The 72,089-nt window shown below is 33.1% G+C and overlaps 6 protein-coding genes across 9 annotated transcripts; 5 read left to right on the forward strand and 1 right to left on the reverse strand.

Moving 5' to 3' along the window:
* The first annotated feature begins 10,436 nt into the window (after nt 1–10,436).
* Nucleotides 10,437–12,062, forward strand: LOC146724340 (uncharacterized). The gene is made up of 3 exons (XM_085480006.1): nt 10,437–10,467; nt 10,535–11,013; nt 11,777–12,062. The coding sequence occupies exons 2-3, from the start codon at nt 10,558–10,560 to the stop codon at nt 11,903–11,905; spliced, it is 585 nt and encodes a 194-aa protein (XP_085336132.1). The 5' UTR covers nt 10,437–10,467; nt 10,535–10,557; the 3' UTR covers nt 11,906–12,062.
* A 3,515-nt stretch (nt 12,063–15,577) lies between these two features.
* LOC146724341 (uncharacterized) lies at nt 15,578–16,333 on the forward strand. The gene has a single exon (XM_085479993.1). The coding sequence runs from the start codon at nt 15,578–15,580 to the stop codon at nt 16,331–16,333; it is 756 nt and encodes a 251-aa protein (XP_085336119.1).
* Nucleotides 16,334–24,096: 7,763 nt separating this feature from the next.
* On the forward strand, nt 24,097–26,532 carry LOC114930900 (pre-mRNA-splicing factor RBM22). Of its 3 annotated transcripts, none has more exons than XM_085479996.1 (4): nt 24,097–24,275; nt 24,368–24,421; nt 24,604–25,734; nt 26,467–26,532. In XM_085479996.1, the coding sequence occupies exons 1-3, from the start codon at nt 24,222–24,224 to the stop codon at nt 25,729–25,731; spliced, it is 1,236 nt and encodes a 411-aa protein (XP_085336122.1). In that variant the 5' UTR covers nt 24,097–24,221; the 3' UTR covers nt 25,732–25,734; nt 26,467–26,532. The 3 variants fall into 3 exon arrangements, with proteins under 3 accessions (XP_085336122.1, XP_085336121.1, XP_029158591.2); XM_085479995.1 differs by having other exon boundaries at nt 24,604–25,745; nt 26,467–26,526; XM_029302758.2 differs by lacking the exon at nt 26,467–26,532 and having other exon boundaries at nt 24,098–24,275; nt 24,604–25,812.
* On the forward strand, nt 25,682–30,297 carry BBS5 (Bardet-Biedl syndrome 5 protein). Of its 2 annotated transcripts, none has more exons than XM_085479997.1 (8): nt 25,682–25,745; nt 26,467–26,615; nt 26,734–26,783; nt 26,880–27,007; nt 27,877–28,012; nt 28,110–28,211; nt 28,377–28,568; nt 28,989–30,297. In XM_085479997.1, exons 1-8 carry the CDS (start codon nt 25,738–25,740, stop codon nt 29,205–29,207), a joined length of 984 nt encoding a protein of 327 aa, XP_085336123.1. In that variant the 5' UTR covers nt 25,682–25,737; the 3' UTR covers nt 29,208–30,297. The 2 variants fall into 2 exon arrangements, with proteins under 2 accessions (XP_085336123.1, XP_029158593.1); XM_029302760.2 differs by lacking the exon at nt 25,682–25,745 and adding an exon at nt 25,894–26,210.
* Nucleotides 28,343–39,998, reverse strand: adp (WD and tetratricopeptide repeats 1). Its single transcript, XM_085479994.1, has 15 exons — nt 39,816–39,998; nt 39,553–39,730; nt 38,751–38,866; nt 38,556–38,686; nt 38,380–38,491; nt 36,282–36,665; nt 34,809–34,929; nt 34,521–34,691; nt 34,308–34,435; nt 33,875–34,002; nt 33,723–33,803; nt 33,292–33,434; nt 32,989–33,136; nt 31,224–31,416; nt 28,343–29,858 (listed from the first exon to the last, which is right to left on the reverse strand). The coding sequence occupies exons 3-15, from the start codon at nt 38,841–38,843 to the stop codon at nt 29,652–29,654; spliced, it is 2,040 nt and encodes a 679-aa protein (XP_085336120.1). The 5' UTR covers nt 38,844–38,866; nt 39,553–39,730; nt 39,816–39,998; the 3' UTR covers nt 28,343–29,651.
* Nucleotides 39,999–63,968: 23,970 nt separating this feature from the next.
* On the forward strand, nt 63,969–65,919 carry LOC146724342 (uncharacterized). Its single transcript, XM_085480003.1, has 3 exons — nt 63,969–64,100; nt 64,443–65,136; nt 65,477–65,919. The coding sequence occupies exons 1-3, from the start codon at nt 63,969–63,971 to the stop codon at nt 65,917–65,919; spliced, it is 1,269 nt and encodes a 422-aa protein (XP_085336129.1).
* The last annotated feature ends 6,170 nt before the right edge of the window (nt 65,920–72,089 follow it).

A 72,089-nucleotide genomic window follows, 5' to 3' on the forward strand; every position in this document is an offset into this window, starting at 1 on the left:
AAAATGCATTTTTCTTTGCCTCAAAAAGCCGTGAAAAGCCGTCTGTAGAATAGCTGTATGCGATAGGAACTTGTATGATTATCTGTTTAATTAAAAATTATCCGATTTATGTCGTGTTTGGTGTCGTTGAAATCGCAAAAATCTCAATAATCCATTAATATTATTTTTGAATAGATAAAATGCGAAATAAAGGTTTTAGTTTTTCACTTATAAGATGTTTATATTTGTGAATTGCCGTGGATGAGGAAGTCTATTGTTCGAGAGTTCGGAATGTTCTTTGATCTCGATACTCGGGCGCTCGGGCCCGCTTATCTTTTCAAGCTCATCTCACAACTCGTCGTGTGCGATAGAGAAAGCGAGACCGCGAGTATAGAGCGAGCGAGAGGATCTATCATCATTCTTATTTTCCAGATATTAGCCAAAATATTGAATAAATCTTATTAAATTTAGGATATTCTTAATCAGTAAGCTCATTTGTAGTCCTCTAAAGAGCTATTTTATAAAAAAAAGATAAAAATAAAAATTTTTAATAAACTTGGGGGAATGCGCAGCTAGGAACGGGTAAGGTTGGGTTAGCCACGAGTCCGTATTTTATTTATTATAAATTTTTAAGAGCGAAAATGTAATATCCGGCCTTTTAGAGGACTGCTTTATTATATAAAGAATATATTAAAAAAAAATTCACGAAGTTATGTCACTTATTTTATGAAATATCTGGACAATAAAATCTCACTAGATTCATAAGGAGCAGGAGAAATTTCTGTGGTAACATACTGACTGCTTGACAAGGAGAGAGCATCATTCCATCTTTGTCTCTCTTACATCGCATATGTAGTAGCGTCCATGTAGGTACAAACACTAATACGTGAGCACACGGATGCAAATATTGAGAGATAATGTCAGCAAAAAGGCTATCATATTATTTTTATTTTTTTGTATATGTATGCATATGTAAATAAAGAACAAAAATAAAAACTATTTTAAATAATAAGAATCTATTTGTGTGTGTGTGTGTGTGTAATTAAAAATTAATAAAAAAATTAAAAAATCAATTTATATACCATATATTTTTTTGATATCATATAAAAAAATCCTAGAAATGTACTTAAATTTTTCGTAGATCCTCGATTTTTTTCATTGCTCCTAAACATTCAGCTAAAAGAGCAGTTGAGACTATTCAAATAAAAAATATTTTATCTTATTTTTTGCAAATAATATTGTTGCGCCCCCGTGTTACGCCCCTGGATCTACATCTTTGTATCGGGTGATACTTTTCGCGGGATCAACTCTTTACGCTTCCGGGAGATCGTCGTCAAGGGAGTTGTTGTTAAACAACTAAGGGTCTTCTTCTGTTTTCGGGAGACATGACAGTTTTGGTCTAGCGGTCGCATCGTGCGGACGTTTTCCGAGACCGGAGCTTCTTTGCATTACGAATGCACTATTTGTTATATTTCATTGGTTTCGTGTATTGGTTCCTCATATTAAAGTTCATTTCCCTATTATGCGAGTGTCTTTATTTCGCGCGCGAGTGAGAGTGACTGTGTGTGAGTGACTGAGCGAGAGGCGTCCCGAGGACGCAACATTTTGGGGGCTCGTCCGGGATAAAACCGAATGAATCGCATCTTCTTGAGTGAACGCCAAAATGACGACTCAACATTCGCTGAAAGCGACGCGTTCCCGAACAACGATGAAGGAGATAGACGAGACGGATGCGTTGCAGACCGCACTGCGAGAACTACGAGAAATGCGGGCCGAACGAGAACATCAGCAAGCTCGCTTTGAGACTCTTCTCCGAGAGAAGGACGAACAGCTGCACCAGCTCGAATTGAGGATCTCCTCGCAGCAAACTAACCAGCTAAGTCCTTCTAATATAAGAGCTTCTGGGGATACACGACTGAATTTAGCTTGCGCGAGTACCGCGAGTGCCGCGATAGCCGCGAGTGCCATGATAAACGCGGGCGAGACGACCGGTGACTTTCGTGCGAAAACGGGCTTAAAACTGAAGCCCGATACATTCGATGGAAGGGTTCCGCTGCGGGAGTTCCTCTCCCAATTTCTTTTGATAGCCGTCGCGAATAATTGGGATGAGAAAGCAAAAATGATTACTCTCGCTGCAAATTTAAGGGGAAAAGCTCGGTCCGTTTTAGAAAATGTTGAGAATTTTGAAGAATTAACATTCGCGGAATTAAAATCAAAATTAGAGTTGCTTTTTGAAGACGGAAACTTGACGCAAAATTATTACTATCTTTTTACGACACGGAAACAAAAATATGGAGAGGATTTCGCTTCCTTTGGAGCCGAACTTGAGAGACTGTCGCGTCTGGCTTACCCCGAATGTCCATATGCGGTCCGCGATAAAATAGCATGCGCGCAATTTGTCTCGGCATTAATAGACGGGTTTGTCAAAAGAACCCTTCAACTGGAGGGAATTACATCTTTAAATTTGGCTATAGAAAGAGCTAAGGCTATAAAAATAATTCAGGGGGATAGTTTTGATAGAAAAAGAGACAATTTTAGTAACAAAGGAAATTACGGCAAAATAAGTCAAAATCATCAAAAGGGAGAGAGGAGCGACGCGCGAACCGATTCCGAAAAGAAGAAAAGCGAACGGTTTGACTCGAAAGGGAAAGCGCAAGCGAACAACTTTTCGGCCAAAGGGAAAGAATGTTGGTCTTGCGGGAAGATTGGACATTTGCGTTTTCAATGTCCTGAGGCGAAGGAAAACTAGAGGTAGTTGAATTTTTCGGGGAAAATTCAACTCTTACAGAAAACGCCCCGACGTCCGATTTTGTTGATCTCATTGATTGTAGTGTTAGAAGGATTTCTAAGAAAGATTCTTATTCGTATTTTGGTAGATTAAATAAAAAGGAGTGTCTTTTTAAAATAGATACAGGCTCTGATGTTTCCATATTAAATAGCAGATTAGTGGGAGAAGATCTTGAAAAGATTCGAGTCAATGATATTAATTTAAAATATCCGACGGGAGAAAAATTTTTAATTGAATTTTTAGTAAAAACAAAAATTGAAATCGGAAATTATTCGGTTGAAATTCCGTTATTAGTTGCTGAAATTAATGATCAATGTATTTTGGGAATGGATTTTCTTAAAATGATTAATTTGGAAAACGTTTTTGATAAAGTTTTTAATAAATCCATTTTTGACGATAAAGATTTTCAATGTTCAAGAATAGAGAATTTTCCAAAAGGAATCCCGTCTATTTTAAAAGAATTTTTCGAAAAGAGCTCGATTCATTTGCAGAAAAAACAGAAAGAAACCTTTGTAAATTTTCTAAATGAATTTCAAGATCTATTCTCCTGTAATATTGTTGCTGGGAATTGCAATATTATTGAACATGTCATAAATGTAAAAGACTCTCTCCCCATAAAACAGGTACCCCGTAGGATTCCTTTTCAGATGAGGGATGAGGTTGATAAAATAATGGAAGAGATGAAAATAGAAGGAATCATAGAAGAATCTCAAAGTCCTTGGGTTTCGCCGGCTGTTATGGTCAAAAAGAAAGACGGAACACTAAGATTCTGTGTTGATTACCGGAAACTTAACACTATCACGGTAAAAGATTCCTATCCCTTCCCTCGAATTTACGACATTTTGGATCAGTTATCAGGTAACACTTGGTTTTCTACGCTTGATTTAAAAAGTGGTTACTGGCAGATAAAGATTCGTCCTTCAGACAAAGAAAAGACAGCTTTTTCTATTGGTAAGGGACTTTGGCAATTTACGATCATGCCCTTCGGTTTGTGTAACGCTCCCGCGACGTTTCAGAGACTTATGGAAAAGGTTTTAAACAGATTGATTTCGAAAAAGTGTCTAGTTTATTTAGACGATATCATCATTTTTGGAAAAGATTCTGTTGAAATGTTTCAAAACCTTAAAGAAGTATTCTTGCGACTACGGAGAGTAAATCTTAAAATTAATCCAAAGAAATGTTTGCTTTTCCAAAGAAACGTAAAATATCTTGGACATGTAATTTCCGAACAAGGCATTACCACCGACCCAGAAAAAATAACTGCTATTAAAGATTGGCCAGTACCACATACTAAAAAACAATTGCGTAGTTTCTTAGGATTTTGCTCGTATTATAGGAAGTTTGTTAGAGGGTTTTCTTCAATAGCTAAACCTCTTTTTGCTTTAACAGGAAATCAAATTAAATTTTTTTGGAACGACAAATGTGATAATGCTTTTCAAAACTTGAAATTAATGTTATCTTCTCCCCCAGTGTTATCTTTTCCTAAAGAAGAAAGTCAATTTATTTTGGATACTGACGCTTCAAACTTCGGAATTGGTGCAGTGTTATCACAGATACAGGATGAGAAGGAAATGGTTATCGCGTATTTTAGTCGAGTTCTTAGCAAAACTGAGCGGAATTATTGTGTTACTCGTCGAGAATTATTAGCAATTATCAGTGCTATTAAATGTTTTCGACATTATCTTTTGGGTCGAAGATTTTTGATTCGTACTGATCATGTTTCCTTAAAATGGCTTATGTCTTTTAAAGATTTGGAAGGGCAACTAGCTCGTTGGTTGGAAAAACTCCAAGAATACGACTTCGAAGTACAACACCGGAAAGGAGAATCTCACAAGAATGCCGATGGATTGTCCAGACGACTATGTGAGACTTATGGGTGTGGATATTGTGCCAAGGTCGAGATAAAGAGTACGTCTGAAAACGAGAAAATGGTTGCACGACTTATATTCCAAACAGAAGATCTGGGAGAATGGCGTAAAGATCAAGAAGAAGATCCTGACATTGCCGTTTTTATTCAGGGAAAAATGAAAGAAACACGACCATCTCGTTCTGAATTCGTGACTCGTGACATTTCTGTTCAAATTTATTGGACTTATTGGGATGCATTAATTCTTCAGAATGGAGTCCTTTACAAGAAGTGGGAAGCTCCGAATTTGAAGTCTAGTTTTCTTCAATTGATTGTTCCTCGAAAGCGAGTTAAACAAGTCCTTGAGGAAGTACATGATTCTCCGTTCGGAGGTCATTTTGGTGTAAACAAAACCTTAGAAAAGGTACGAAAACGCTTTTATTGGGCGACTTACAAGCAAGACATTGAAAATTGGTGCAGATCTTGCAAGGTCTGTATTTCTAAAAAAGGCCCCACAGGAAAAGGAAAATCTCCTATGCAGATCTATAATGTCGGAAGTCCTTTTGAAAGAATTCAAATGGATATCCTAGGTCCACTTCCAATAACTTTTTCTGGAAACAGACATTTAATTGTCATCGTAGATTGCTTCACCAAATGGGTAGAAGCTTTTCCCCTGAAGAATATTAGAGCAAAGACAGTGGCAGAAATCTTCATTTATGAGTTTATTTCAAGACATGGAGTACCTTTAGAAGTACATACCGATCAAGGGAAGAATTTTGAATCGAAACTGTTCGCTGAAATAATGAAGCTTCTCGGAATTAGGAAAACGCGAACTACTGCGTTGCATCCTTAGTCTGATGGTCAGGTCGAACGACAACATCAAACAATAATCAATTATCTAGCGAAGTATATTTCACAAAATCAAAAAGATTGGGATCGGTGGATTCCCATGTTTCTTCTAGCTTACAGATCTTCAAAGCACGAAACCACTGGGATGACTCCTGCGGAATTATATTTCGCTCGAGATCTAAGACTTCCAGTGGATCTATTGCAAGGAAATGTTCCTAGATTAGAAGAAAAAGAGCCGTCTTCGATAGAAAATTTCGCTAATACTCTCAAAAGAAAGTTTAATGATATCCATTCCGAAATTAGAGACAAGATGAATATTAGATCTTCTAGGGTGAAGAGTTGGTACGATAAGGGAGTTAGACAGATTCTTTTTCAAGAGGGAGAGAGAGTCTGGTTTTATAACCCTCGAAGAATTAAAGGTAGAGCTCCCAAGTTACAGAGTAATTGGGAAGGACCTTTCTCTATTGTAAAGAAATTCAACGATGTAATGTACTGCATTCAGAAGACACCCAGACATCGGAAGAAAGTAGTGCATGCAGATAGATTAGCTCCATTTTTAGATAAAAATATTGATTGTTAATTAGAAATAGTACAAAACTCAAATAAAGATTGCTAGAAATTGGAGAGTTGTGTTTGTGTGTATATTTGTAAGTGCATTTTTTTTAATTGGTGAATTTATTCTGCGTAAGGAATGTTTTCTTTTCTAGTTGGAAATTTTTAAGAAGAGGCTTGCCTGAGTTTTTGTTACAAGAGAATTCTCTGAGGAAGTTCCTGCGACCATTACTCATCGAGGGCAACTGGCTCCTTTCAATTGAGAAGACCGTCTCATCTTCAGAAGATTGGTCATTTGGTTCATCACGTTGAAGACTGTCCCTCTCGTGGTTTTTGATCCGTGGTTTTCCCACGAGACTGAGGGCAAATGCCGGGACAGAGACTTAGGGTGTTCACGAGGAACGTTGGGTCCACGGAAGATATTCCCCCCCTTTGTCTGAAGATTCATGGACCATTTCGTTATCCTTCCGGGAGACGGCGAGTATAGTGAAACCGCGAAGACAGCAGGGATATCTTCTATCAACTCGACTGTTATGGGAAAAATCTGGCCAATTTTTCTTCAAAAAAACAGTTCGAGTACGGAGAGGAGGAGGGCGAAGCTCGGTAACCTGTAGCAGCAGCTAAGGGAGAGCAGGATTCGTCCGGACAGTGTAGACGCGAAAGGAGAGGGACCAGGCGTTTCGTTCGGTAACCTGTAGCAGCAGCTAAGGGAGAGCGGAGTATCGTTGGTGCCCTGATAGCAGCGTCAGAGTCCTAGGTCTTCAATCTCCGTGAGAATTGTCGGGACGACAATTTTGAAGAAGGGGGGCAGTGTTGCGCCCCCGTGTTACGCCCCTGGATCTACATCTTTGTATCGGGTGATACTTTTCGCGGGATCAACTCTTTACGCTTCCGGGAGATCGTCGTCAAGGGAGTTGTTGTTAAACAACTAAGGGTCTTCTTCTGTTTTCGGGAGACATGACAGTTTTGGTCTAGCGGTCGCATCGTGCGGACGTTTTCCGAGACCGGAGCTTCTTTGCATTACGAATGCACTATTTGTTATATTTCATTGGTTTCGTGTATTGGTTCCTCATATTAAAGTTCATTTCCCTATTATGCTAGTGTCTTTATTTCGCGCGCGAGTGAGAGTGACTGTGTGTGAGTGACTGAGCGAGAGGCGTCCCGAGGACGCAACAATATAATATATTTTTTATTTAGGAGTCCAAAAATATATGTTACGCATAAGTTATTTATAATTTTTGTTCAAATTAAGAGAATATTGTATTGAATATATTGTAATGCATATACACATTAATTTTCATTAATTTACTTGTTTAACAAAAACATGGTTTTTGGATAATAATTCAAAATTATTTCTGCTCAGTGATTTTTAAATAGCCGCAGTATATTGACTGTACAAAGGTAGCATAATTAATTGTTTTTTAAATGAAAACTGGAATGAAGGAATTGATGAAATTAAAGCTGTTTCAATTTGTAGACATACAAATCAACCATTGTTGTGTATGTATCGGAAACAATGGTTGTCATACACGATGACTTGTTCAACAACATATGTGTTTGAATCTCGTTGGTAAAACCTTGTATAGAAGGTTCGCACGCCAAGGCGGTAGTTTTCGTTAATGGTCACTCGCGGATTTGTTTAAATATACTTTTTATTATTCAAATCACAAATTATAACACAAGAGTGTTAGAAACGAGGCGGACGATATTTCAACAAAAGGTGTCGATTGATCTATCTCGTCTCGTGGCTGGACGCTCAATAATAATCCGAGACACGTAGCCAAGGCGCGAAGCGAGAATTTTGGGGGTTTGCGCAGGCGATTCGCGTCGAGCAAAGGAAAGACAGGCGAGTAACACGTGGATCACATGTGCGTTTGACGTGTTGTCCCGCATTGGCGCGAATAATTACTGAGATGTCGAACGATAACATAAACGGAGAATTGAACGACCCACACTTTAGGATTAGGCTTATTCCTGAACAATATGTATTAAGACAATAACTGACTTCACATATTTATTATCTTGACTATGTTAACTACCGTCTTTAATGTTTAATATCACGTTCTAATTTATAAGTAAAATATTTGTATTGCGCTGAAGAAGGTTTGAAATGTCAGCCGAAACGTTCGCATAATTGTTTTATTTCTTATATATTTATTTTTTCTTTTTAAAATACATTTTATTAATATCATCTACACATAAATGTTTATTGCTTATGTATTTATTTTCTTGTTTTAAATGAATTTTATTAAGATTATCTGACAACTGCAATTTGTTTAATCTAGCTCTTACAGCCCTTCTTTGTTCACAAACATTAAGTTTAATAGAGCTTATTACTATTTTTATTAGAGGGTATGTTATAATTTTTATGGGATGATCAGCTAATTCGATTTATTCAATAATAGGGGCAATACGATCAGTTTCACAAATATTATCATATGAAGTAAGATTTATTTTAATTATTTTAGTTATTATATTAATAAGAGAGAGATATTCTTTTTTTGATTTTATTAATTATCAATTTTATTTATGATATATAGTAGTTTTATATCCTTTGTTTATTATATTTTTTATTAGGATTTTAGCTGAATTATCGAAGTGAGAAATCGAAGTCCTATAGATTTTATCGAAGGTAAATCAGAATTAGTTTCAGGGTTTAATATTGAATATTTTAGGGGTGGGTTTACATTAATTTTTTTATCTGAATATGAAATAATTATTTTTTTAAAATTAATTAGAATTTATATATTTAGTAATTTATTATAATATTCAATAATTTTAGTTTATATTTTATTAATTTTTGGATTTAAATTTATATTATTAATAATATTATAATTTAGTAAAAAAAATTAAATGTTTAAAAGTTAATAGAAAATTAAAATTTCTTTAATATGTTTTCAAAACATAAACTTAAATTCAAGATCATTAACTTAATTTAATAGTAATTTATAAAAAATTTAAGTATTAAATATAATTATTTTTAATATTTTAAATTTATTTATAATAATAAATGTTTTAATATTTATTTAAAAATAATTAAATCTCAAATTTTTATTAGAAAAGGTAATAAGATAAAATAAAGAAAGTAACATAATGATAAAATTTGTCTAATAATGATAAAAGGTATTTCAATAGATTGAGCTTCTGCTCATGTTAATAGAATAAAAATATTAATGAAAATTCAAAATAAATATTGATTTAAAGGATAAAATGATAATGAATTAAATTTTATAGAAATTAGAGGTAAAAAGTATAAGATAATAATTAATGATAATAATGCAATTACACCTTCTAATTTGTTAGGGATAGATCGGAGGATAGCATAAGCATATAGAAAATATCATTCAGGTTGAATATGAATTAAAAATGTATTTTATAAATAAATGAAATATTATATATATATATATATAATATATAAGTTTATATATATATATATATATTATATATATATATATATATATATATATATATACATATATATATATATATATATATATATATATATATATATATACAGATATGACAACCGTTATCTTAATTTTTTCCGATTATTGATGTTACGTTGTATAACTCTCATTTCTTTCTCTCTGCTACATAAGTACTTATGACGTGAAAGAACTTACGAGTAACGTATGAGGGCTCAATGCAAACATATTTAATTACGTAAAAAACTTGAGTTCAAATATATCAATATTAATTTTTTTATAATATATTGGTATATAGAAAATCATAAAAATATATTTTTTATATAGGCGATAAACTTAAAAATTTGATATTGAAAATATTTTAATCATTTTACAACTACACACACTATAAATATATTAATGCAAAATAATTCCGTAAATAAATTTCAAGTAATAAATCAATTGCACACATGCACACAGCTGGTATGTAGATTTTTATTAAATTTATTTTCTGAATTATTTCACACTTATATATAATGTATGTAGTAAAAATATTTTCAATATATTAAAAAATTTTTTAATTGCCGAAATATATTTTTTTATCATTTTTCTATATTCCAATATATATTATATATATTATAAAAAAATTGATATTGATATATTTGAACTCTAATTTACTGGATGATATACTGAACATCCTTGCATTGATTATACATTACTCAACGTTCTTTCACGTTATAAGTATTTGGAGCAAATTATACAATAGCATCAATAATCAAAAAGAAATCAAGAATAATCAACATATCCCTTATATAATATATATATATATATATATTCTTTGTTTTTTTTAATAAAATATGTCAGATATTATGTATGTTTACGTATGGATTACGTTGAAGTGTTTCTTTGCCGCGTTTTTCTGATCTCGCCGAACGGTTCGCGAATCCTGTGCGAATAAAAAACGATGCGCGTGTGTGTGTGCGTGCGATTGTGATGATCAGTTTCAGTTCGTCTTCAACGCTTGACGAGAGAAGAGGTCCCGAACTGCTGTAAGTTTATAAAAACATATTTTTGTATAACACATTAGAACGATTTTATATTATTTTTTTTGTCTAGAAAACGTTATATTAATAACCGTTATGAAAACGATCTCGACGACGGCGACGATGCCGGTGGCGACCACGACGACGACGACGGAGACGATGCCGGTGCCGACGGCGACCATGCCGGTGCCGACGACGACGACGACGACGGAGACAATGCCGGTGCCGACGGCGACCATGCCGGTGCCGACAACGGCAATGCCGACGATGATGCCGATGCCGATGTCGATGCCAACGGCGACGATGCCAATAACGATGCCGGTGCCGATGGCGACGATGCCGGCCATGCCGGTGCCGACGACGACGACGACGACGGAGACGATGCCGGTGCCGACGGCGACCATGCCGGTGCCGACAACGGCAATGCCGATGCCGATGCCGATGCCGATGCCGAGAACGATACCAATGGCGACGGTGATGCCGATGGCGACGATGCCGACGATGCCATTGACGATGACGGCGACGATGCCGACTGTATCTATTTCATCAACTGTAAGTAATTTTATTTTAAATTTGTATTAGCATAGTACTTTTTTATATAAATTGTTTCATTAATTGTATTATTTCTATGTCTATATATATATACAGGGTGTTCAAAAAGTCCCGGACCGGTTGAATACTGAACTTGTAAAGTAGGCGTCGCACTGAAAAATGACCGTGATAAAAGTTGTAGGAATCCCTGTCTATCCGATGGTGACCTTGGCTGTGACCTTGACCTTGACCTTCAAGGTCATTTGAAGGTCAAGTCGATTTTTTTAAATGGAACCCTATATTTTTGACCCCGGAAACGAAAAGAGCGGAAATCATATCTGAACGTGAAATTTTTCGCTCTTTTCGTTTCCGGGGTCAAAAATATGGATTCCATTTAAAAAAATCGACTTGACCTTCAAATGACCTTGATGGTCAAGGTCAAGGTCACAGCCAAGGTCACCATCGGATAGCCAGGGATTCCTACAACTTTTATCACGGTCATTTTTCAGTGCGACGCCTACTTTACTTTTTGAACACCCTGTGTGTGTGTGTGTGTGTGTGTGTGCGTGTGCGTGTGCGTGTGCGTGTGCGTGTGCGTGCGCGTGCGCGTGCGCGTGTGCGTGCGTGCGTGCGTGCGTGCGTGCGTGCGTGCGTGCGTGCGTGCGTGCGTGCGTGCGTGCGTGCGTGCGTGCGTGCGTGTGTGTGTGTGTGTGTGTGTGTGTGTGTGTGTGTGTGTGTATCGATAATATACATATCAATATATTCTTTATTTTGTATGTTTCAGCCGGAAGAATTACAACATTTTCTACTCTACATGCATGGTAGAGGAGAAGGAAGAGCAGGAAGATGGAGAGGAAGAGGCAGAGGAGGCAGAAGGGGCAGAGGCAGAGACGGAATTAATATTTTTTTATAATTGGAAAAAAAATGTAATTTGTTTTCCATTTTTCTTATGTAATACAAGACTCATTATTTCTAAAAAAATATTTAATTTTTATATACGAGTATGTATATGTTCAGAATCTGTAAACTTCAGATGTACAGAAATATAATAAAGTCGTATTGTAACTATACCTTTTATCTCAATTATTTGTAATGCCACTGTATATGTATATATATATCCCTAACATTAATAACAGGGTGAGTTTTTCTAATCTTAAGAGGCAAATATTTGGAAATCACGGGGTTATAGAAAAAAAGTTTAATTTTTTAATTCTACATAAACTGCAATTTTCTAAAGTGTTCCTCTTTTTAATATTAGAAGAAGTAAAAATGTTTTTAAAATAAAAAATATAAATTTAATTAATATATGAATAAATTTATATATTTATATGCAGTTATATAACTTTTCTTTTTGAAAAACACTTGGTTTATTAAATTCAATTATTGTGAAAAAACTAATTAACTGTGAAAAGTCTTTTAGAATTTATTATTTAATTTAATCTTGTTCAAAAATTAGTTTTATCTTTGACATTGCCATAATATTTGCACATGTGATTAAAGCACATATTTGTTACATGTCTCCATGACATATTATGCAAGTAAAGAAAAATATTTATTTGGATTCTCTTTAATATCATGCAGCTTTTATAACTTTCTAAATAATAAAATTAATAATTTTTTTACACGTATAGGAAAATGTTTTAAGAAACCATATATGTATATATCTTAAATTTAATTTAAATATGACAAGAGAATATACAGGGTGAGTCTTTTTAATCTTAACAGGCAAATATTTTGAAATCACAAAGTTATAGAAAAAAATGTTTCGTACAAAAGTTGTAGGGTTCAGAGGGGGACATAAGATGGTGCCATTGATTTGACATTGGATAGTCAATTGAAGGTCATGTAAAGGTCACCTTCAATTTTTAAAATGGGACTACCTATTTTTCATTACACATTCTTGTAGATTATCTCAAAAGCTTTCCAAAATTCTATAATAAAGTATTTCTATAAGTAAAAACAATATTTTTTTATATTTGAAATTTAGAGAATCGTTATAAAAAGCCTAAAGAAAGAAACATTTTAGAACGGTGCTGCTAGCGCAGCGGAAGAGGACATGAGTAGTAATCCCGGGATCCCAGGTTTCAAAACTTGGTCTCTGCCTTCTTTTTATTTATTTTATTTTATTTTATATGTATTATTTATTATGTAAAAAAATAAATATTCGGCAAATATTTATTGTTGGATATGCATATTTCTCATTATATTTAAATGCAGAAAATGATCGAAATATAAATAAAATATTTTTACAGAGAAATATTTTTAGTCTTTTTGCAGATTTATATATATTTAAAAATTAGATTTGCCGAATATTTATTTTTTTTATATAATAATTTTAGTTTTTTACATAATAAATAATACATTTAAAATAAAATCAAACAAAATAAATATAAAAGAAGAAAGCACAGTCTAAATATAATTATGCACAATTTTGTTTTTTATATTTTTTTATATTTGTTATTATTGCATTAATTGTAGTTATAATTATTTCTTCTTTTTTTATCATAATTAATTAGAAATATGAAATACATGATGTTTTTTCAGTCACTCACTCATCTACACACACACACACACACACACACACACACACACACACATAAAATGTTTTTCTTCTATTTCTGTTGCAGGAAATACTAGATTGGAAAAATGGTCTCCCGAGTCCCTTAAATGTGCAGGATTATGCGAGGACCATTTTAATGATGACTGCTTCACAAATAGTTCAAAAAGAAGATTGAAGCGGGATGCTGTACCAATCCATTTTGAAAGTGAGTACAATTATGCACAGCGAAAAAAAAGCAGACAAATGGAAATAGATAGACTAGCTCAAGAAGTAGACAGCAAGGAGTTGAAGTAATCGAAGAAAACGCCACACCAGTTATTGCATCTACCAGTTGTACAATAAATTCAGATATCGTAATGATGAATGAGCAACCGGCAGAACAATCACTTAAAACATATAGACCATCAAATTTATGTTTTGATATTCCAGCGGAAGAGGAAAATATCATAGAATGGATACATCTAGAGCCGCCCAACTATGAAAGAATTATTATTGATAAACCTAATTTGCCAAAGAAAGAAAAAATCAATAAAACAAAAAATACGAATAATGAGAGAGAATTACATATTATAATTAATAATTTAAAACGTGAAAATGCTCGGTTGCAAAAACACATAAAAAGTTTAAAATATCGGCTACGTATGAGACGTATACCTAAAAAGCCAAAGGAAAATAAACAAAAAAAAAGGTAGTAAAAAGATTGATAAATGAACTAGAATTGCACCCTGTGGCAAAAGCTATGATAAATTTACAGTTACATACACCAAATGCAAAATATACAGAAGAAGAAAAAAATTTATCGAGGCAACTTTATTATTATTCACCCTCTGCATTTTGTCGCTTACAGAAAGCGGGTTGCAATTTTCCTGGACAGCGAACAATACGAAGATGGTTAGAAGAATATGACATAAAACCAGGATTCTGCAATTTTATATTTAATAAATTAAAAAAAAAATAACTCAATTACCAATGGAGGAAAGAGTGTGTGCTTTGAAATGGGATGAAATGTATATTAAATCGTATGAGGAATATTCATCTAAGTTAAATGAAATAGAAGGCCTTGTAGATCTCGGACCTCTAGGTAGAAAATCAGAGAGAGCTAAATATGTGTTTGTGTTTTGTTTAGATAGTTTAAATGCACGGCACCCATGGCGTCAACCTATAGCATATTTTCTTCCAGGAAAATGTATGAAGGCGAATGAAATAATTATTTTATTAAAAGAATGTTTAGATAGATTATATGAAACAGGTGCTGATGTGCAACTTGTGACATGTGATCAAGGCACATGCAATCAAAGTGCTTATGCTCAACTCGGTGTTGATACATCAGAGCAATTTTTCATATATAAAGAAAAAAAATATTACGCTTCCTTTGATTTTCCGCATCTGGTAAAAAGATTGGCAAGTTTCCTGAGAACGCATAAAAACATCTATTGCGATGGAAATATAATTGCTTCCTACTCCGACTTTGAAACGACATGGTCCATCGACAATTCCACAAAAGGAGGTTCTAATTTATTGTCACACATAACAGAAGCGCACATTCGTCCAAATAGTTTCGAAGCTATGAATGTGAAAAGAGCATTCCAATTATTCAGTCATACTTTTGCAGCCGCGATAAGAACAGCTGGCCATGCAGGAGAATTAAATACAAATACATGGCAAGCTACAGCCGATTTTGCAGAACGCATGAATATTATCGATGCTTGCAATTCATACAGTTTAAATGTTAAATTTGGCGGAAAACGACCATTATCCCCTAAAAATCCAGATATTGAGATTTTATTAACAGAATTTGTAGAATGGTGTTTAAAATGGTTAAAATCACCAGAAAAAATAACTAAAGTACCTTGTTTCAACGGTTTTGTTATAACTATAAAAGCTATTCTTGCAACTTATAAAGCACTCTTAAGTAAAAATGAAGAATTTGAATTAGCAACAGGATTATGCAATCAAGACTCCGTGGAACATTTATTTTCCAAACTTCGACAACGCGGAGGATTTAATCTTAATCCGACTGCAAGAATGATACGACTTTCCATCAGGCACATACTTTCCACGGGATATATTCAAACGAGTGACAAAGGCAATGTACAATGCCCAGAAACAGAGACTCTGATTAATGAACCGAGTAAACTTACTAAGGCTATAGAAAATGTTATGGAAATCAGCAGTACAACTCTAGAATATGATGTTGATGAAAACGATAAGTTACTTGCAGAGGATGCAAATATAGTCGAAGAATATTTTGATTACAAAAATATCGAAAATGATGAACAACATAGCAGTTACGATGACAATGCAATAGCATTCTTTGCTGGATTTGTGGCACGTCGAAGTTTTCAAAAAAGTAATTGTGAAAAATGCCGCGATGTTATGATGAAAACGCCAATGGACAAGTTAACAGCAAATGAGAAATACATACAATTTAGAGAATATCCGAATGATGATGAAGACGCTCCGACAATTACAAAATTAGTACGCCCAACAAATTATTTTATAAACATAATGAGAATACAGTTATTAGTATTTAATAAAACATGGCAGCATTATTGGGCATCTACACAAATTCTGGATAAAATTGTTGCGGAGTGTATAGAAGAAACAAATAAAATGCATGCTACATGGTTTGATATTAATAATGTGTGTTATAATCATCGAGTGCAAACATTAAGATATATGATTCTTGTAAAAATATACTCTCGCACGAGAGACAATAATCGTGCTGGAAAAAAAACTGGTGCACCTCTCAGAAAAGTTAAAAATTTTTCGAACAAATAAAACAATTGCGTAAAAATTATTCAATGGAAAAATTTAAGAAAGGAATATATATATATATATAAACGTAAGCGTAAGCGCTTACGTTTAGTTCTCTACCATAGGCCTAAAAAAGAAAATGAAAGCAACAGAATTTAAAAAAGAAGAAAAAAGAGAAAGAAGATGAAAAAATAATAGGAAAAGGTAAAAAAGGTAAAAACTAAAAGGTAAACTAAAAGGTAAAAAAAATAAGACAAATCAAAGAAATTACATACGTACGTAGACACATTAATCCTTTCTTTTGTTATGTTTACTTGTATCATGATATTGCATTGCAACGCTCAAATGCATACAATATTAAATATTTGCAAATAATTTAACTTTTTAATAAACATTATTTTTGAATGATAAAAAATAAGTAGGAATTTTTCAATTTCGTAGAAGATCGCAATAACAGTTGAAACATTAGCCTAAATCACACACTGCCAGGTTCCATCACGGATATTAAATAAAAAAGGTTTAATATGCGATCATGCTAAGAAATTTATAAAATCATGAGCATTTTATTTATTATTAGCAATAATGTGATACAAGTAATGATAGTAATGAGATTTAAAGAACATTTTAACAATAAAAATATGATCATTGGCATATGATATTCTAGAGAGAATAAGGAAAAATTAATAAATACATATACATTTGCTACAACAATAATATATAACTCCAAAATTGTGATTTTTCAGGAGACGATTTAATATAATAATAGTACATGTAGCAACCTTTTTCCCTGTGCTCATAACTACAATATTTTTTATATTTGAGTTGTCATTGCTGCAACAAATGAGCGATATAAATAATAAAATGTATTCAACCAAAATAAGAATAAAACAGATGAAGACTATATAACAAAAAAGATGATCTCAAATACACACGCATGTTGGGAAAAAGAGACACCAAAAGCATATAAATAATATAATTATTTAAAGAAAATCTACAGCATGCAGTGTAGATTATTAGTGTAGATTTAATGTAGATTAGATAAGACTTAATAGTCTGACATTTGGGATCTGCGCATAATAAAAAGAATAAGGAAAAGAGTATAAAAAACAGAAAATAAGAACGGGAAATAAGGAATAGTTCAATATCAAACATGAAATGCAATTTAGTAACGCAGAATAGATACATTTTTTTATCCATTTTCTATTTTATTGTGCTCAATCTCTTATGCAATTGTTTCAACTATTTGCGATCTTTTTGCATGTTTATTCATATGCCAATGAATTATATAGTCATATTAATTTAATAAAAATGTATTTATTAAAATAAGTTATGTAGTTATCATTTTTATAGTAAGAAAAATTTATATTTCTTGAATGTGTCCTACGTAAAAAAAACATTTTATTACATAATTATAATAAAATAACATTATTAAGTAAATGCTAAGTATATAACAGTTGTGTTAAGTATATAACAGTTATATTAATATTTACAGTTTTAATATATTTAATATTTGCCTGGGGAAATTAAAATGAAACACCCTGTATGTATATATATATATATATATATATAATTAATAAGATTTAATTGTTGAAGTTTCTGTGGGCCTTCCTAATGTACTGTACTGATAGAAAGGAACGTTAGGTAATATGCGTAGTCGAGTGGGTGAGACGACGAGTTAGAATTCTGGACCTTTCAAGTTCAAAACCTGCTTTTTCTATTTTTTTTCTATTTTTTTTAAAGGTGTATTCAAATACTTTATTATGTGTAAGACAATAAAGTAATAAATTATTAATTTATAATTATTAAAATAATTTCATATTTTTCAACAATTTTATAATTAGGAAAGATTACAATTTTTTTATGAAAACTAAAAAAATATTAAATTGATTACAAACTTATAAAGTTTTATAAATTTAACGTATAAGACGGGCAACAAGAGCCAAATCGCGGATGACAATGCGTTATCCTAACGAAACTAAATAATTTTTCGTTAGAATTAAATACCGGTGCACAAGGCACCAAATTTTTACTTGGACACGGCCAAGATTTTAAATATGAAATAATCTCATATTTTGAGATTTAATTTCAATACCCCTTTAACCCCCCTACGGAAAATAAATAAATGAATGCAAGAGAAAAATATAGATCCGAAAATTGCTGAATCGGGAATCGAACCCGAGACCTTTCGCTTGCCGGGCGACTGCTCTTCCAGCTGAGCTATTCAGATCCTTTCGATTCTATACTTTTCTCTGTTATATATATTAATGTTGGTAAACAAACGCATTCCGTAGGGGGGTTAAAGGGGTATTGAAATTAAATCTCAAAATATGAGATTATTTCATATTTAAAATCTTGGCCGTGTCCAAGTAAAAATTTGGTGCCTTGTGCACCGGTATTTAATTCTAACGAAAAATTATTTAGTTTCGTTAGGATAACGCATTGTCATCCGCGATTTGGCTCTTGTTGCCCGTCTTATACGTTAAATTTATATTTATATTACAGAGCCTTGTTAAAACTCTTATATTTTATAAAGTTTTAGTTACATAAGCAAAATTGTTAAAAAATGTGCGTATAATTTTAATAATTATCAAATAATAATTTATTAATTGATTGTTCTTATACATAATAACTTTTGTGAATACACCTTTGAAAAAAAACGAAATTAAAAAAATTAAAACAGCAGGGTTTGAACTTGAAATGGATTCTAGCATCAAGTTTCTCAACACGAAAATTATGGGCGTAGCACGGACTCGCACCAAATACAAACTTTATCGACCCTACCAGAAAAAGGGTGTGCAGTTAGTTCCGATATTGAAAACGGGTGCGAGGGGCGCTTCAAGCAGTCCCGTAAAAACGGTAACAGCCAAAACGCCGGCCTGGCCGCTCTCATCTTTCTCTCTGATATAAGATATGAAATTAAAGTATGTTATTAATAAAATAAAGTAATAATCTATTATCAAGGATTTGAACATTTAGAATAATCTGTAAATAATCGCGAGTTGAGATTATTAAAGATCTAGATACTTCGAATAGTCGTCGATTTCAAAGGGAGGTTCTAGCGGTCCTGAGCTTATTAATTCTGGTAAAGAGACAGCAGGAAAATTATATTCCTCGAAAGGTGGAAAATCTTGATAGGAATTCTTAGACGATTCTATTAATTCGTTAATTATATTATCAATTTCCTCAAGGGAGATTGGTGATAAGGGTTCTATTTTATGTTGAAAATTGTCAATTGATCCGGAACCTTGAGGTAAGTCAGGAGAGATCACCTCTTGAGACTCAGGTAATTGTTTATCTCCGGATAATCTCTCTTGAGAATTTGAGAAAGTAGTCGCGATTGATCTATATTTCCTAATTATTGAAGGGCGTGTACGCTTCTTCTTACGTACAAGATTGCGTTTCCGGCTGTCCATTTACACGGATATGTTCATCCTTATAATATTAATTAATTAGTTATTAGGAGATTATAAAATTAGATCGAGGATTAAAAAGGATTAGTTCTTACTTGATTTCGCACGGAGATGAAGATCTGCTCTGTTGTTCCTGGTCGGTGACTATGCCTGGGCTGTAGTTCTCCTGGGGACCTCGGTCTCAGGATGGAGTTGGAAGAACAGATATGCACTGATTTTATATTAATTTTAGTTCTTTATTTCTTTATTTATGAACAATTTCTAAGTCTGTGACTTATAATGGTACAATTTGGAGTTTACGAATTTAAACTATCAGATGAATTAACTAGAATGATAATTAACATAAGGATTTGCAGAAAAAATCTAAGTACTAATTGACACGAAAACTAGATTAACCGTAATCGGCTAAGTGTGGAATTTAGAATTTAGAAAATAGTAATACGAAAAATGCTCTATTCTAGAAGTTGACAAGAAGTGCTCGCAGGACATCAAATCCGCGGTTTATATACCCTTTGGAGGACCAGACGTGCTTAGATTTTGACATGTTTATGGTTCCGTAGGAATTCGGTTTCCGTCATCGAAAAGGGGGCGAAGGGTGGTCCATCAGCTAAGATGGTTCGTTGGCGCAGTATAATTACGATTCTTAATAGACGAATGGGAATTTTTACATTAGTTTCCAAATTCCTTATTTATAAAAACGTTAATATTTATCATTATAATTTATACTAAAGGGTTAAATTGCGTGCCCTAGAAGCCATTACAAAAATGTGGAGATTGTAATTCCTTGAATATTTATTATATTAATAATTGAGAGGTTTTTATTGTTAAAATAAAAGAACGTGCAACGTTATTCTGTAAAGGATTCAAGGGCTAGTTTTTGATAGTTTAAGTTGTAGCTTATAATGATAAAGATAATATTTCGCTTCCTAAATCTTTGGTTCGGCGTAGGGCGTTGGTTTCTTTCCTAAAGCTCAGGAATGCGGCAGGGGGTCATACGAGGTCAGGTTACAAGCCATCGTGTCGCCAAGTCGATCTCTACGAATACTTATGTCTAGCAGTACATTTATTATTCCTTGTTTGGTCCTTTTACGCATATTGATCAGTCGATTATGGCATTCTTCAATTATAATATATGATATTTATAGTCAATTATAGCATACTTCATTAATAATATTTGATATTTATAGTTAATAAAAAGGTCTATAATTATTTATGGATCCATAATTCACTAATGCAATATTGAAAGGTTTACATATTCAAATGTGTACTCGGATAATTCTTAGTCGCACTTACAGAATCGTGTTTCGTTTCAGTATGAATTCTGAAAGAATTAGTGTTTCTTTTTTAGTTATCGTATAAATTTGATGTGATTAGGATTCTGTAAATCTGACTAAAAAGGGTTGTTTCGGCATTAATAATACATCGCGTTGTATTGTAATTTACTTTAGGAGGGAGTGGGTTAAAATTTTTAGTCCTTATATCTTGTGCTTGATTATATTAATATTTGTCATATTTATTATTTATAGTTTGGCGTTATTGTAATAAGTGTATCGATAAGTGCTTCTGTAAGGAATATCTGGTTAGTTCCGCTAGTTACATGCCGTCTCTGGGGTCCCTAGATGGTGCCTGATTGGTCGCATGGTTAGGACTAGATAGAGATGTTTGGTTCCTAGGTAGAGGACCCCAGATCTGGCGATTTTGGCTATTAATACTAAAATAGTCAGATTAGAGCAATTAAGGGTCGGCAGTACACCCAGGCAAACTCCGAATTGATATTGGAGACCTCGTGCGGTGACAACGCGAAACTCCGGTTTCAGTGTTGCCAACGCCGAGAAACCAATTCTCGGGTTTTATGTAGTGGTGTATGTCTGTACACGTACATACACCAACTGCATCGCTCACGCGGACGCACGTAAGAGAGACAAGGACCGATAATCACGTGTTCTCCTTGTTCCTCTACCGTGCCGGTATACGCGAGATGCCGCCTGAAAATGCTTTCTGGCCTTCCATAGCAGAAAGCAGTAACGTAGCAAGACTAATAAACACCCACTTTTTGGAAATTGTATATATGGTTATGCACATATGTGCATAACGTATATATATAACATATATATATATATATATATATATATATATATTATATAAGGGATATGTTGATTATATTCTTGATTTCTTTTTGATTATTGATACTATTGTATAATTTGCTCCAAATACTTATAACGTGAAAGAACGTTGAGTAATGTATAATCAATGCAAGGATGTTCAGTATATCATCCAGTATATAAATTAGAGTTCAAATATATCAATATCAATTTTTTTATAATATATATATATATATATATATATATTAGAATATAGAAAAATGATAAAAAAATATATTTCGGCGATTTAAAAATTTTTTAATATATTGAAAATATTTTTACTACATACACTATATATAAGTGTAAAATAATTCAGAAAATAAATTTAATAAAAATCTACATACCAGCTGTGTGCATGTGTGCAATTGATTTATTACTTGAAATTTATTTACGGAATTATTTTGCATTTATATATTTATAGTATGTGTAGTTGTAAAATGATTAAAATATTTTCAATATCAAATTTTTAAGTTTATCGCCTATATAAAAAATATATTTCTATGATTTTCTATATTCCAATATATTATAAAAAAATTGATATTGATATATTTGAACTCAAGTTTTTTACGTAATTAAATATTCTTGCATTGAGCCATCATACGTTACTCGTAAGTTCTTTCACGTCATAAGTACTTATGTAGCAGAGAGGAAGAAATGAGAGTTATACAATGTAACATCAATAATCTTATATATTATAATCTTATATATTATATATATATAATATTTCATTTATTTATAAAAAACATTTTATAAATAAGTAAAATATTATACAGACAATGTACAAGATGTTCAGTTTGTGCCATAACAAGCTTTAATCAATAATTATTACTCCAATGAGTATAATTCACAATAATTTTTATATAATATAATAAGTATTTGAATATATAAAAATATTTTTAAAAATTTGTTTTAAAAATTAATTGAAAAAGAATATTTAAAATATTTTTTTATATTTAAAATATTTTTTCCTCAATTAATCTTAAAAAAAATATTTTTAAATATTTAAAAATATTTAAAAATACTATATATTATATAAAAATAATTGTTGATTATTATATTGGATTATTAATTGAATGAAGCTAGAGCTTTTAATATGGCTTTTAATACTGCTTGACAAGGAGAGAGCATCATTCCATCTTTGTCTCTCTTACATCGCATATGTAGTAGCGTCCATGTAGGTACAAACACTAAAAAATATTAAATTTAATTTTTTTATTGTTTTGAATAATTTTATCATTAATATACTTATTTTCAGAACTATTTCAATTTTTATTTCATACTTATGTTTATATAAATTATAAATTAAAAACATATCAAAAATGTAATACATATTAATAAAATGCAAATACATATAGAAAATTAATTATAAAATGTCATCTTAAAATAGTTTTTATTTTTGTTCTTTATTTACATATGCATACATATACAAAAAAATAAAAATAATATGATAGCCTTTTTGCTAACATTATCTCTCAATATTTGCATCCGTGTGCTCACGTATTAGTGTTTGTACCTACATGGACGCTACTACATATGCGATGTAAGAGAGACAAAGATGGAATGATGCTCTCTCCTTGTCAAGCAGTCAGCATGTTACCACAGAAATTTCCCCTGCTCCTTATGAATCTAGTGAGAATCTTATCGTCCAGATATTTCATAAAATAAGTGACATAACTTCGTGAATTTTTTTTTAATATATTCTTTATATAATAAAGCAGTCCTCTAAAAGGCCGGATTTTACATTTTCGCTCTTAAAAATTTATAATAAATAAAATACGGACTCGCGGCTAACCCAACCTTACCCGTTCCTAGCTGTGCATTCCCCCAAGTTTATTAAAAATTTTTATTTTTATCTTTTTTTCATAAAATAGCTCTTTAGAGGACTACAAATGAGCTTACTGATTAAGAATATCCTAAATTTAATAAGATTCATTCAATATTTTCGCTAATATCTGGAAAATAAGAATCCGTAATTCCCGGCCGGCCGATAGGCGTCTCCACCATGTCGCCTGCCGACCCTTAATAAAATATAATGATTATTAATAGTCTTATTTCTACGAGAATATGAGTAGCGCGCAATAGTTATATTGAAAAATAAAAATTTTAAAATAGACGGGACGTCACATAACCCTTTCTTCCCAGATCTAGAGTAATAGAGGAAAAAAGAAGGTCACCCGGACGTGACACATCGGAGTTTCGTATTGTTACTCGCGCGAGGTCTCCAATAGCGGATTGGAATTTATCCGTCACTCCTGTCGATCTTTGTTAGATTTATGCCTTCATGACAGTGCTCGTATTGCAAATGGTGGAAGTATAATATTAATTTTTTTCTGTATAATTATTAAGATAAATATTAACATTATGGCTACATCTAAAACTACGAATACTTATAACAGGCAAAATTGGGAAGATGCAGTAAGCATAAAGAAATGAAAATATCATATTTATATCAGTGTTTAAAAAAAAAAAATTGATTTTGTTTCTTTCTCTTATATTTTTATCTATAGGAATTTCCAATATTATGTCAGACGTGCTTGGGAGATAATCCATATATCCGTATGGTAAGTTGTCATAAATATTTTTTTCGAACATCTTTTTATAGTTGTGTAGTAATATCAAAATTTTGAACTTAATAAATAGTGACAATTAAATTACAAAATTTAATATATTCTTTTTTTTTTAATGAAAATAGTCTTACAAAAAAGATTCCATAATTACTATCATATATATTTCTTGTTTGCAGACAAAGGAAAAATATGGGAAGGAGTGTAAGATATGTATGCGACCATTTACGGTATTTAGATGGTGTCCTGGGGCAAGGATGCGATTTAAGAAGACGGAAGTCTGTCAGACGTGCAGTCGATTGAAAAATGTTTGTCAGACATGTTTATTAGACCTGGAATATGGTTTGCCTATCCAGGTTCGCGATGCAGCTTTAAAGATTAAAGACGATTTGCCTCGTTCGGATGTAAATAAGGAATACTACGTACAAAATATAGACAATGAGATTGGCAAGATCGATCCGACAACGCCAGCCGGTGCCGTAGGCAAATCCGCTGCAGCTAGCGATCTATTAATGAAATTGGCCAGAACAAGTCCGTATTATAAGAGGAATAGACCGCACATTTGTTCGTTTTGGGTGAAAGGCGAATGCAAGAGAGGCGAAGAGTGTCCATACCGGCATGAAAAACCGACAGATCCCGACGATCCGTTAGCTGATCAAAACATAAAGGATCGTTATTATGGGGTGAATGATCCAGTGGCAGATAAGCTTATGCGTAGAGCCGCAGCTATGCCCAAACTCGATCCACCCGAGGATAAATCTATTACGACGTTATACATTGGCAATTTAGGCGATGTGTTGACAGAGAAACAATTGCGCGATCATTTCTATCAATATGGCGAGATACGTTCGGTGACTATGGTACCGCGTCAACAATGTGCCTTCATCCAATACACGCAAAGAAGCGCCGCCGAGGCAGCGGCCGAAAGGACGTTCAACAAATTAATATTAGGTGGAAGACGACTCACTATAAAATGGGGTCGTTCTCAAGGAAGACAAACGATATCTGCTACTGAGGCCATGAGAGAGATTCTTGAACCCGTTCCCGGTTTACCAGGAACCTTACCACCGCCTCCCGAAACTATGGGCAATAATTTCTTCAATCTACAAACCACGTCTGGCATGATACCACCAATGATGATTCCACCGCCACCTGTTGCACCTCAATTTATGTTTCCGCCGCAAATGGCGGCTGCAGCTGCGACTCCGATTTTCCCTCCAGGAACAACTCCTATACACTATCCAAGTCAAGATCCATCCAGAATGGGCGCGTCGCAGGGTATAGGCAAACCTTGGCCGGAAGAATAATGTGTAATGGCATTGTATGAGTTTTTTTTAATAATATAACTGTAATGACAAGACAGAAAAATATATATGAATTCCTTAACATTACAATGTATACTTTTGTATGTAAATATTTGTATGTCAAAGTAGCAAGTTCTTTTTTCTTCAATCTATTTTATCATTTTGATTTCTTGTGGATGTTGAATTTCATTTGTATATGTAATTAATTTAAGCATATGTTATATGATAATATAAGATAAATTTGATTTTATATTGAAAGAATCTTTTTTTATATACTATGCAAGTGATTAGGCTTCTTTGAATTTGCTTATACGCTGGTCCTTGAAAGAATCTTTTGCACATCACAAAGTATACTGTTGTGCATCTTTGTAGATATGACAACGGTATTGATTTTCAGTCTAACAATAAGTTAGTTATGGTCTTGTTCACCTGATACTCAAAATGTGGCAGGACAGTGAAGTCAGATTTGATATTTCTCACTCGTAATTATAAAATTTTAATCTTTTTCCAACTTATTTTTGATTTTACTATTTTTTATATGTTTGTAATTTAATATATTAAATGTGATCTCTCTCTATATGATTCTCTTATTCCATATTCTTATCTCATTCACATTATGTATTTATATATTAAATAAGCCCTGTAATTAAATATTTAGTTATATTTAGCATGGTGAGAAATTGAATTATTGTAATGTAAAGCATAATGTTTGAAAATTAAAATTATTTTTGTACATAGTAATATGCAGCTGCAACCTGGGGAAGTGACCGTTGACAAACTTGACATGATAGAAGATACAAAAGGCAATGCTGGAGATTTAGGAAAATTAATTGTCACAAATTTGAGAATTATATGGCATTCTTTATCTTTGCCACGAATCAACTTAAGTACGACACAAAGTATTCTCATACATAATTTATAATTTAACAGAATATAATGTTATAATTAATCTACTCAATATAAGTACTTTTTTAAACGGAGAAAAAAAGATGTATGATTTTATAGGTATAGGCTACAATACTTTTGTGACAGTAAACACAAAAATTCTTCATACGGTAAGGAACACTTTCAAATAAATATTTGCTGTATTGTTGAAGTAATAAGCAATCATTTCTTTTTTTCTCCATTTAAAATTGTTTTTCTTTTTTTAGATTCATGGTGGATATATGCAAGCTCTTCATATATTAACTTCATTTCGAAACTGTCGATATGAATTTATATTTACGAATCATGATATCAAAAGTACGAGACATTACACATCTGTCATAGGTGTTTATAGGTGAAAACTATTATTACATTATTATATTCTTTTACTATATTTTTTTAAAATAAACTGATTTCTCGTAATTTTCTGCATAAAAAGTAATAAGAGTAAGATGGCCAAAAAAATGAATAGTTTAGAATATATTTTATATTTCAATTTGACATAATTTTATATAAAACTATAAAATATCTCGTAAAATATTTATTTTTAAATGATCTTATCTCAATACTTTTATGCACAAAATAATGAGAAAAATCATAATTGGTATAAAAACAACACATTGTTTTCAAGAAAAAGTACGTAAATTACAACTGGCTATACATACTTTTTTTATATAAACAACTGTATCTTTCTTTTTTTTATACCAATTTACTTCTTTTATTATTTTATACATGGAAGTATTTTAAGTAAGAACGACTAGAAATAGATATTTTACGAGATATTTTCTAGATTATGTAAAATTTTGTCAAAAAATATAAAATATCTCGTGAACTATCCATTTTTTGGTCATCTTACTCTTATAATTTTTATGTCGAAAATTGCGAGAAGTTGATTTATATATAAAAAAATATGATCCCAGATATTGTTATACGTCATTTTAACATCGAATGATATTTCACTTTGATGTTTAATGACGTTAATTTGCTACTTGGGATAGTTCCATTTAAAAACCATAAATATATTTTCAAATGACCTTAAAATCGCCCTAAAAAATCAGTATCGCTATTTTCTGTTCCCTTTTATATCAAACAATAACTTCTGTTTGAAACATTTTGTTGTACAATCAAAAATAAAGGTTTTGAAGAACTATTATTATATTAGTAATTTTTTTCGTATTCTTATAGTTTTTGTTGTACATTATTTTCATAAAACGCTTATTGCAGAGCTTATGTGTCGTCGAAAGTTTACAGAGAAATTAAATTGAGAAGTGGTATTATACGTGAAAATCGGTTGGTTTTGTTACCTCAAGAAAAAGTACATTCTTCCATACAAGATGTTTGGAATTTATCTGTTGAACAGGTTTTGAAGTTTCAAATTTTAATCGTCAGAAATTTTTTAAAAATTATGTTATTGTATGATAATTGCTAAATAATAAATAAAAATAATTATTATGTAGGGAAATATCGGAACTTTTATTATAACAAATATACGTTTGGTATGGTATGCAGATGTAAATCATCAATTTAATGTGTCGATACCTTATCTTACAATTGGAAATGTAAGTGTTAAAATACTAATATGTATATTATAATATTAATAACAATTGTCAAATCTTTAAAGATATATATTTTTAAAATTGATGAATAAAGAATTTATATGTAAAAATGCATATTTAAGATTTTTGAGAAATTGTATATGCCATTTGAATAAATTTCTTTTCCAGATTACTATTAGGACTTCGAAATTTGGACCGACTTTAGTAATTTTAAGTACAGAAGCTAGTGGTGGATATGTTTTAGGTTTTCGTGTCAATCCCTTGCAGCAGCTTCACATTATTCACAAAGAAGTATCTATACTTCGTTCAGAATACGAAAAGTTTCCTATTTTTGGTGTGGAATACATATTTGAACATCAGGTACTTTATAACTATATATTACATTTCCATAGTAGTATATTGATCTATAAAGTTTATTAATCAAAAATAAAATGTTCAATAAAATTAAATTTTCAATCGAGTCTTTTTACTTGAATTTTAATTATGATTAAAAACTTAATTATGATTAAATTAAATGAAGTGTATCTTAATAATTAACGCCCTTCTTCTTTAAGATTGCTTTTCTTCTTTAAGAATCTTTTTGCAATTTAAAGTAAAATTAAGTTACTCGAATTAAGGTGCTCGATAAATTTCTTTCAGTTTTATACTAGCGTATATCTTATAAGCATATATTAATATTTTGCTGTTGTACAAATTTAGTATAGAAGTATAGACATTCTGATACATCATTCCATGAAAATATGTAAATATTATATGCGCGTATCTGTGTATGTATTACAGGCATCTTCACAAGAGGAGAACATTAATATAGAACATTTCACCGAGATACAAGATAATCAACCTGAAATATCAAATGTATTTGGTTATTATTTTTCTGAAGGAAATACAGGTCAGAGAAAACCCAACTTCGCAATTCATTTAGGACTCGCTGCAGAAGAGCCCAGAGAAAGCAGTACATTACAGAATTTATGGGAACTTATACCATCATCTGTTAATTAATTTTAAAATTATTTTTTAGTTTAATAGTTTTTAAAGTTTTAAATTTTATTTATCCATATTAATGCGACAAGAAGATAAAAGCAACTCATTTTATACAAAGATACACACACATATACACATTCGCACTCATACCTATACCATATACATAATATATTAATTATATTCTAATATAAATTTGAAATACATAATTTCCTTAATATCTTTGTTTTACCTTTCTTAATACATTCATATCTTAAGAAATAAAATTTTATCTTATATTCAATCTTACAAAAGTGTTTTTATTATTACATAAAAGTAATTCATGATGTATCGGTGAAAAAATAAATAATTAATATTAAAATAGTAAATTAAAATGTGAAAGATAATATAATATGTATATTAATATATAGATCAATTATCTAACCATTTTTTAATCTGCTGGTTTTATGAATTTCTTACAAGATTTTAACTTGGCCTGCAATTTAAAGCTTGTGTTATTGGCTGATCATGTTGATCTTCACCATCTTCATCACTAAATTCATGTTGAGGAACAGGAAATCTGTATCCCATGTTCATAAGCATTAATTCAAATGGATCGCTATTCATACGTATTTGATTGGCTGATGCAGCATCATCTAGATTCTGAATTTCTCTTTCATTTACACTGCCATCCTGTAATTAAAATTAAGTTAATAATCCTTGCAATATTTTACATATTGAATTTTTGAATTATTCACACGATATACTGGAATAAATCTTCTTTAACAAACTGTAGGCTTGTGGCCATGGCTTAAAAACAACTTTAATTGTTTTTTATATCAAAATATGTTACATAAAATATCTTGTAAACCGTTCAATTTGTGGTTTTATCCTTACAACTTTTTATGCAGAATATTATAAGAACTTTATTTACATAAAATAATTAAAATAACGATCTCTACTGCCCATGAGACTCTATTTTGTGTGTGTGTGTGTGTGTTGTGTGTGTGTTAACTAAGTAATATTAATTCACCGTTTAGATAAGTTCCTTATTATATAATTTCTTTCTGTATATTAGAGGGAAGTCTTTTTCATGTACTAAGTAAATAAATATATAAATAAATAAATAAAATAGTTCCATTAAAAAAAATTGAGTTAATTTTGAAATGACCTTGAAAAAAGCCATCCAAGGTTAAACTGATTAGGCTAATAAATAATAGACTTTTAAAACTCTATGACTTGTTTTATATTTAAAACATTTTTCTATAAAAATGTTTTATATTCGAGATATATAACCGTTTATTAGATTCTTTGGAGCACTGTGTATATAATTATTTTTTTTCACAACAATTTAACTATCTAATAACTTAATTATTAAACTATCTAATACTTTAAAGGCTCTCATTCCAATATATTTAATTTAATAAAAGTATAATTCAATACTTTTTAGCTAATTGAAATTTAAATTTATCAAATATTTTTATCGAATTCTATAAGAAAAAAACCAAATATAATGCTATAAGTAATAACTATAAGTAAAAACTACCAGTAAAGACTAGAAATAACTATAATTTCCTAATTAGAAAATAATTTTAATTTTATAAACAATATATTACTTATACTTAAAAATTATTTAGCTAGCAAGAACAGATTTTAATAAGTATGTCAAATCTTTTTTTGAATAAATAATTAAAAATTAATCAATGAATCAATTATATTTTTTCAAATTAAAATCCAGTTAGAGCAATTCTTCGCTCAGAAAGTTATACGAGAGCGATATTCTGAAATTGTTTGAAAGCTTACTGAAATTATGCAACACAATGGTGCATGTATTTATTAATAAAAAATATTTTAAAATATAAATATTTCAGTTACGATTTTGGTTAAAAAATGGGAGAACATTATTAGCCAACTCAATATAAAATAGTTTTAGTTGATATCTGAATAAATTATCTGAATGATTCCAAATCTAATTTAACTAGTTTAGTTACAAATTATTATAAAATCATAACAATGTGCATGCACACTATATGATCTAAATAAAAAAATGTATGATACCTCTGGCCACGGGCTCCATAATCTAATCACTGGATCAATACCACTAGTAGCTAATAAACATGTGGATGGATGTGGTTGTAAACAATTGACAATTCTGTCATCTCCTCGCAGTACACGTATAATATTAGTAGTATTACGATCCCAGATAAAAAAGGAACCATCATCTGATCCAGCTACTATATATTGACCATTGCTAAAAACAAGAGTATTACAAGTTTAAGATAAATCTTACATAAATTCGTTGCATAAAGTTAAGAAATTAAAATAAAGAGTAAAAAGGGCGTTAAAAATAATTTTTGGCTTAAAAGCGGAACCTAAATCAATCATTGGAAACTGTTTTTGAGATCTTCTAAAAGCAGAAAATAACAATTATTTGTTCACCAGATCCGGGGAAAATTACGAAAAAGATTCATTATCGATTATTGAAACAGAAATATAAAGATTTTTAAACTTTATATTTTTGATATATATTTAAAATAAAATCAATTATATACTTATATATTGGTAAATAAGTAATATATGTAGAAAACTTTACATAATTAACATTACACATACAGAATGTGCCAAAAGTCTGGAAATGATTGAATATTTCACAAATTATGCATTTAAAAAAAATGTTTTAAGTAAAAGTTGCAGCACTTAAAAATATTTATCTACTAGTCTCGTCAGTTTGACCAAAGATGATGATGCCAAGGTCAGAGCAAGATCATCTTAAATTTTTTAAATAAAATCACTACATTTTTTTATATAAATTGATTCCTCGCAATATTTCGCATAAAAATCGTTGAAGGCACTTAGCACAAAGCACTAATATACAAATAAATGACACGAGTAGTACAAATAGCACACTTCAAGCAAGCAAAAAAGGTAGTGATGCTCCGTGGCAAAGTTTGCGTTTATATCCCGTTTTTGTTTCACGCCTTCCGTTACGTCCTCTTAATAAGATCCTGCGAAGGGAAATCCATAAACGCAGTTTTTGATATTTTTACGTTCCCCTTCCGTGGGATAAGTTTCAAGGATCGACGAATTGGAAGTTTTATTACAAGAATTTTCGAATCGGAGTTTGTTTCCAAAAAGCAGGGATATCTCGAGATTAGTTTGAGATATTTGATATTGAGAATAGTTTGAAATATTTAATATTTAAATTTTACGTAATTTTACATAAACTATAAAATATCTTGTAAAATATTCACTTTTTGACCATTTTACCCTTATAACTTTTTATGTAGAATATTGCGAGAATTTATTTATATAAAAAAATTTGATTTTATTTTAAAAATTCAAGATAATGTTGCCCTGACTTTGGCATCGCCATTTATGATCAAACTGATTAGACAGACGTAAATAGATATTTTTAAGCGTTACAACTTTTATTTAAAACATTTTTTTCTAAAATGCATAGTTTATGAAATATTCAATAATTTCCAGACTGTCCAGACACCGTGTATGTGTAATGTAAATTATGTAAATAAAAACATTAAATTCTTTACACATACTACTTATTTTTCAATACATAAGTATAAATGATTTTATTTATATCAAGAATATAAAGCTTAATCTTTATATGACTTTCAATAATCGATAATAAATATTGATTTTCATAACTTTCCTCGGACCTGGTGGACAAATAATTGTTATTTTCTGCTTCTAAAAAATTCCAAAACCAGTTCAATGGTTAATTTATGTTCCGTTTTTAGGCCGAAAATGGCTTGTTTTTAACATCCTTTTAATTATACTACTAATAATTCTATTTAAACTTATTTACTTTCCAAAGAAATTTGCCTCCTTTATATCAGTCGTCGTATTACAATGACCACAAAATCTCATTTTATAATCGATTGTATTACGTCTCCATTCTTGCTCATATTCTGATATTGGGAAAAATGATTGGCTACTTTGTGTCACGTCTTTTCCTAATAAATAAATAATAATATATTAGAATATATCCTTAATAAAGCTTTAACAAATGTGTATATATAAGTTATAATATACACAAATATATGTAGATAAAATTTTATATGATTATTTTGTACACATTTTTTATATAAATAAGATCAAATAATGTTACCAGCATCGATAGCTTCTTTTATATCCATTTTCAATGCTTTACACGCTGAATTAGATGTATATTCTGGAAATTTTTGTTGAAAATTCTTGAGTACTTTGTCAGCTTCAATTGATCGATTTAAATCAAACAGACAACGTGCCAATCTGTATACATGTATAAGTTATAATAAAAATTTAACAACTTCAATATTTAAGAACAAAATTATTATTTTAATAATGTGCTTGTTGAGTCAAAACAAAAATTCACATTTAATGTCTTTTATTTTTAGCTTTGATACTTATTGAAACAGTACAAGTTTTTATATTTGGACTATAATTGAAATTGTATAAATAAAATTAATGATAAGAATTTCACATCACTTTTTTGCTCAAGTGACTGAATATATTTCTTCAAATTTATCAATTATAAAGGTTAATGCTTATTTGATTTACCTAAAATGAGCTTTTACATGTTCCGAATCAAGAAGTAATGTTGTCTGACAATCTCGTAAAGCGGCATAAATATCGCCATCCCTATATCAAAATTAAATGTTTTTTTAAAATTATTTGGTATACATACTCTATTTATCAATAAAAATAATTACCAAGCACGTTTCATGTAAGCAGCTGCTCGATTAGCATACAATACTGCCGCCATTGGACAGTAAAAAATTGCTTTATTATATAAATTAATTGCTAGTGAATATTTTTGTTGCTCAAACCCCTCATTTGCCTGTTAATCAAAAAAGTATTATGTTGATTACCCATTATTAATCTTTCTTTTAATATTTTGTTTTTTTTCAATATGTTTTGATTCTTTTTTCATGTATTTTCATCTCTCTTTCCATTTTTTAATTTTTAAAGACTTTCTCTCTGCTTAAATATAAATTATTTTTAAAAAAGTCATAAAATTCACAATCATGAAATAGATTTAAAAAATGCTTCTTATGATGAATTAACTTTATATTAACATAGAAATAAAAATTTTATTTGTAAAGATAGTTTACCATATTTTATGCTGCATATATAAAAACTTACTTGGCGTTTCAATTCTTCAACGTAAGGTGGCAATATTTTTACAGTTTTGTTTACAAGATCTTCCATATAGCTAATGTCATTTTGTTTCAAATAATACTTGCCAAGTTCTTGATCCCACTCTATTGATCCTAGTAAAACGTAATTGATTATCGTGTATATAATTATTTTGTGCTTATATGCACATATAAAAGCGACGAACTTTGTGACAGTTACTTGAATATTTCTTTGATGAACTGAAAAATGTTTTTGAATTATTTGAATCATTGATATCAAACAGATAAACTTGTTCTCCACCCATATTTACGAGTAACTCATTTCCATTATCACTGAATGTCAAATAGGTAGTTGTAATGCTCCTGTTACCATCACGAGAATGCAGATGACCTAATCAATATTAAACTGCATGATAAATCTTAATCAAAATGATTATACTATACTTAACAAAGAAGAAGAGAAAGAAGAAAACGACACATATGATCTCTTAAATTGTATGAACAATACCTGCAATAAAGTATTGTGTGCTACCCAATGGAATATTATCATCTGGATCACCTTTTCCTGCTCGATAAGTACTAATATTTGCCCAATCTGAGTTATCGTGTATAGAGGGAGATGGAGGAACCTATGGTTTCAAAGAGATGTTAAAACAAAGTGTATACTCAAATCTTAGAGATAAATTCCATGATTTTCCAAGTACTTTTGTTCAAAGTTCCAGGTAAAATTAAAGTACTTTAAATAATATTTAGAATACAATTTTGAAATAAATTTATATGTTATAAAAGTAAAACTCTTCTCTCGACCGTACTGGCAAATATTATTTATTAAATCACAACATTTCGATTTATTTTTATCTTCACAAGTATGTTTCACATCTTTTTATTATTTTGTAATATTGATAAGTGAAGTAATTTTTTTTTTATTGTATTAATCTCTGCACTGTATTTCTTCTCTATGTATATCTAGATCACTTGATAAGGACTCAAAGAAGGGTCGAAACGTTGTGATTTAATAAATAATATTTGCCAGTACGGTCGAGAGAAGAGTTTTACTTTTTTAAATTCTGTCTGGCGATTCTCAAATATCTACGTTTTTATTTATGTTACACATAATTTTTTAACATAAATATTTTTTTAATATAATAATGTAATATAGTATTATATTATAATAAATATATTTTAATATATATTTTATATAAAATTAATAAAGGAAGATGTTAAAAATAAGCCATTTTTGACCCAAAAGCGGAACATGAATTAACCATTGGAAACTGTTTTTGGAATCTTCTAGAAGCAGAAAATAACAATTATTTGTCCACCAGAGGCCGGGGAAAGTTATGAAAATCAAGATTTATTATCTCGGCATCATTATCTATGGTCAAACTGACAATACTAGTAGATAGATATTTTTAAGTGCTGCAACTTTATTTAAAACATTTTTTTCTAAAATGCATAATTTATAAAATATTCAATCATTTCCAGACTTTTGGCACATTCTGTATGTGTAATGTCAATTATGTAAAGTTTTCTACATATACTACTTATTTACCAATATATAAGTATACAATTGATTTTATTTTAAATATATATCAAGAATATAAAGTTTAAAAATCTTTATATTTCTGTTTCAATAATTGATGAATCTTTTTCGTAATTTTCCCCGGATCTGGTGGACAAATAATTGTTATTTTCTGCTTCTAGATCTCAAAAACAGTTCCCAATGATTGATTTAGGTTCCGCTTGTGGGCCAAAAACGGCTTATTTTTAACATCCTCTTTTTATATTCTGTAAAACTATTTTAAAATCAAAGGGGCAATTTTTGTAAAAATTCCCTGAGTTTAAATCAAATTCCATGATAATTCTAGAATTTTTCAAGATAGAACAAAATTTCTTGAGAATCCTAGGTTTTCCAAGTTTTTCCAGGGACTATACACCCTGTATAATGTAAAACTTGTCTCAAATCTGAATTTGAAAATACCTGTGATAACTTTATCATTCGTCGATCGTACATCCGAATATAAGCATCATTGGCGCCGATAGCTACCAGTTCAGGCTTTCTCGGATTTACGGCAATGCATTTGCCTTCCGCATAACGACCCATATGATAAACCAAGTTCACGAGAACGTTGTGATTATTATTCCTGCAAATATGCGGCGTACGAATATCATATTGTAAGAAGAGACCATCCTCGCCCGCGCTCCAAAACAAGAACGGAATACTGGGCACAGTGGCGATACGTTTGATGCGCTGCTTGTGGCATTTACACGTGAATATTGGTTCGGAGAGTGTTAGATCGTGCACCCGAATCCCGCAATCCGCTGCACCTGACACCAGTATACTGTCATTTGATTTTGGCATAAACTAAAAACAAATACAAATTGTATCACAAGAAATATTTCATCTGTGTGTGTTTGCTATTATCAGTATTGTGCTTAGATGATTTTAAAATTAGCTAGATAAAGATGAGATAAAAATATGTAAATTCATCTCAGAAAAGATAAAGATAATTTTGTTTTAAATATATGTAGATAAAATATAAAATTATATGGCGATTCATCTAGATAATTTTTTATAATAATTTTTAAGACTGCTTATGTAAACAGTTATAAAAAAATGTAAATTATAAAAAGGATATAAAAATATATATATTCATATTTTTATTTATAAATTTTTCTCGCTTACTGTTTAAGTTTTACTATTTAAGTATTTTTATATGCTATGATTCTAAACCAAAATTATCTGAAAATTATTCTAGGTAATTTAGTAAAGATAATACTTTTTTTCATCTAAGATACAGATATTAGATAATACATATTTTTATTATCTATATAAAAATAAGACGACGCCAAAGTTTCATCTAGATAATTATCTATATAATTTTATTTAGATAACAGCAAACACTGACTATTATTTAAATAAAATTATATAAATGATCATTTAGATGAAGTTTTGGTGTCATTTTATCTTAATATAGATAATACAAATATGTATTATCTGTATTTGCATCTTAGATAAAACTGTTATCTTTATTAAATTATCTAGGATAATATTCAGATAATTTGGTTTAGCACTACATAAAAATATTTAAGCAGTAAGTGATAAAAACTTATAAATAAAAGTATAAATATATTTTTATACTCCTTTTATAATTACATTTTTTTATAACTGTATTTACATAAGTGGTCTTAAAAATAATATTAATCTGAGTTATCTAAATAAACCACTATATAATTGTATCTCTCATTTAGATATATTTAAAACCAAATTATCTTTAAATTATCTAAACAAAACACTGCATCTTATGCAACAACTTACACAAAAATTATTTCATATAGGTGTATAACAGAATCGTTACATAGATCTAACAAAATTTTTATAATATTTAAAGTACCTAATAATATAATATATAAAAAATTATATCCCTCTTTAGAAATTATTTGACATTAATTTATATATATATATATATATATATATATATATATATATATATATATTTATATATTTATAACTATAAAAATAAATAATATCTTAAAAGTTCAAGAATTGAAGGTTTGATCAATATTAATTAATGTTAATATGATATAAACCCCCCCCCCCCCCCTAGCTTAATAATATAAATTTACATACAAGATGTTTCATTTTAAGATCAATTAAAGGTTAACCTAATTTTTAAATTAAACTACCCTTTTTTTATATTACATCCCATTTTTTGTACATTCATCTTCTATTTTTTTGTTTGGCTTGTGCTGACCATTTTTTGTATACAAATAAATTGATTCCTAGCAATATTCGGCATAAAAAATTATAATAATTAGGATAAGATGGCCAAAATATGAGTTTGAGATATTTTGTACTTTAATGTAACAATTTCATATAAAGTACAAAAATAAAAATTTTGTAAAATATTCATTTTTTGAAGGCCGTTACCTTAATATTTCTATGCATAAAATATTGAAATCTTAACCTTTGTATAAAATATTTTTCTTATTATAATTAAAGTTTTAGCAAAATACTTGACTACATTAATATTAAAATGAAACACTCAGTATACATATATATGTGTGTGTTTATTTACCTTTACAGAGAATATATTCCCACGATGACCTGAATGAAGTACCAATTTTTTTTCATAACGAAAAGGATCCCACAATATGATATCTTTGTCATCAGATGCTGATGCGAGTATTCTAAATATAATATTTTAATCATTGCATATTGTACAATAAAAAAGTATGGAAATAAGATACATACTGTCCAGTTTCATTCCATTCTAAACAATTAACACATCCTGTATGACCATTTAATTCCTTTTCTAAACCTAGACGTAATATGAGATTTTCAGTAACATGTAGTCTTTGCGAAATTGTGTGTGTCACCGAGTCCTAAATAATATAATAACATAATACATAGTTTATAAAAAAGATAGTCAAATGTTATTTTACTTACTTGTATTTCTCTTTGTCGTACTAGATCTACAACTCTATAATCCTTCTTTTCGATGTTAGGAAACATTGTGATGTTATTCCATTTATTTATCATGGAACAAAATAAATTAAAGATTCCTGGAAGTAAAAAAAACATACACAACTATTCATGAAAAAAGCACAAGTTTATAACAAAATTAAGCAGTATACTAATTAAATGCTCTTTAATTAAGCAGATATTTATGAAAAGACAGTAATTTATTAAAAAAAAAAACACACAAGTATTTGTTAAAAAATAAATTTTATCTTAATATATAATATATGCAAGTTAAAATCTTCCTTTTATCAGAGCCATTAAAAAAATCTACTAAAGCAGTTATTAATGTCATTATAATCAATAATAAATATATCAAATCTACTTTAATCATATTATAGCTTATGCTATAGTTTTATAATGTAACTATAAATTAATTTTAATGTAGAAATTATATAGAACAAGATTTCATTATTAAGTTTTTTAATTTTATTAAAATATTGTTGGTTGCAGATTACAATCTTTCAATTTATTAACATATTTTGATATTATATATTTCTCTATCTGTTTCACGTTAAAATACTGATAAGCAAAATAATATGAAAAATATGTTGTACATAAAATGCTTTTCTTAGTATGTATATATAGTATATATATCTAAACAAATAAAAAATTATAAATATATAAGTATTATATATATATATACACATATGTGTGTATAATTTGAAAAAAAGTATTAAAATTATAAAATAAATGTATAGATATACATATAAGTTACGAATAAACTTACTTGCTTATTTGATAAATCTTGCATATATATTCCACACAGTCATACTGATCGATTCATGTATTTAATATAAATATTACCCTTATTTATATAATTAAAAATACAGTGTACAATAAAAATATATAATCTATATAACAGCTAATAGAATCTGTATCACACTCTCCATCGAAATTTGTTGGAACTAAAAAAAGTAATGTAGATATAGAGAGAAGAAAAAGATGGTAACACAATACGTCTGTGGTCTGTGTAGTGTGTTGTGTACATACCATTGAGCTGAGCTCTATTTAGTATTATTACATTGAATGACGTTTTTTCTCTTGCTGTATCTCGGTTAGGAGAAGAAAGTTTTCTAGTTTCTCAGGGTAGTTTACTTCTACCGACTGTACTCTGCAGACGCCGAAAATAAGGATTTGACTTGTGGATCTAGGGAAATGGAGTAAAGCCTTGTGTACATTGTGACGTCCCGTTTATTTTAAAATATTTTGCTTATATAATCATTGCGCGCTATTCATATTCAGGTAGAAATAAGATTACTAACGACTATTATGTATTATTATTAGCTTGAAACTTAATTATCTTTGCCTTTTTTTGTATTAATAGTTAGGATCACCAGAACTGGGGTTTTCTACCCAAGAACTAATAGCGTTTTCGATTGGGAAAAAGTTAGTGCGCACCAGTGCGCACTCAGTTCACACGAACACTGGACAAGTTCCATGGGTTGCACTGAATAGTGCAGATGAAAAAGAACACGCCGAAATTTTCAGTGCCACTTGAGTTGACTAGAAGTTTGTTCGCGTCGCATGCTCCAACTTGCTCCTTTTTATTTCAATGCGCTCGTATTGGTCCAATTCGAGGAGCGCACCAATACGAGCGCATTGGAGTAAGAAAGAGCATGTTGGGGCATGCAACGCGAACAAACCTTAGATTCCGGGAAGAACGAAAAAGTAACCTCGACATCTTGTGTTCAGTTAAGTAATGATTTTTATTATATGTAATTAAATATAGAAGATGATCAAGAATATCACGTATGACAAATATAAAAATTATTATTATGCAGTATAAAAATGCTATTACATTAAATACATTAATTATATTTTAAAAAAGGGTATAGGTTCGATGTTTATATAAAAAGATATAACACTTACGGTGTCATTATCCATTTTTCACACATTCTACATAATTTACAGTTTTTGAAATTATTCTTCTAGTTCGAAGAGTTGTAATTATTTCTTCTTGCTCGCTTGAACTAGAAGAAGATTCCAAAAATGTCTCCAAAATATTAAAGAGAGCCAAATCCGAATTGCTCATTATGTCGAATTTTTGTTCAAAAGAATGCCCTACTGCTTGCATGCATCCAGTGCACTGAATTGGCACCGTCAAAATATCTCGTGCCACTTAGTGCGCACTGAGTGCGCACTATGCGAGTGTTGTGCGTTCAAACGAACACGCAACACTAGTCAAGTGCGCATTGGCACTACCAATCGAACACGCGCCTGACATTCAGTGCAGCCAGTGCACCCCAATCGAAAACGCTATAAGTATCCCCATCTAATTTTAACCACTGTCACGTCCTAGAGGTCGATTGTGTATCTTGGGTGAGTTTGCTCACGAGATGAAAATTACAAGAGTGAAAAGATTTACTAGATATCGACAAATGAAACCGTGGGTACTCTAGTAAATTTCCTCACTTTTGTAATTTTCACCTCGTGAGCAACTCACTCAAGATACACAATCGACCTCTTAGTGACCTTCCTACTCTCTCTATTCCTAGGTCAGAAAGCACAGGGCGCTCTCTATTTTTTATGAGGCAACCTGCATACACCGACTATACCTCAGGGACGCCAACAGCACGGACTATACTATGGAACTAGGGACCGAGTATTGGGACGTTGGAGATAGGAAATTCTAATTACTAGTGAGAAAAGGATTTCTACTGTCACGTCCTAGTGACCTTCCTACTCTCTCTCTATTCCTAGGTCAGAAAGAACAGGGCGCTCTCTACTTTTTGTGAGGCAACCTGTATACACCGGCTATACCTCGGAGGGCGCCGAGAGCACGGACTATACTATGGAACTAGGGACCGAGTATTGGGACGTTGGGGATGGGGAATTCTAGTTACCAGTGAGAAAAGGATATCTACTAGTAATTCTTTTTAAGGGTCGACAGGCGACATGGTGGAGACGCCTATTGGCCGGCCGGGAATTACAGATTCTTATTTTCCAAATATTAGCCAAAATATTGAATGAATCTTATTAAATTTAGGATATTCTTAATCAGTAAGCTCATTTGTAGTCCTCTAAAGAGCTATTTTATAAAAAAAAGATAAAAATAAAAATTTTTAATAAACTTGGGGGAATGCGCAGCTAGAAACGGGTAAGGTTGGGTTAGCCGCGAGTCCGTATTTTATTTATTATAAATTTTTAAGAGCGAAAATGTAATATCCGGCCTTTTAGAGGACTGCTTTATTATATAAAGAATATATTAAAAAAAAATTCACGAAGTTATGTCACTTATTTTATGAAATATCTGGACAATAAGATTCTCACTAGATTCATAAGAAGCAGGGGAAATTTCTGTGGTAACATACTGACTGCTTGACAAGGAGAGAGCATCATTCCATCTTTGTCTCTCTTACATCGCATATGTAGTAGCGTCCATGTAGGTACAAACACTAATACGTGAGCACACGGATGCAAATATTGAGAGATAATGTCAGCAAAAAGGCTATCATATTATTTTTATTTTTTTGTATATGTATGCATATGTAAATAAAGAACAAAAATAAAAACTATTTTAAATAATAAGAATCTATTTGTGTATGTGTGTGTAATTAAAAATTAATAAAAAAATATTTTTAAATATTTAAAAATATTTTTTCAAGATTAATTAAGGAAAAGAATATTTTAAATATAAAAAAATATTTTAAATATTCTTTTTCAATTAATTTTTAAAAATATTTTTATATATTCAAATACTTATTATATTATATAAAAATTATTGTGAATTATACTCATTGGAGTAATAATTATTGATTAAAGCTTGTTATGGCACAAACTGAACATCTGGTACATTGTCTGTATAATATTTTACTTATTTATAAAATGTATTTTATAAATAAATAAAATATATATATATATAATATATAAGATTATAATATATAAGATTATAATATCCCATACAGCACAGATTATTGCAATTATATTGCAGCAACGTTGCAATGTTGCAAGTTGTAATGCAACATTATAAAGACATTGCAGAGATATATGTAAGTGCACAAAATTCCAGCACACTTGTAGCAACATGACATTAATATTTCGGAAATATTGCATGTAATCCAAATTCTATAATTTATATATTGTAATATATATAAATTAACTACAATGTATTTTCATTAATGATTTATTTACATTTATATACCTGTATATGCAACATTAGTTTATGGTTGCAATAACAATGCATTATTGCAAACTCATAACATATATTGCAATATTGTTGTAATATTTTGTTGCAATCTTCCAAAAAGCGGACATTTTAACATTGCTGCAATTCAACAGCAATGATGTAGCAACATTTTGTAGTGAATTTGCAATATTGCAATATTGCGGTGAAAGATTGTTGTAATGTTTTTGCAATCTATCGGTGCTGTATGGATAAGATTATTGATGTTACATTGTATAATTCTCATTTCTTTCTCTCTGCTACATAAGTACTTATGACGTGAAAGAACTTACGAGTAACGTATGATGGCTCAATGCAAGAATATTTAATCACGTAAAAAACTTGAGTTCAAATATATCAATATCAATTTTTTTTATAATATATTGGAATATAGAAAATCATAGAAATATGATTTTTATATAGGCGATAAACTTAAAAATTTGAAAATATTTTAATCATTTTACAACTACACATACTATAAATATATATAAATGCAAAATAATTCCGTAAATAAATTTCAAGTAATAAATCAATTGCACACATGCACACAGCTGGTATGTAGATTTTTATTAAATTTATTTTTAAATTTATTTTCTGAATTATTTTACACTTATACATAGTGTATGTAGTAAAAATATTTTTAATATATTAAAAAATTTTTAAATCGCCGAAATATATTTTTTTATCATTTTTCTATATTCTAATATATATGTATATATATATATATATATATATATATATATAATAAAAAAATTGATATTGATATATTTGAACTCTAATTTATATACTGGATGATATACTGAACATCCTTGCATTGATTATACATTACTCAACGTTCTTCCACGTTATAAGTATTTGGAGCAAATTATACAATAGCATCAATAATCAAAAAGAAATCAAGAATAATCAACATATCCCTTATATAATATATATATATATATATATATATACGCACATATGTGCATAACCATTATACAAAATTTCCAAAAAGTGGGTGCTTATTAGCCTTGCTGCGCTACAGCCTTCTGCTACGGAAGGCCAGAAAGCATTTTCAGGCGGCATCTCGCGTATACCGGCACGGTAGAGGAACAAGGAGAACACGTGATTATCGGTCCTTGTCTCTCTACGGTGTGTCTGCGTGAGCAATGCAATGGTGTATGTACGTGTACAGACATGCACCACTACATAAAACCCGAGAATTGGTTTCTCGGCGTTGGCAACACTGAAATCGGAGTTTCGCGTTGTCACTGCGCGAGGTCTCCAACATCAATTCGGAGTTTGGCCGACCGACCTGTCGACCCTTAAGGGGCGACATGGTGGAGACGCCTATCGGCCGGCCGGGAATTAGAGATTCTTATATTCCAGATATTAGCGAAACTACTGAATGAATCTTATTAAATTTATGATATTCTTAATCAGTAAGCTCAAATGCAGTCCGCCAAAGAGTTATTTATTGAAAAAAAGATGAAAATAAAATTTATAATATAACTTGGGGGAATGCGCAGCTAGTAACGGGTAAGGTTGGGTTAGCCAGGAGTCCGTATTTTATTTATTATAAATTTTTCAGAGCAAAAATGCAAAATCCGACTCTTTGGCGGACTACTTTATTATATCAAGAATATATTAAAAAAAAAAAAAATCAAAGTTATGTCACTTATTTTATGAAATATCTGGACGATAAGATTCTCACTAGATTCATAAGGAGCAGGGGAAATTTCCATGGTAACATACTGACAGCTAACAGCTTGACAAGGAGAGACTATCATTCTGTCCTTGTCTCTCTTACATCGCATATGTAGTAACATCCATGTAGACACAAACACTAATGCGTTGAACGAATGCGATTATTGGAAGATATCAGCAAGAACCGGTTTTCGTATTATCATTGTTTCTCTGTATATGTATATTATATGTAAAAGAACAATAAGAATAGCAATAATTCTTGCCTAACATTATCTTCCAATTATCGTTTCGTGTACGCAATATATATTTCACATTATGCATCTGTAACAAATAATCGAATGATTTATTTAAATATTTGCATATAATCTATATAAATCTATATAATAAATAAAATGTGTAATAAATTATCGAATGATTTATTTAAATATTTGCATATAATCTATGTAAATAAAATATGTACAAATAAAATAATATTTATGCAAATATTATTTTATTTGTGTACATATTTTATTTATATACCCAAACAACACCAAGTCCAAAATTGGCGCGTAAGATATCTTTATAAGATGTCTTTTTGATATCATATCATAAGATAGCTGTCTTAAAGATTTCTTAATGCTATCTTATGCGTCAATTTTAGACTTGGTGCTGTCTGGGTAGATAATATGCAAATTAATATGTTTATATATATGCACACACATAGATATGACAATAGCGTTATCGTGATTTTTTTCGATTATTAAAGTTATATTGTATAATCTCTCTCTTATCTCTTTCTCTCTGCTACATAAATACTATTATAACGTAAAAGAACTTACGAGTAACGTATGATGGCTCAATGCAATAATATTCAATCACGTAAAAAACTTGAGTTCAAATATATCAATATCAATTTTTTTACAATATATTAGAATATAGAAAAAATTATAGAAATATAAGGCGATAAACTTGAAAATTTTTAAATATTGAAAATATTTTAATCATTTTTACAATTACATACACTATATATATATATATATATATACAGGGTTTGTCCGGAAAGTAATGCGTCGCATTTTTTTAAAAAAGAATTTATTGATCGCATAAGTAAAACAACTTAAAATTGTTCGAAGTATGACCCTTCTGCGTCAATACATTTTTGCCAACGCGATTTCCATGCGTCATAAGATTTCTGGAACTCCTTGACTGGGATGCTGTTCAGGGAGGCCGTCGAAGTAGCTTGTACGTTGTCAACCGACTCGAGCTGTTGTCCTTTGAGCTCCCTTTTCAGCCGAGGAAATAAAAAAAAGTCCGCCGGGGCCAAACTTTCTTGAGCATTTCAAAAGTTTCCAGCGGCGTCTTGTCTAGCTTCACGCAAAACTTTATCGCATAGCGTTGCTCTATCGTTCTCTCCATCACAAGTTCGACGCGACCACTAAGCAGAGGTTCACAGAATAAGCCGTCCTAACCCTCCAAGCGCATGGAAACAATTGAGCGACCTACCGTTGGAAAGCTAAGGGTACCCCCCTTCCTCCCCAACCGGTCCCATCGCTCTGCGATGTATAGTCGCGTCACAAAAAAATGCGACGCATTACTTTCCGGACAAACCCTGTATATATATATATATATATATATATATAAATGCAAAATAAGTCCGTAAATAAATTTATCAAGTAATAAATCCGTTGCATGCTTGCAGCTACATATGCACACACAAATAGCTGGTATGTTGATTTTTATTAAAAATTTATTTTCTGTATTATTTTGCATTTATATAGTGTGTATGTGGGTCTGTGTGTGTGTGTGTGTGTGTGTGTGCGCGCGCGCGCGCGTGTAGTAAAAATATTTTCAATATATTTATAAAATTTTTATTGCCGAAATATATTTTTTTATCATTTCTCTGTATTCCAATATATTATTAAAAAATTGATATTGATATATTTGAACTCTAATAATTTACTGGGTGATACATACTGAACATCCTTTGCATTGATCAATATTACTCGACATAAGTTCTTTTATGTTATAAGTATTTATGGAGCAAATTATACAATAACATCAATAATAGAAAGAAATCAAGAATAACCAACGCATATTCGTCAATCTATGATTGCTATACAAGCTAATAATAATTTATATTCGTTCTCTTATTCTTGTCTCTCGAAAAAGTATAAGCAATAAATTATCAAATCTAACAAGTACCCGTGTCTAACATTGTAGACTAATTTACTTTCAATTATGCTACTGTTATTATTTATCATTAGACAATTATAAAACATATATATATATATAGCACTACAAATTATATATGTATATGTTTTATAATTTATTTTATATTTTATTATTTGACAAGTTAAATCTCTCCGAATCATAATTTGCGCTTACATCTTAAAGACGAAATGCTGTAACTCTCTGATATTCCAATCTGTATTTTTGAAAAGGACCACATCCCGTATGGTCGAAATGTTAAAATAAATATATATACAACTTTAATTTGAGGCCAGTGTAGTCAGACCAAATCTATAACCTCTGTTTTATAATTGTCTAATGATAAATAATAACAGTAGCATATATAATTGAGAGTAAATTAGTATATTTTATATATATATATATATTTATATATAAATAATATATCCACATATGTGCATAAGCATATATAAAATTTACAAAAATGGGTGCTTATTAGTCTTGCTACGTTACTGCTTTCTGCTACGGAAGGCCAGAAAGCATTTTTAGGCGGCATCTCGCGTATACCGGCACGGTAGAGGAACAAGGAGAACACGTGATTATCGGTCCTTGTCTCTCTTACGTGCGTCCGCGTGAGCGATGCAGTGGTGTATGTACGTGTACAGACATACACCACTACATAAAACCCGAGAATTGATTTCTCAGCGTTGGCAACACTGAAACCGGAGTTTCGCGTTGTCACCGCACGAGGTCTCCAATATCAATTCGGAGTTTGCCTGGGTGTACTGCCGACCCTTAAGCTATCCAATGAATTGGTTAATTGATCGACTGTAATTTCCCCATTTAAATAGTTGTTAATTAATAAATTTAGTAGCGAAAATATTATATAATTCTCAAATTTGGGGTCTTGAGAATCCCGCATTGGGTCCTATTATTAAACAATTATTTAGATTACACGAATTATCGGTTTCCGAGAAGCTTCGCGTTTATCGTGTTCAATGAATCTGGAATGTTATCTAAACAGACGAAAAATTGGTCTAAATCGATGTTTCCCTCTAAAACGTCTGTTAGTAAGGCGATAATTATACTTATTATTGTATGAATTTCTTCGTTAATTAATTTCTTGTTTTCTTCAATAGTACATTCTGATGACATTGGGGAAATACTTTAAATTAGGAGACGCGGTAGTGTCTCCGGCCATGTTCAAACCCTAAAAGACCTTAAAAGACACTACAAGTCTCCTTATTCTGCACCATCAAAGTCCATATTTTGGAGGTGTAGAACTACTAAAATATAAAAATTTTGAATTGCACGTAATATAATCTGAAAGGCGGAATCGCCACGAGTAATTTGAGCCAAGAAAAAATAAAATCGGTCAAGCCGTTCTGGAGATACAAGCGATCAAAAAATGACGTTTTTCATGAAAAATGAAGTAACGTCGTCTTCTTCTTCTTCTTCTTCTTCTTCTTCTTCTTCTTCTTCTCTGTCCGCGTCCGCTGACGTTATCAGGATTATATATATATATATATATATAAATCTCTTCTCACCTTTCACTCACACCTCCCTCAACTTCCACCCACCCCTTTCCCTCCCACATCCCGCCCCCCGCCCCTACCCTCACCACCACTCCCACCCCTCTTTCGCCTCTTTCACCCTCTTTCGTCCTCTCTCACCCTCTTTCGTCCTCTCTCACCCTCTTTCACCCTCTTTCGTCCTCTTTCACCCTCTTTCACCCTCTTTCGCCCTCTTTCATCCTCTTTCGTCCTCTTTCACCCTATTTCGCCCTCTTTCACCCTTTTTCGTCCTCTTTCACCATCTTTCGCCTCTTTCACCCTCTTTTCGTCCTCTCTCACCCTCTTTCATTCCCTCTCACCTTCTTTCACCCTCTTTCATTCTCCTCTCATTCCCCTTTCGTCCTCTTTCACTCTCTTTCGTCCTCTTTCACCATCTTTCGTCCTCTTTCACCCTCTTTTGTCCTCTCACCCTCTTTCGTCCTCTTTCACCCTCTTTCGTCCTACCTCACCCTCTTTCGTCCTCTCTCACCCTCTTTCACCCTCTTTCGTCCTCTCTCACCCTCTTTCACCCTCTTTCGTCCTCTTTCACCCTCTTCATTCCCTCTCACCCTCTTTCGTCCTCTTTCACCCTCTTTCGTCCTCTTTCACCCTCTTTCGTTCTCTTTCACCCTCTTTCATTCTCTCTCACCCTCTTTCGTCCTCTTCTCACCCTCTTTCATTCTCTTTCACCCTCTTTCACCTTGTTTCATCTTCTTTTACCCTCTTTCATTCCCTCTCACCCTCTTTCGTCCTCTTTCACCCTCTTTCGTCCTCTTTCACTCTCTTCGTCCTCTCTCACCCTCTTTCATTCTTTCTCACCCTCTTTCATCCTTTTTCGTCCTCTTTCACCTTCTTTCACTCTCTTTCGTCCTCTCTCACCCTCTTTCATTCTTTCTCACCCTCTTTCGCCCTCTCTCATCCTCTTTCGACCTCTTTCACACTCTTTCGTCCTCTCTCACCCTCTTTCGTCCTCTTTCACCCTCTTTCGACCTCTTTCGTCCTCTTTCACCCTCTTTCGTCCTCTCTCACCCTCTCTCACCTCTTTCACCCTCGTACGTCCTTTCTCACCCTCTTTCGTTCTTTTTCACCCTCTTTCGCCTATCTCGTCTTCTCTTACCCTCATTCGTCCTCTCTCACCCTATCTCCAAAAAATCATAAAAATGAAAAGGTCAAGCCATATTCAAAAGAAGGTTCTCAAAAATTTAAACCTAGTCTGTACAATAAAAAATAATTACTCGTAATTCCAGAGTTCCAATTTGTTAATATCGAATAATGTAAATACATTTGTTTCAAGTAATGGCAGTAGAGTCAAATACATACCTACGTATATGCAGTTTTTGCTGTTAAATGTACTTGAACGAAAAAAATAATTAAATGATTTAAATATAGCACATTTTAAATCAAGAAACTTATATAATCGAACTCTGTTTAGGAAAAGGTAGAACATTTCATTTGCCTCTGCCTTTACAAGAAACATTGGATAAGGTATGTCCTCCGGAAGATCCAATAAATTTGAATCACGAGTTGCACATTCTCGTTCGAGGTATACCCAAGAAATCTAAAGTGGTTTGGGAAAATTTGGTAGATATTAATAAAATGTATAAGACTTTACAATGGTTGAAAGAAAATAATCCTCATTACTCAAAAATTCGTCTTCCAGCGTCATCTGATGATCTATTAAAGGATAAGTTGCAGGAAACAGAATATAGGATTGTCGATGAGGAAAGCGACAATGACGAAATAAAGGAGGTGGTTGAGGAATTACCAGCATTGAATTTGTACAATGTACAGCAAAACAAAAATAATAATGATCAAACCGTTTTAAAACGTACGGCTTTTCTCACACAAATCACTGAACATTCGGATATTAATAAACGATCAGTATACAATATACCCAATACACGCGAAAAGAATCGATAACGAATCTGCATTGAAGCTTTATCAAATGGTGAAAATTGAAGATTTTCCAATGGATAATCGTTATAAATATCTGGATGTCATGTGTTTCCCTGATCTATATCCTGATGGTGTCAATGGACAACGAGAAGATAGAAACTTTGCATTGCCGGAATATTTATTTATTAGAACACGATTGATGTCGAAACATAGTAGATTCAGGTTGAATCTGCAGTATCTGTTCTTCCTTCTCAATGATGCTAACTACCGACAGTTGAAAAGTGGTATCTATTATACGATGATGGTTACTAACCCACGAGAGAGATACACTGCTGGTAGATACTTGAACGAATTGAAAGGTTACCAATTAGAATCGAATTTAATGAGTATTTTCGCAAAATTGAGAAATACGGATCAATTTTGGCGACAACCGTCCAATAATGTAAAATGCATGACTTTGCATTACGGTCCAGCGACGTGGTTTTTGACTTTGAGTCCTAGTGAATGGAAATGGTCCGATTTGAGTGAATATTTACGAGATATGAATCCCGATAAAGAGAAGTTAAGCATCAGCGAACTAATCGCATACGATCCTGTAAGTACTTCTAGATTCATGTGCATAAAATTCAAAGCCATGATTGATTTTATTTGTTCGTCCGATAATCCAATAGGAAAGGTTATTCATTATTTCTGACGACTGGAATATCAACGTAGAAGTATCCAGCACATGCATTGTATGATTTGGATAAAAGATGCTCCAGTATTAGGAAAATCGCCGGATGAAGAAGTTGCTACGTTTATTAAAAAATACGTAACGTGTGAAATTCCAGATGAAAATGTTTCGCCAACGTTGTACGATACGGTAATAAGTGATCAGAATCATAAACATAACTCGTATTGCATGCGTACGAAAAAAACGGAAACTAATATATACAGAAAGTGTCGGTTCGATTTTTCTCGGCCAGTTACTGAGAATTTCGTTTTAAGAGACGTTATCACTTCGATAGTCGGTAGAAAAAATTTACGCAGTAAGAGCAGATTGTACGATCTTCCTCGCAAGAAGTCGGAAAGGTTTATAAATGATTATAATCCGTCTATGAAATTAACCTGGGAGGGAAATATGGACATACAATTTATTAGAGAAAAATCAGAGTTTTTAAACTCATATTTAACAAAATACACGACAAAGTCGGAAAAATGCAATACAGACTTTGAAGTGATAGATTCGAATAAGTCCTTGGCATCGAAACTGTGGAATTTTGCAATGCGTTCATTAAATAACAGAGAATGCGGTGCTTTAGAAGCTGCGGATACACTATTAGGGAATCCCTTGTACGGTACGGATAATGATACCATGGTCAAATGGATCGATGTTAATGAGGTGAGAAATAGAAAAGTTAAAACATTTAATGAAATTTAAGCTCTCGATGAAAATTTTACGAATATTTACTGTTCGTCACTCATCGATGATTACTATCCAAATAGACCTCAGGAATTAAAATCATTGAATTTGTACGATTTTGCCAGATTCTGGGAAATTACGAAACAGATGTCAAATAATGACAAAGTCAAGTGATACAAACTGGCATCGGGTTTATTTTTAAAAAAACGAAAAAAGGGTTATTTAATTAACCATTATCGATTTAATATAAAAACTGAGCCCGAAAAATACTTTTACTCGCTGCTTCTTCTGTTCAAACCATGGAGAGATTTGAGTGAACTCAAAGGTACATTCGAGACTTACACGGATGCCTTTAAGAATTCAGAGTCTGTTTTAACGAAGGCAATGAAATATCACGAAAGGCTCGAAGAAATACAGAAAGCTTTTGAAAATGTTGCTGAATTAATCGAGAAGCGCGAAAATGATCTGAAAACAGCAGACAGAGACAAATCCGATGACGATGAACTGGATTGTAATCCGATAGAAGCTGACGACGCGATGAAAGATCTGGAAGATTTTGGTAAGATTGACGACCCGATTGATTTATCGCAAATGATGTCGCAATTGAACAAAGACCAGAAAAGAGTCTTTGATGGAGTATGCCAAGTTTTACAAGATAAGAATCAGATTCTGCGACTGTGCGTAAGTGGCGAGGGTGGTACAGGGAAAAGTTTTCTAATTAAAACGATTAAACATTGGATCAGAATAAATTTGGAAAAAACGACTGCCATATCTGCTCCCACGAGTATCGCAGCATTCAATATCGATGGCTTGACAATCCATAGAATGTTTCAACTACCGGTTAGTCATGAATCTACACCAAAATATACGCAATTGTCAGACATGGTCTTGAAAATTTTGAGAGACAAATTAAAGAATGTCGAATTATTTATAATCGAAGGAATTACATGTAACAATGCAATGATGGATTTAGGAACGACTGTATTCAGTGATGGTCAAGCCTATGTAGGTTTGTCACGAGTAAGTAAATTGGAAGGCCTACATTTGATAAATTTCAATCCAGCATCAGTTAAAGCAAACTCGAGAGCCATTGTAGAATATAATCGACTGAGATCTATATTCAAATCTGAACTGTCACAAATCAATCCGTCCGAGAAAAAAATTGTGAAAATGTACGATCGTCGATGGGATATCCCTAATATCATTGATGATATGCAGAATTATGATTGTGAGGAACCAGAAAGTATAGTTACGTGGAAAATATATGGCCTTTGCAATAACGATGCTGTTTCGTGTTACGCTAATGTAATATTACAATGTGCGTTTCATTGCGTACGTATTAGGCAACAAATACTGAAAAATAAAGCATCGAATGCATTGATTGATGCTATCTGTGCGTATGGTGAACGTAAATATTGCAACATTCAAGCGGTTAGAAGATCTGTCGGAAAAAGCTTCGAAGAACGAACACAACAAGATGTTTCGGAATTTTTTACGGCTCTAATGTCGACGTATTCCGACATCAATGATGTATTAAAACTCGAATTAAAGCACGTAACATGTTGCTCGAATGTCAAATGTAATTACAATGTAACTAAGCTGGAAAGCAGTAGTTTGTTAATATTACCTATACATTCGACATTAAAAAGGAAAAAAGGTGTCACTCTACAAAGTTTGATTAATGTAGAATTTTCTAAATGGGAAACGATAAACGACAATTGTAACGAATGTAAGGGCACCGTGTTAAAAAAGAAAACCGTAATTGAATCAACTTTATCCGTCGTAGTAATACAGCTCAATTTATATACTTTTGTAAACGGTGCTTTTAAAAAAATTATCAACAATCGGATTACCGCCGTGCCGACGAGTAATATCACGATTAATAAAAAAAAGTACAAGCTAATAAGCGCTATATTTCACGAAGGTAAAGAAATGAATCGTGGTCACTACACGTGTATGTTGAGAGCTGACACAAAATCGGAATGGTATTACTCTAATGATATGGAAGTGTTCAAGAAAAAATGGCCCAAAGGAGCACAAGGGGCATACATATTGTTCTTAGAACAGATTAAATAATGGCGCTGTATAAAGGCTGCCGTAAACGCTACATTAAAACATCAACTGTTCTAGCGCTGTATAAAAGTTGCCGTAAGCGCCAAAATAAAATATCGGCTGCTCTGGCGCTTTATAAAAGCTGCTGTAAGCGCTGCATTAAAACAAGTGCAATAAGTTTCTAATTTGACCTAGGCTTCTTGACATTTCTAAAAGTATCATCAAGAAAAAAATTATCAGACAGAAATATGTATGTCATGTTAAAATCGGAGAGACGAAGAAAAATATATGGTTGCGTTCTCACGAAAATGGGCGATGGAGGGGCCCATTCTTTATTTTCAATATTCATACAAGAATATAAATTCATTCTGTTGCAATTGAAATAAATGTGCAATGTATCGTTAAAAGTTATTACAATTATACAAACATTTACATATATGATTAAATAAAATATATATGTATACTATAATATAATTATATATTTTATATATGTACATATATACCATATATTTTAATTATTTTTAACTGTATTACATAAATTGTTACTTATACAAAGTTATGTGATAAGAATCGAAAATACATATATTTGTGATACTTGAATTATTAGAAAGCTGCTCTATATATCTGTACTTATAAAGTAAGTGATATCCTAAAAAAATCATAAAAATGAAAAGGTCAGGCCATGTTCAAAAGAAGGTACTCAAAAATTTAAACGATCTAATAATAAATTATCACGAAAAGTAACTGATATGTTATTCAAGGTGCCAGTTCAAAGTGAACATACGTAAAGTGTATATTATCTAAATTTAGTAATAATATATTACCATGAAAAGTAACTGTGATATTTTATTCAAGGTGCAAGTTCACATTGAATATACATACATATAAGTAAAACTGATTACAATTTGATTCTAGAAAATAAGTGCGATATATTATTCTTAGTGCACAAAATATAATAGTCGTTTATAGAGATTTGATTTGAAATTCATACTAGCCCGTACAATGAAAAATAATTGCTCGTAATTCCAGAGTACCAATTTGTTAATGACTCAGAAAAATAACATGGCGGCCTGCTCTCAAAAAACTTTCGATGGGTAGAATAAATAATTTAAATAAAAGTTGTGAAAATTGTATAAATTAAAAACCTCCAATCTTTTTTTAGTAAAATTTCGAATTTTCGTATCAACTTCCGATTTGTGTTATACCGTATTTTCAGGGAGTAAGTTATTGATCAGAAAACTTTGCCTTGTTGCTCGAAACGGGTGTATATTAAGTAAAATTTATAAATGTACAGTTCTCAGGTCAACTACAATAAAGCTATACGCTTAAAAAGTTTACTGATTATTTGTCGTAATATACAATAAAAAATTACATATTAATTATTCAAGATACAAGTGAGAAATAAATATCATTAAAATATACAAAAAAAATTTATTAATTTGACTCTGAAAAGTAAGTGACATGGTTCTCAAAGTGCAAGGTTTCATTTGACTTACAATTTTCTTCAGAAACACAGAAGAAAAAGGTATTTGTATATAGTTTTGTATATTCACTTCGTTGTGTGTAGAGCTTTTAAAAATACGTTGAATCCTTATTCTAATCTAATCTTCTTCTAATGTAATACTTTTCGTATTTCAAATGTTGTAGTAATTATTCTGTAAGAGCTTCGACATTATTTCTAAATGGACATCGAGAAACATCATAGTTTTTTGAGAGCAGGCCGCCATGTTATTTTTTTGAGTCATTAACAAATTGGTACTCTGGAATTACGAGCAATTATTTTTCATTGTACGGGCTAGTATGAATTTCAAATCAAATCTCTATAAACGACTATTATATTTTGTGCACTAAGAATAACATATCGCACTTATTTTCTAGAATCAAATTGTAATCAGTTTTACTTATATGTATGTATATTTAATGTGAACTTGCACCTTGAATAAAATATCACAGTTACTTTTCATGGTAATATATTATTACTAAATTTAGATAATATACACTTTACGTATGTTCACTTTGAACTGGCACCTTGAATAACATATCAGTTACTTTTCGTGATAATTTATTATTAGATCGTTTAAATTTTTGAGTACCTTCTTTTGAACATGGCCTGACCTTTTCATTTTTATGATTTTTTTAGGATTTAAATATCTAGATAATTAGCATATTGATGATTTCAAGTAAATTGTCTGGACACTGATCCTTTAGTGATTGTATTAAGTCCTTACGAGGAATTAGTTCCCGAGAGGTATCCTCTTCTATTTGTGATACTAAATCACACAATTCTGCAATTAGTAACTGTTCGTAGGATTGGTCTTTTAATATTTGTACTTCATCTGTAGGATAAAATTGTTCCGGGGAAGTATTTTTTCCCACTTGCGATACCAATTCGTGTAATTATGTGATTAGTAACTGCTCTGAAAAATCGGGTTCTGAACTAAATATATTAGATGGTTCGTCCAGCAAGAATTCTATTCCGGAGTCAGGGGGAATTTTTTTGTCTGGAATTGGTGATAACTCGGGGAAGTTGGTTCCGAGCTTAAAATAATTATGTGCTTCTTCTATTAAGCAATCAATTGAACTTGGTAGTTCAGGAGTCAAGAATTTAAGGGAATTAGAAGGTTGGTTGATTGAGGGTTCGATCTCAGTATGAGGGAGAGTTCTTTTGTTCGCTACGAGTTTATTGTCAAGATTTAGTTGAATAGGTAAAGTTTTTAATCCTTTTATAGTCTCCGGAGAAATGGCAACTATTTCACACGATTTGATGCGAGGTTTATTGTCTGGTAACCGTCGCCTGAGCCAACGTAGAGTAGATGTGGCGCGGTTAGCACGAGCCTTTTTCCCAGCTCTGTGATTACGTTTATTCCGACGTGCGATCTTCTGTTTTAATGTTTTCATTTATAATACGTTATGAAACAGTAGGAAAATGGTTATCAATTTAATATAAGAATACAAATGAGGAGGATGTACTAAGGGAGATCGCGTTAATTGAACCAAATCCAATTAACTAAAAAATTTATCAAAATAACATTCGTTAAATTATTGATCTCCTGGTATCGTTTTATTAGGAAGGAGAAGATTGAGGGAAATAATCTACATCAGGGCGGCAGTGCGCGCGACATAGACAATGAGGTTCTCGGAGGTTGAAGAAACATCTACATCAAGGCGGCAAGGCGCGCGACATAGACAATGGGGTTCTCGGAGATTGAGAAAACATTTACATTAAAGCGGCAAGGCGCGCGACATAGACAATGAGGTTCTCGGAGGTTAAAGAAACATTTACATCAGGACAACAAGGCGCGCGACATAGACAATGGGGTTCTCGGCGGTAGAGAAAACAATGTACATCAGGGCGACAAGGCGCGCGACATAGACAATGAGATTCTCGGAAGTAGAGAAAGAATCTACATCAAGGCGGCAAGGCGCGCGACATAGACAATGGATTTAAAGGGTGTTGGTGGGAGAATGGTCTTTGGTGCGCTATTCAGCGCTCGGGGCGATGGAAATATGAGAATGAGAATGAAGGGAATTATTAGAGTAATAACAGGAGTTCTGTTTTTATGTTAGAATCATCTAATATTGATGTATTTTCTTATTGATAGGACAATTGGAAGATGATTAGATAATGATTGAAAGAAATCTGCGCGACCTTCAAAACTTGTTCGAATTTTTATGTAATGCTAGAGTGTTGAATGATCTGCGTGATTAACAGATTCCTACCTTTAAGACGACGAACTATTCGTAGACCTGTGATGTACCTGGCCAGCTTCGCTCCCTCGCAAGGACCTCGGTCGTGGGGTGCTTATGGCAAAATCAAACACTAGGTTGTACGATGCACAGAAGTTATTTATTCGTCTTTTAACCCGGTTACAAATTGTGCGCGATTAAGAATTAAGAAGTCAGCGAGGTCGACGGCTAACCCGTGACTTGAACAATATACCAAGTTACAAATTGACGCGGAGTTACAGCGACTAAGTGTCGTTGACATTGTTATATATTCCGAGATTTGCGTTATAAAATGACCTTTTAAAATGATACAAAATTGTTGCTGCGCTCCTCGGCTAGCGACAATTTAAGATGTAACTTTTCTATAATGAAATGCCGTCGCGCGTTTTTAGGATGATACAAAATTGTTGCTGCGCTCCTCGGCTAGCGACTATTTAAAATGATATGCTGTAACTTTTCTATGATGAAATGCCGTCGCGCGGTTTTAGGATGATACGAAATCGTTGCTGCACTCCTTGGCTAGCGACAATTTAAGATGGTACATTGTAACTTTTCTATGATGAAATACCGTCGTCTGGCCAGATTTTTTAGGGTTTACATACCCCTCGAAAACGAAAAATTCTAGTGTCGTGTACAAATTTTGGGTGGGAGGATTCCCACGGAAACGCTTTTCCAGGCAGATATCATAATAAATTTTCTTATAAAAGAAGGGGGTTGTTTGGCGGTTCTGAGAAGACAACGAGTGAGCTCTTCTTTTGACCAAATATGGTCACGAGGATCTATTATGACCATATATGATCATAAGGATAATAGGCGACGAGACAATCTAAGAGAGAATAAGTCTAAAAGTCTATGATTTGTTGGTTCCCGAGGTTCATGACGTGCAGATGTTAGCATCCCGAAAGGCGCGGGGTTGCTTATTGTATCAAGATCGGGGGCGGTCCGAGCGACAAAGAAAGTTTAAACGGTAGCCGCACGTTGGGGTTTCTATTGTTCGCTTGCTAGCTCCTATACGTTTCTGAAATTGTTTTCTATATAATTCTCTGCTATATTCTAGTTATTAAAATTGTAATTTAATATAATAAAATGAAATTATGATTGCTAAATTATATAGTTATGATTCCACTACGTGGTATATCCTTAATTACGGTGAAATGTTGTTATATTCATGGAGTCTTTATTTATGTGAATACATTGGAAAAAAAGGAGAATAATATCTCTGATACTAAGTTGTAAAAATATGAGTAGTTTCAATTATTGATGATAGTGATAAAGATAGTAAGGTTCCATAAATATAATTACAAATGAGGCGCATCGTTTACGTTATCTTATAAATTAAAGAAAAAGATTTTATGAAATATTTTATGACAAATAGTCAGTCATTAGAATTTATCAATTTTTATAATTCATTCACCATTGTGTGATTAAGATATTTATTCAGACGATTCATCATTTTAACTATTCCATAAATAAGATTACTCAATTTCAAACACGTTGATTATAGGGTTCACACTTTGATTAATAGGTTTGCACACATTGATTATATTTCGCATTTATCGTTCATATCGTTAGAGTTGTAAGAGATGGCGACGACTAGTAATTTATAGGTATGCGCTTGTTGCGTTGGATTGGTCGCGTTGCTAGTCCCTAAACTAGTTACAACTAGAAAACTCTCTATGCTGGTATTACTAATGATAAATGATAAAAACGTCTAATTTAAAGTTAGATCATTCTCAAAATAGTTGATTATATAGGTTCTCGCAAGAAATGATGTTAGCGCGAAAAATTTAGGGTTTCGACCAATGGCAGGACGTCACACCACGCAACTGTAAGAGAAGAGCGTCAAAGAATGTATGAGAAAAATAAAGTAATATTTTAATACAAATTATGGAAAATTTGTCTTCGCGTAATTAGTGTAATTATTAGGATTGTTTTTTGTTCCTGCACTAATAAACTAGTACACACTGGTGCAATAAGTTAGAGTGAGACAAAATATATTGTACTTGTCTTGTCATTTATGGAACCTTACTATCTTTATCACTATCATCAATAATTGAAACTACTCAGATTTTTACAACTTAGTATCAGAAATATCATTCTCTTTTTTTAGATATATTTATATATTATCAGTAGTATATTATCGAATATAGTATCGAACATTAGATATATTATCATAAATAAAGATTCCATGAATATAACATTTCACCGTAATTAGGAATATACCACGTTGTCAAATCATAACTACATGATTTAGCAATCATAATTTCATTTCATTATATTAAATTATAATTTTAATAACTAGAATATAGCAGAGAATTATATAAAGAACGATTTCAGAAACGTATAGGAGCCGTCAAGCGAACAATAGAAACCCCAACGTGCGGCTACCGTTTGAACTTTCTTTGTCGCCCGGACCGCCCTCGATCTTGATACGATAAAAAACCCCGCGCCTTTCGGAATGCTAACATCTGCACGTCATGAACCTCGAGAACCAACAAATCGTAGACTTTTACGACTTATCACTTAGATTTTACCTCGTCGCCTATTATCCTTATGACCATATATGGTCATGATAGATCCTCGTGACCATATTTGGTCAAAAGAAAAGCTCACTCGTTGCCTTCTCAGAACCGCCAAACAACCCCCTTTTTTATAAGAAAATTTATTATGATATCTGCCTGGAAAAGCGTTTCCGTGGAAATCCTCTCATCAAAAATTTGCACACAACACCAAGACTTCTCGTTTTCGAGGAGTATATAAACCCTAGAAAATCTGGTCCGACGACAGCATTTCATCATATAAAAATTACGGCATATCATCTTAAATTATCGCTAGCCGAGAAGTGCACCAACAATTTCGTATCATCCTAAAAAATCATTTTATAACGCGAATCTTGGAATATATAACTTTGTTAACGACACTTAGTCGCTGTAACTCAGCGTCAATTTGTAACTTGGTATATTGTTTAAGTCACGGGTTAGCCGTCGACCTCGCTGACTTCTTAATTCTTAATTGCGCACAATTTGTATACGGGTTAAAAAAAGAATAAAAAACTTCAGTGCATCGTAAAACCTAGTGTTTGAATTTGCCATAAGCACCCCACGACCGAGGTCCTTGCAAGAGAGCGAAACTGGCCAAGCACACTACAGATCTACGAATAGTTCGTCGTCTTAAAGGTAGGAATCTGTTAATCACGCAGATCATCAGACACTCCAGTATTACATAAAAATTCGAACAAGTTTCAAAGATTGCGCAGATTTCTTTCTATTATTATCCAATCATCTTCCAGTTTTCCTATCAATAAGAAAATACATCTCTTTTTATTACTCGAATAACTTTTTAGCCCGCACTCTCATATTTCCATCGCCCCAAACGCTGAATAGCGCACCGAAGGCAACTCTCCCATCAACACCCTGATTATTCCGTTATCAAGTTTGCACCCAGGTAAGTTTCTACCCCGCACTCTCATATTTCCATTGCTGCGAGCGCTGAATAGCGCATTGAAGGCAATTCTCCCATCAACCCCCTGATTATTTCCTGCTCCGAGCGCTGAATAGCGCACCGAAGGCAATTCTCCCATCAACCCTCTGATTATTTCCTATCAAAGGTCTCCTATTCTTTGACTCTTCTTTTAGTTTCGAGATTAAGAGATTAAGCGAAAGACATGATTTACATTGATGTAATTTTCTTCAGTACCCCCCCCCCTCTCCTAGTAGTATTCTCTTAGTAACATCTCCTAATTAAAATAGATATTCCATTACTATTTAATGACATTTTATAAATGAAGACGCGAGAACAGAAGATCAAATATCGGAGGAAACGTAATCATAGAGCAGGTAAGAAAAATCGTGCTAACCGTGCCGCGTCTACCTTGCTCTAGCTCAGACGACAGTCATTGAAAGATAAACCTCGCATCAAATTGTGTGAAATAGTTGCCATTTCTCCGGAGACTATAAAAAGATTAAAGACTTCATCTATTCAACTAAATCTTGACAATAACCTCGTAGCGAATAAAGGAACACCTCCTCATACCGAAATCGAACCCTCGATCGACCAACCTCCTAATTCTTTTGAATTCTTGACTCCTGAACTACCAAGTTCAATTGATTGCTCAATAGAAGAAGCACTTAATTATTTTAAGCTCGGAACCAACTTCCCCGAGTTATTACCAATTCCAGACAAAAAAATTTCCCCTGACTCGGGAATAGAATTCTTGCTAGACGAACCATCTAATATATTTAGTTCAAAACCCGATTTTTCAGAGCAGTTACTAATCACGAATTGGTATCGCAAGTGGGAAAAAATACTTCCTCAGAACAATTTTATCCTACAGATGAAGTACAAATATTAAAAGACCAATCCTACGAACAATTACTAATTGTGCGATTTAGTATCACAAATAGAAGAGAATACCTCTCGGGAACAACTTTATCGTAAGGACTTAATACAATCACTAAAGGATCAGTGTCCAGACAATTTACTTGAAATCGATCAATATGCTAGTTATCTAGATATTTAAATATTTAAAGAATTTCTCCAATATCATCAGAATGTACTATTGAAGAAAACAAGAAATTAATTAACGAAGAAATTCATACAATAATAAGTATAATTATCGCCTTATTAACGGACGTTTTAGAAAGAAACATCGATTTAGACCAATTTCGCGTCTGTTTAGATAATATTCTAGATCCATCGAACACGATAAACGCGAGACTTCTTGGAAATCGATAATTCGTGTAATCTAAATAATTGTTTAATAATATGACCCAATGAGAGATTCTCAAGACTCTAAATTTGAGAATTATATAATATTTTTGCTACTTAATTTATTAATTAACAACTATTTAAATGGGGAAATTACAGTCGATCAATTAACCAATTCATTGAACAGTTTAGAAAGAATTGCTAATAAAAATCATTTTCTCACTAATAACTAGAATTCCCCAACCTCAACGCCCCAATACTCGGTCCCTAGTTCCATAGTATAGTCCGTGCTCTTGGCGTCCCTGAGGTATAGCCGGTGTATGCAGGTTGCCTCATAAAACATAAAGAGCGCCCTGTTCTTTCTAGCCTAGGAATTGAGAGAGTAGGAAGGTCACTAGGACGTGACACCGGGTAATGGGTGTACGAGTAGTTCCGATCTTAAAAATGGGTGCGAGGGGCGTTGCAAGCAGTCCCGTAAAACGGTGACAGACATAACGCCGGCCTGGCCGCTCTCATCTTTCTCTTTGTGCTGACCCTTAACGCAAGTTACGCCTCATGTCATCCACTTTTCGAGTAATAAAATCTAAAATCATTTTTAATACATGTGTCCACATTTTATATTCATAAATTATAGGTAAAACATATATAGGAAATACATTTCATATTTATATAAATAAATTAATAAATACATGCATATATATTTTAATGCGATATTTTTCATTTTAACATATATAGACTAATACGTCTCAAGTTGTCGGAAAGCTCGGACGTGTTTTTAAACCTGTCTCGCTCGTCTGTTTGACTTAAGTTTAATTTTTTGGGCCTTATACTCTCCTGAAACTTTTTACTAACATTGATTTATATCTCTCATATAAATTACGATGGATGGTAGAAAAACGTGTAAAGGCTGCGGTACGGTGGTAGTGAAACCAGTCATTTGTAAAGACTGTGGTGTGGCATCACATCCTTCCTGTCTGCACAGAACGGGACACGATCATGCAAATGGTCAACTTTTAAGCTGTATGCCCGGTGCTTCTACGTCATTGAGATCGAGCACGGATTCAGCGCTACTAAAGAGCATTAAAGAGCTGATACGGGAAGAATTTATGAAATTTTGTAACGAAATGAGAGAACTGTATCGGACGGAGTTGGATGCATTAAAGGAAAATATCATGCGCTTATCCAATAGAATTGATAACGTCGAAGAATTAGTCACCAGTGCGCAAACATTGACTAACCAGCCGGCAATGGAAGAAAATGTTATTGAGGAATTGGGGGGGAGAGAGAGAGAAGGTCGAATAATCTTATGTTCTATAATCTTGAGGAGCCTGCCGAGGAGCGCATGGATGTGAACTTGATTAAGGATATTATTCGGATAATACATCCCGGGGGGGATGACTTAGTACGCGCGTCAAGGATAGGAAGGAGGAAGCAAGGTCAGTCGAGACCGTTGCGGGTTTCTTTCTCGTCGAGGCATGAACTAAAGATGATATTAAAAAATAAATCCAGATACTCGGGCCCGGTTAGGATTTCTCAGGACCAGACGTATAGGCAGAGGTAATATTTGAAAAACCTCCAGACGAAGTTGAATGATCATAAGGAAGCTGGGATAAAGGACAAGACTATCCGTTACAAATACGGTGTGCCTAGGATCGTTGATGTCGGGGCACCTACATCAAAAAACCTGCCCGTGTCCCTCTAGTGTACTATTAGAATGTACGAGGTCTAAGGACTAAGGAAAGCTGCGTGAATTGAGGTGTGCTGTGGCGGCGGCATCCGTGGATTATGATATTTTTATGCTGGTGGAGACTTGGCTGGATGATGACATCTCCAATGCGGAACTTGGTTTCGAGGACTTCAATGTGTTTCGTAATGACAGGAGTTTCGAAAATAGCGTGTGCTCGCGCGGTGGCGGAGTATTGATTGCGGTGCGTAACACATTATCTTCTAGAATTTTAAATGTAACGATAACGTGTGTTGAATAATTGTTTGTGGTGATTAGGGCAGAATATAGCCAGTTTATTGTCGGCAGTGTTTATTTACCGCCGGGCTCGGAGTAGGCAGTATATGAAAGTCATTGCCTATCTGTTGGGGAAATAATAAACAAAGTACCAAATGCGGAGTTGATAGTTGTCGGAGATTTTAACTTGCCTCACATAAAATAGCTTAATAATAATAACCTACTGCAGTGTGTCTCTAAACGCGAGTATAATGTGACAGCGCAGGCGAGCATTGTTTCTCGATATTTTAACGAGTTTAATTTGTATCAGTGTAGTCGGGTGTCTAATACGAATAATAATACGTTGGATCTGGTCTTTTTCTCATTGCGTTGCGTAACGGTGCGTAGGGCTATTGAGCCCATCTTTAAATGCGAAGATTACCATCCGGCATTAATAGTATCGCCTCAAGTATTCCTGAATTCCTCGCGAAGAAGGGAAGTCGAATGGAGATGGAATTTTAAGAAGGCCAATTATGCCGCTATTAATAAATATTTTGGGAATATTTTGTGGGACGACATACTGGGTGGTCTGGACGTTGATGCAGCTGTTGAATTGCTGTATCGACATCTAGAATTCGCGGTATCGTCTTTTGTTCCTAAGTGTCCGGTACGTTTTTCGTTCTATCCGTGTTGGTTTACGGGGGAACTGATAGGTCTCATAAAGGCAAAAAAAGCTGCTCACTACCGCTATAAAAAGTCTTATCAGCTTTCAGACTACACAGAGTTCTCCGCGTTGCGAGCACAGTGTAAAGTGTTTACATCAGAATGTCTTGCGAATTACACTCGAAAGGCGGAATTTGAGATTGTTAATAATCCAAGGTCATTTTGGAAGTTTGTTAAATCCACGGTGACGCCAAATAGTATACCGACAGTTATACACCAAGATGGTGAATATTTGGAAGATGGTGTGGATATTGCGAACTGCTTTGCGGGTTTTTTTGAGTCAGTGTATACGGTCTCCGATGGTCAGGAGCGAGAAATATTATATAAATATGATCTTTGTCTCTCGGGTCTCGATATTGCAATAAGTGAAGTTTTTAATGGCATAAAAGCAATTAGGGGGGACACATGCTCGGGCGTGGATGGGATACCACCGTTGTTCCTGAAATCGTGCAATTTTGTCATGTCCAGAGTTTTATGGCTTATATTTAACAAATCTTTGGCGGACGGTAGTTTTCCAGGTTTATGGAAACTGTCGATCGTCACGCCGGTGGCAAGGGAGGGGGGGGGGTGATAAATCCGTGGTTACTAATTATAGGCCTATAAGTAAGCAAAATATTATACCGAAAATATTTGAAAATATAGTGACTGGTAAACTTGCATTGCTGTTAAGGAACGTGATCGTGGATCAACAACACGGGTTTGTTGCAGGGAGATCAGTAATGACGAATTTGTTGCTGTATCACGATTTTTTGAGCACTACAGCTGAGAGTGGCTCACAGGTGGATGCCGTCTACACTGATTTCAGAAAGGCGTTTGACAGTGTTGACCATACGCTGTTGCTGTGTAAATTGCATGCGCTTGGCATTGGGGGACCGTTGTTGAAATGGTTAGTGAGCTTTGTAACAGATAGGCGATTGCAGGTGAAATATAAGAACTGTCTCTCGAGAGAATTCAAAGCATCGTCGGGGGTTCCGCAGGGCTCGCATTTGGGACCACTGCTATTTAATTTGTTTATAAACGATATTGCCAAAGTCTTTGAGCATAGTTCGTTCTTGCTCTATGCGGATGATTTAAAAATTTTTTGAAAAATCGATGACTGTGAGAATGCAGCACTGTTACAACAGGATTTGCTACGTTTGAACCAGTGGTGCAAAGATAATAAATTGTATTTTAATCTATCCAAGTGTCAAATGATAAATTTCGGTAGAAAGAAAGCCGTTATTAAAAATAATTACAAAATAGAAGCAAGTGAATTGACAACGGTTGGGTCGATCCGTGACCTGGGTGTTATTTTTTCCGCTGATTTGTCTTTTGAGGAGCACGTGAACTTGTGCACGAATCGTGCTTACAAAACGCTTGGATTTACATATAATGAAGGCATGTAAATATTTTGTAAATATTAACACGGTGCGGCTATTGTTTTGTGCGCTGGTTCGGCCGAAGCTGGAGTATGCATCGGCTCTGTGGGCTCCATATCAGCAAAATCTTTGTGTCCGGATTGAAAGAGTCCAACACAGATTTCTTCGTAGAGTCAGTTATTATACAGACTGTTGTTATTAGACAGGTAATCAACTTTTAATTATCTATCTAATTAAAAATTACCCGATTCATGCCGTGTTTTGTGTCATTTTAATCACAAAAGCTTCACTAATCCATTAAATAGATTTTCAAATCGATAAAATGCGAAATTCCAAAATTTTATTTTCTATAGTAACATGTAATATGAGACGAAAGATGATAGTGTAACGGCGTGGCCGTTACTAACGCCTCGCGGGCCGATCACCCGCCCGCCACTTGAGGCTATGGCGCCTAAGGCGCCCCTAAGCACAGAAACATAATTGATACACGGGTCACCCTACCCCAGGGGCGCCCCACTACAACCCCCAGAGGCGCCCCACTACGACGCCGGCGTTACCCCCACCACAGCCTCGATATAGAGTGGGGGAACCGCCGGCAGGGTATATAAGCCGGCTCGACGGATGAGCCGGCACCAGTCCTGTTCCGGACCTCCTAGCCAGGCAACGGGCTTCTCGTTGTTACGCCGGGTTTCTCGGTTTCTGGCCTCCTACCTTTAGTATCGGGCAACGGGTTTCTCGTTGTTACGCCGGGTTTCCCGGTTTCCGGTCTCTTCCTGCTATACACCGGGTGACGGGTTTCTCGTCATTACGCCGGGTTTCCCGGTTTCCGGTCTCTTCCTGCTACACGCCGGGCAACGGGTTTCTCGTTGTTACGCCGGGTTTCCCGGTTTCCGGTCTCTTCCTGCTACACGCCGGGCAACGGGTTTCTCGTTGTTACGCCGGGTTTCCCGGTTTCCGGTCTCTTCCTGCTACACGCCGGGCAACGGGCTTTCTCGTTGTTACGCCGGGTTTCCCGGTTTCCGGTCTCTTCCTGCTACACGCCGGGCAGCGGGTTTCTCGTTGTTACGCCGGATTTCCCGGTTTCCGGTCTCTTCCTGCTATACACCGGGTGACGGGTTTCTCGTCATTACGCCGGGTTTCCCGGTTTCTGGTTTCTTCCTGCTATAGGCTATACGCCTCCGTACACCGTATCTCTAAGTTATACCGGGTAATTTGTAAATCTTTTCCGGACACCGCTACAGGCTATACGCCTCCGCATTTTTGTTTATACCGAGTAGTCAATAAGTTTCTCCATTTAAGGCTTTATGCCAACAAACATTTTTGTTTATACCGAGTAGTCAATAAGTTTCTCTATTTAGGCCTTATGCCAACAAATATTTTGTTTACTTGTTTCTTTTTGAATAAACAAAGCATTGTTAATAAGGAATAAGCGAGTCTGAATCTCCCCCTTCCTCCCGAATCCTGGAACCGGCGAGCCGATCCGCGGCGTCGGGAAAGGTGAACCGTTACAATAGAAAGAACATGGAGAGAAAGACTTCAGAACTCTTTGATGATATGCGATGTCGCTCGCTCTTTACTCGTTCTCGCTCTCGCTTCAACGTCTCGGGAACCTTTTCTGATCTCTGCGATAGTTCATGAATATAAAAATCTTTTATATAAAAACTAAAACTAATAATTTACATTTTAACGAATTGAAAATAATTTTAATGGATTAATGAGACTTTTACGATTAAAATAACACCAAACACAACATAAATCGGATAATTTTATAAATTAGATAAGGATTTTAGTTACATATTTAATTAAAAATCTGATTTATATCGTGTTTGACATTATTATTTAATCGCAAAAGTATTATTAATCTATTAAAATTATTTTCAATAGACAGAATGCGAATTATAAAAATGTTATTTTTTATAGTAAGCTGACACATTATTTATTTAATAGTATATAATAATTTATACGAATTTAAATGTCTTATATAAAAGATATATAATATATATTTATTTATTTATTTATTTATTTATTTATTTATGTAAACGGGAAAAGTCCCTCTAGTACAAACAATAGCTTATAAAGAGAAGTAAAAAAAAATGAAAAAATACATATACATATACAAATATATAAGGATTAATAGAAAAAAGAAAAAAAACAAAAAATAAAGATTATACTTGTGCGGAAAGATTAAGACTAAGAACAAGATCAAGATTACGATCAAAATCAAGCGCATGCACGCATCCAAATATTTGAAAGTTCTACTTGATTGCTACCTCAACCTGTCGATTGATGCACGCCAATACAGAACGCCTAAACTCATGTTTCAAAGAATAAAAGAAATCACACCGATTCGCATATGTATTTGCTAACATACACAATCTATTTAGCGGTTTATTTTTACCATATAAAATCCGGTGACATTCCTCATGGAAAATCGCGTTATTTCTTAGAGACCTAGCTGGAACATGCGAGTTGATCCTGGTCAGTAACTCCGGACAAATTATTCGCCCATTAATTAATTTATATAGGAACATTAAATTCATAAAAATTCTTTTATCTTCCAATGTAATTAATCTAACTTTATTAAGAATAATATCATATGTATGATCAGAGTAAGACATCGGACAGTCTATAATAACTGACCCTACGAAGAAATCTGTGTTGGACTCTTTCAATCCGGACACAAAGATTTTGCTGATATGGAGCCCACAGAGCCGATGCATACTCCAGCTTCGGCCGAACCAGCGCACAAAACAATAGCCGCACCGTGTTAATATTTACAAAATATTTACATGCCTTCATTATATGTAAATCCAGGCGTTTTGTAAGCACGACTCGTGCACAAGTTCACGTGCTCCTCAAAAGACAAATCAGCGGAAAAAATAACACCCAGGTCACGGATCGACCCAACCGTTGTCAATTCACTTGCTTCTATTTTGTAATTATTTTTAATAACGGCTTTCTTTCTACCGAAATTTATCATTTGACACTTGGATAGATTAAAATACAATTTATTATCTTTGCACCACTGGTTCAAACGTAGCAAATCCTGTTGTAACAGTGCTGCATTCTCACAGTCATCGATTTTTCAAAAAATTTTTAAATCATCCGCATAGAGCAAGAACGAACTATGCTCAAAGACTTTGGCAATATCGTTTATAAACAAATTAAATAGCAGTGGTCCCAAATGCGAGCCCTGCGGAACCCCCGACGATGCTTTGAATTCTCTCGAGAGACAGTTCTTATATTTCACCTGCAATCGCCTATCTGTTACAAAGCTCACTAACCATTTCAACAACGGTCCCCCAATGCCAAGCGCATGCAATTTACACAGCAACAGCGTATGGTCAACACTGTCAAACGCCTTTCTGAAATCAGTGTAGACGGCATCCACCTGTGAGCCACTCTCAGCTGTAGTGCTCAAAAAATCGTGATACAGCAACAAATTCGTCATTACTGATCTCCCTGCAACAAACCCGTGTTGTTGATCCACGATCACGTTCCTTAACAGCAATGCAAGTTTACCAGTCACTATATTTTCAAATATTTTCGGTATAATATTTTGCTTACTTATAGGCCTATAATTAGTAACCACGGATTTATCACCCCCCCCCCCTCCCTTGCCACCGGCGTGACGATCGACAGTTTCCATAAACCTGGAAAACTACCGTCCGCCAAAGATTTGTTAAATATAAGCCATAAAACTCTGGACATGACAAAATTGCACGATTTCAGGAACAACGGTGGTATCCCATCCACGCCCGAGCATGTGTCCCCCCTAATTGCTTTTATGCCATTAAAAACTTCACTTATTGCAATATCGAGACCCGAGAGACAAAGATCATATTTATATAATATTTCTCGCTCCTGACCATCGGAGACCGTATACACTGACTCAAAAAAACCCGCAAAGCAGTTCGCAATATCCACACCATCTTCCAAATATTCACCATCTTGGTGTATAACTGTCGGTATACTATTTGGCGTCACCGTGGATTTAACAAACTTCCAAAATGACCTTGGATTATTAACAATCTCAAATTCCGCCTTTCGAGTGTAATTCGCAAGACATTCTGATGTAAACACTTTACACTGTGCTCGCAACGCGGAGAACTCTGTGTAGTCTGAAAGCTGATAAGACTTTTTATAGCGGTAGTGAGCAGCTTTTTTTGCCTTTATGAGACCTATCAGTTCCCCCGTAAACCAACACGGATAGAACGAAAAACGTACCGGACACTTAGGAACAAAAGACGATACCGCGAATTCTAGATGTCGATACAGCAATTCAACAGCTGCATCAACGTCCAGACCACCCAGTATGTCGTCCCACAAAATATTCCCAAAATATTTATTAATAGCGGCATAATTGGCCTTCTTAAAATTCCATCTCCATTCGACTTCCCTTCTTCGCGAGGAATTCAGGAATACTTGAGGCGATACTATTAATGCCGGATGGTAATCTTCGCATTTAAAGATGGGCTCAATAGCCCTACGCACCGTTACGCAACGCAATGAGAAAAAGACCAGATCCAACGTATTATTATTCGTATTAGACACCCGACTACACTGATACAAATTAAACTCGTTAAAATATCGAGAAACAATGCTCGCCTGCGCTGTCACATTATACTCGCGTTTAGAGACACACTGCAGTAGGTTATTATTATTAAGCTATTTTATGTGAGGCAAGTTAAAATCTCCGACAACTATCAACTCCGCATTTGGTACTTTGTTTATTATTTCCCCAACAGATAGGCAATGACTTTCATATACTGCCTACTCCGAGCCCGGCGGTAAATAAACACTGCCGACAATAAACTGGCTATATTCTGCCCTAATCACCACAAACAATTATTCAACACACGTTATCGTTACATTTAAAATTCTAGAAGATAATGTGTTACGCACCGCAATCAATACTCCGCCACCGCGCGAGCACACGCTATTTTCGAAACTCCTGTCATTACGAAACACATTGAAGTCCTCGAAACCAAGTTCCGCATTGGAGATGTCATCATCCAGCCAAGTCTCCACCAGCATAAAAATATCATAATCCACGGATGCCGCCGCCACAGCACACCTCAATTCACGCAGCTTTCCTTAGTCCTTAGACCTCGTACATTCTAATAGTACACTAGAGGGACACGGGCAGGTTTTTTGATGTAGGTGCCCCGACATCAACGATCCTAGGCACACCGTATTTGTAACGGATAGTCTTGTCCTTTATCCCAGCTTCCTTATGATCATTCAACTTCGTCTGGAGGTTTTTCAAATATTACCTCTGCCTATACGTCTGGTCCTGAGAAATCCTAACCGGGCCCGAGTATCTGGATTTATTTTTTAATATCATCTTTAGTTCATGCCTCGACGAGAAAGAAACCCGCAACGGTCTCGACTGACCTTGCTTCCTCCTTCCTATCCTTGACGCGCGTACTAAGTCATCCCCCCCGGGATGTATTATCCGAATAATATCCTTAATCAAGTTCACATCCATGCGCTCCTCGGCAGGCTCCTCAAGATTATAGAACATAAGATTATTCGACCTTCTCTCTCTCTCCCCCCCAATTCCTCAATAACATTTTCTTCCATTGCCGGCTGGTTAGTCAATGTTTGCGCACTGGTGACTAATTCTTCGACGTTATCAATTCTATTGGATAAGCGCATGATATTTTCCTTTAATGCATCCAACTCCGTCCGATACAGTTCTCTCATTTCGTTACGAAATTCCATAAATTCTTCCCGTATCAGCTCTTTAATGCTCTTTAGAGCGCTGAATCCGTGCTCGATCTCAATGACGTAGAAGCACCGGGCATACAGCTTAAAAGTTGACCATTTGCATGATCGTGTCCCGTTCTGTGCAGACAGGAAGGATGTGATGCCACACCACAGTCTTTACAAAT

Source organism: Nylanderia fulva, unplaced genomic scaffold (genome assembly GCF_048542155.1).
Source record: "Nylanderia fulva isolate GAGA-0341 unplaced genomic scaffold, ASM4854215v1 Scaffold137, whole genome shotgun sequence".
In the NCBI taxonomy this organism is placed as follows: Eukaryota; Metazoa; Arthropoda; class Insecta; order Hymenoptera; family Formicidae; genus Nylanderia; species Nylanderia fulva.

What these genes read in the sequence shown, in the direction of transcription:
- BBS5 (XM_029302760.2), top strand. Translation starts at nt 26,170, where the DNA reads ATGTGGCAGGACAGTGAAGTCAGATTTGATATTTCTCACTC. An exon ending in TTTGCCACGAATCAACTTAA is followed by an intron (nt 26,616 to 26,733) that starts GTACGACACAAA and finishes ATGATTTTATAG; the next exon opens with GTATAGGCTACAATACTTTT. An exon ending in AATACATATTTGAACATCAG is followed by an intron (nt 28,569 to 28,988) that starts GTACTTTATAAC and finishes TATGTATTACAG; the next exon opens with GCATCTTCACAAGAGGAGAA.
- LOC146724342 (XM_085480003.1), top strand. Translation starts at nt 63,969, where the DNA reads ATGCTGGTGGAGACTTGGCTGGATGATGACATCTCCAATGCGGAACTT. An exon ending in GTGGCGGAGTATTGATTGCG is followed by an intron (nt 64,101 to 64,442) that starts GTGCGTAACACA and finishes AATTTGTATCAG; the next exon opens with TGTAGTCGGGTGTCTAATAC. An exon ending in AGTGTATACGGTCTCCGATG is followed by an intron (nt 65,137 to 65,476) that starts GTCAGGAGCGAG and finishes TTGAAAATATAG; the next exon opens with TGACTGGTAAACTTGCATTG.
- LOC114930900 (XM_085479996.1), top strand. Translation starts at nt 24,222, where the DNA reads ATGGCTACATCTAAAACTACGAATACTTATAACAGGCAAAATTGGGAA. An exon ending in GGCAAAATTGGGAAGATGCA is followed by an intron (nt 24,276 to 24,367) that starts GTAAGCATAAAG and finishes TTTTATCTATAG; the next exon opens with GAATTTCCAATATTATGTCA. An exon ending in ATAATCCATATATCCGTATG is followed by an intron (nt 24,422 to 24,603) that starts GTAAGTTGTCAT and finishes TCTTGTTTGCAG; the next exon opens with ACAAAGGAAAAATATGGGAA.
- LOC146724341 (XM_085479993.1), top strand. Translation starts at nt 15,578, where the DNA reads ATGATACGACTTTCCATCAGGCACATACTTTCCACGGGATATATTCAA.
- LOC146724340 (XM_085480006.1), top strand. Translation starts at nt 10,558, where the DNA reads ATGAAAACGATCTCGACGACGGCGACGATGCCGGTGGCGACCACGACG. An exon ending in CTGTATCTATTTCATCAACT is followed by an intron (nt 11,014 to 11,776) that starts GTAAGTAATTTT and finishes TGTATGTTTCAG; the next exon opens with CCGGAAGAATTACAACATTT.
- adp (XM_085479994.1), bottom strand. Translation starts at nt 38,843, where the DNA reads ATGATAAATAAATGGAATAACATCACAATGTTTCCTAACATCGAAAAG. An exon ending in TACGACAAAGAGAAATACAA is followed by an intron (nt 38,687 to 38,750) that starts GTAAGTAAAATA and finishes TATATTATTTAG; the next exon opens with GACTCGGTGACACACACAAT. An exon ending in CACACAATACTTTATTGCAG is followed by an intron (nt 34,692 to 34,808) that starts GTATTGTTCATA and finishes AATATTGATTAG; the next exon opens with GTCATCTGCATTCTCGTGAT.